Genomic DNA, 72,089 nt, shown 5'->3' with positions numbered 1-72,089 from the left:
GTGTTCTCCTTGTCAGCACAGGACATTCATTTTATGTCCATTTTACGTCCGCACGTCCATGGACATAAAATAAACGTTCATCGTACATTCGATTTAAGACAGCCGTTAACGGTCAATATTTGGACGTTTACAGGATGTTCGGTCTTGGGGGTCAAAGTTTCTCGCGAACACGCAAGCATGTATTAATTCGTTCGTTTACCGCTACGCGACGTGCGATGCGCTATCTTTCTTGTATTTAAGTTTCAGTTATGAGAATTATATAAAGTTTGCAAAAGGTAACAAATAAGATTAAAAATGTATTGTTCAATTTAATTTCTGATCTAAAAGCACGGGTTTCAGATATTAAATTGATTTTATAAATCGAACAAGTAAATGTCCGGTGAATAAACGAAAATAATTTTTCATTATCTATTTAAGATGTAAAGTGCCACATGCAAGTATAAATTATAAATAAAATTTTTATATAAAATTTTTATGTAAAATTTTATATGAAATAGATAAATTATATTATTATTTAGGGATTGAAATATATATGTTTCGTTTAAAAATTATGATATGTTTAGATCATAAAAGTGTTGTTATTTTTTCACACATATAATACACATTTTTTAAAATTATGTCTTATAATCGTTTTGTGCAATAAAAGTAACATTTAAATAACATGTGATATTGCATTAATGTATATGTGATATAAATTCTCTTTAATAAATGTATTGCTTAAAAAAATATATATTTCATCTTTTTAATATGTAAATTCAAATTTTGTATGTAATCCCTTTTTCATCTCCTTTTTATGTCCATATAAAGTCCGTTTTGTATATCTGTTATTGCTAATTTATGTCCATTAGGATATCTTTTGGACGTCCATCGGATATCTTTTGGACACGGGATTAATCCAGGTGGCAAGCACACGTCATTTTGATGTTTAAAATTGGTCATTTACTGACTACTTTTAACGTCATGACTTGACGTTTTTATGACGTAAAAATAACGGTCCAATGTTATAGACTGTTGACATCACGAAAAGAACCACATTTTGACGTCATTTCATGACGTCTTTCTTGATTAATATAATGACGTTATTACCCAGATAGACATATGTCAGCATATTGCCTGCATAATGACAAAATTTTAAAATTGAAAATGCTTGCATAAACATGAAAGATGCGTCCTCATATGACATGAGTGTTATCAGCAAGTGAAAGAGATCTTCTGATGCTGTAAAAATTGCGACAATATGCTGTTTATTTTGCCAGAAATAGAACGCAAATCCGACATTATTGGAGCAATAAGAAATGAATATATTCACTAAAATCATAATAAATGGATAGTAAAGCTTATGGATACTCGCCGCAGCCATGTTGAATCGTGACTCAGAAGCGAGAAATGACATGGTTGCGTGATATTTTCAAATAAGAAGATATTTGGATGAAAAAACACATCTCTCAAATCGCTTTAATGTGCTAAAGCGATCTAAAGTGTTTTTTTATCTAAATTTTTTTCTATTTGAAAGTATCACGCAAGTATGTCATTTCTCGCCTCTGACGTCAAGATTCCCATAATGCCGAGGCGAGTACCTATCAGGAACCTTAAAATAATATTATTAAAATAATGTAATAAATGTATTATTACAATAATATATAGATTTTAAAAATTATTTAACTATTATGGAATATTGTTATAATTACAGTGTATGTTATAATGTACGTGTTAACATTTTTCACACATTTAATTAATACTTTAATTAGATTTACAATTGTTATAATATTGTTAATTATAATTTTGATCAACATCAAAGGATATTACATAACATCGCTCAATGAAGAATTCAATGTATTTTAGAATAGTAAAATGTTTAAAAAATGTTATTCTAATATTATTATTTACACACAATACGCAGCAATAAAATTTAAACACATTACTTTTATCAAGATTAATTATTTAATTTTACAATAGAATTTATTATAATGTTCTCTTGTATGAAAATGATAATGTTTTAAATATAATTAACAAATTGCAATATATTGCGTAAATTATTAAAAATTGAAAGGAAACACTAGGAAAAAATTATTTTAAATGCTATAATTATGTGAATACAATGTAATTAGCATATTAATTTTGATACATTTTATATACTAAAGTTATACTTCAATTATACTTAAATTTAAAGAAATAAAATTTTTGAAAGCAATGTAAAATTATATACAAACATCTTTTATGTCTACATCGAAATAAATATAAATCGATCAATTAAAGCTTTAAAACAGTAACATTAAAATTTTAACTTTTTTCCATACACATATAAATATAAAATAAAAAGAAATATAATTTCTTAAGTAATTTGCATACAAATACTGAAGTTCTGACGGAACTATATAATAGTATTACAATTTGAGAAAAGAAAAATACACCATTTGTCATTTTTATTTAAAAATTTCTAACACTTGTGGTTTGTAATAAATTTCAGTAATCAAAATATGAATGAAAAAAAAGATTCAGTGTTTAAAAAATAAAAAAATAAGATTCGAACTAATTGGCGTTTTGCTCGATTTAAACATATATACAGTGTGTCCTAGACTATCCGTACACCCCTTTTCTTTCAAAAACTAAGCATTTTAGAGAAAAACGTTTTCAACAAAAATTGTATGGTTTTGAGGGGAACATAAGATGGTGTCATTGGTTTGATCTTGGATGGCATCATCAAGGACACCTTTAATTTCTTAAATGGAACCACCTATTTTTTTATTGCATATTCTTATAGCTTATGTCGAGAGCTTTCCAAAACACTATAATAAAGTATTTTTTCATTGAGTACTTTTTGATTTATGAGGCTTAAATAATATCTTAATTTTACATAAACCATAAAATATCTTGTAAAATATTCATGTTTCCTCAAAACTATACAATTTTTGTCGAAAACGTTTTTCTCTAAAATGCTTAGTTTTTGAAAGAAAAGGGGTGTACGAGTGGACATCCTGTATATCTACTTTTCTTTATAAAAATACTTATATTATTCTCTTCGGAAGTATTTCTCTTGACGTTGCGTAAAGATTTGTTGCATTTCTTCTTCTTGGAGATTACTTTCGCTCCCCTTTTTATTAATTGCATTTTTTTATGTTGTTTGGCATTACGAATAGTTTCAATCATATCTCGAAACTCCGTACTACTTGGTGTATGAAAGTGTTTGTTTTCCGATATTGTTTCTATAAATAAAAACATTTATTTATTTACATTTTATACATATTTGTAATATATATACATATATATATATATATATACATATATATATATATATATATATACATATATATATATATATATATGTATATGTATATATATTACAAATATGTATAAAATGTAAATAAATAAATGTTATATATAAATATTATAAAAAAATGTTATTAATGGACATTAATAAATGTTATAATATAAATGTTATAATTAAATAAATGTTATATATATATATATATATATATATATATATATATACATATACAGGGTGAGTCATTTTAATCAACGTACGCAATTATTTTGGAAACAAAGCATTTTGAAGAAAAATGTTTCAGACGAAAGTTTTATGATTTCGAGGGGGCCATAAGATGGTATCATTGGTTCGACCTTGGATTGTCATTTGAAGGTCACGTGAAGGTCAATTCAATTTTTTTAAATGACACCCTCCCCCATGACTCTTTTTGTTACATATTCTTGTAGTTGACCTCGAGAGTTTTCCATAACCCTATATTTGAAGTGTTTTAATGCAGGACTTTCTGAGATATTTTAAATTTTATATATTATTATAATATTGTTTGGTTTTAAGAAGGCTATAAAGCGGCGTCTATAATGAGACTTTAAGACAAAATTTAAGAAATTGACTAATCATATTTATTATTCTTCTTTAAATTCAATTGTAATTCGTCAATTTCTGAAATCTTAAGTCTTAAAGTCCTATTATAGACGACGCATTAGATGGTACCATTGGTTTGACTTTTAAGAGCTAAAAATAAGAAGTCTAAGTTCTTATATTATGCTATATCGCTTATTAAAATTTTAAAATCTATATCTATATCATAATCTCTACCTATTATCATTATATAATCACGCTAAACTAACGTGTATATATATATATATATATATATATATATATATATATATATCTGTCCCACGTTGATAGCATATCCACGATACATTCCTTGAGATTTCCATAATATACCTGAAATTATAAAGAAATATCAGTAAACGTACTGTCATAATATCCATTATAAAAGTAGTCTAGAATACGCATATATACTTTTACAATTTATCATATTATTATTACTCTATATAAAATTTCGTTATACTGGTGGAACTAACCGTAAAGCCAGAAATAGCAAATATATATATATATATATATATATATATATATATATATATATACAGACAAACTCTAACAAAATGAACCTAACCCTTATTATTGGAAATTTACGGAATAAATTTTAATCTTATTGAAAATCGAAGAGCTACGATAAAGTAAAGAATTTCAAATATAAAATAAATATACATATATATTTACAAGAATCTTACTATTTGAACAATCGATTATAATGAAACAGATTTCATAATGATTCATTTTGTTAACCAAAAACAATATATAATATTAACAAGTAAAAAAGGAAAAATATATACTTACGTAGAATAGACTTAAGCTCCAGTTGAAATATTGTAGAATGTAAGATCAATTATCCTTTCGATGCGTATATGTAATCCGCATCCTCCAAATATTAATATAGAATGTTTTCCTTCCTTATACGTATATACTCGTATGTATAACTCTATTTTCAAGAACCTGTAAAAGAAAATTAATTAATACAAGCCAATTGTAACAATCTCATATTTTCCATTAGTGACGAGAAACATTCTTATAATATATAAGTAAAGGTCAAAATTTTCAATGATTAATATTGACAGAATTGCCTTGCAAAGCCTCTTTTAAATAATTATTAACGAAATAAGCTTAAGGACCTAACCATATAAAAGGAGAGCCAAAGACTTGAATTATATTTAAATTTTAAGCAAGAATGTTTAACGCGAATAATTAATAAAAATAAACTCTGCATGAAAATTAAATAAAATCATCTTTACAACAGTATTATTAACGACCAAATAAAATTATCATAATTAAAAGTCGTTACAATATAATAAAGGATATACATATGTATGTTTATATGCAAGTAAATATATACAGGATGGGGCATTTATCTTGAGACAAGATAATATCTCGATTGGAGTCGATTATTTTGAAAAAAGTTTTAGACAAAAGTTGTAGGGCATTAAAGAGGCTATCGGAAGGTCCATATTATAACTTCCGGTCTAGACCGGAAGTGGCGTTTTTTGATCAGAATTCGTTTTTTTAAATGGAAACACCCATTTTTTGCCGCGGATTTCGATTGGAAATCGAAAAAAAAATACTTTTTGTTCTTATTATTTTTTCGATTTAACCCATATTTTGGCCATAAAAAACAAAAAAACACAAAAATCTTGAGATAACGGAGTACTTTGTTGGGGTTGTGTCCAGGAGGCCAAAACACTTTGGATAGCATATATCACATGTAAAGTACAGACTACTTTTTCATGGGGTGGTGATTTTTAATCTAAACTTAATAAACTAGAAAAAGATTTAACGGATTACTTTGAAAAGGCATAATTGACATTTTTTTGTATTTTCGTTTTCTTTTTTCGTGAGTTTTTAAATTTAATATAGGGGATATTTACCCCATTTCATTTATCCTAATTTTTTTCTGAAATCAGATTATCTTTTCAAATTTTGTCAGTGCAAAACTTTTTTTAAAATGGAGGCTGTTTCTGTAAAAGAGAAGATAGAAATGATTCTTATTTATGGTGAATGTGGTAGAAATGTTGACGATGCCGTTACACTTTATGCTGAACGTTTTCCGGATAACGTGCGATCTCGAGCATCTTTTTATCGGGTTGTTACACAATTTCTACAAGAGGGAAGTGTGTCTAAGAGAAAAAGAGCCCATCGAAACCTAGTTACTGGAACTGACAATGAAATTGCTGTATTAGCTGCAGTAAATGTTGACCCTCATGTCAGTACTCGACAAATTGCACGCGATTCTGGAATTTCGCGACGTAGTGTAGGCAGGATATTAAAACGTTATAAATATCATCCCTATCACATTTCGTTGCACCAAGAACTTCATGATAATGATTTTCAGAACCGAGTTATCTTTTGTCAATGGGCATGTCAACAAATACAACAAGATCCTAATTTCTTTGCTAAAATCCTATTTTCAGACGAGTTCTCTTTTACGAACCACGGCACGGTTAATAGACATAACATGCACTACTGGAGTATTCAAAATCCACATTGGTTACGTGAAGTTGAGCATCAGCGTCAATGGTCTGTGAACGTTTGGTGTGGAATAGTTGGTGACAAGATAGTAGGTCCATCAGGGCCGGATTAAACATGTTTGAGGCCCCCGGCCATCTCTTGTAATGAGGCCCCTTATTACTATGTCCAATAATACTGGCTATGTTATAATGGCTTTATTAAATATTGGGTTCCTCTTGGTCAGAAATCGTATTCCTAAGCTCCATTACCACGTCAAGGTGGAGACCCATCAATGGAGTTTTTTCTTTTTGTTTTTTTTTGTTTTTATAGTTTTTATGGTTTTTTTGATTTTTTGTTTTTATAATTTTTTTGAGATTTTTATTTTTTTTTACTTTTTAATGAACAATAAAAAATTTTTATTTGTCTTTCTTTTAATACATATTTTAGAGTAATATTGATTAAAATTTGTTTATGTAAATAAAAATAGAAAAGCGATTATATATCATCAAATAAATCATTTATATACCAAATCTTTTTAACTTTTTATTCGCGAAATCTTGAATAATATTATCATCGAAATTTAATGTTTTAAAAAATTCGTTTTCAATGCTAATAATACTCAAATTGTTCAACCTTTCCTCTGTCATTGTATTTCTTAAAACATTCTTAATCAATTTTAATTTTGAAAATGATCTCTCCCCTGTAGCATTACTGATCATCATACAAAGATAAATGCGCAATGCTATTTCTACATTTGGAAAAGCTTCAAAAAGTTGATTTTCATATAGATAGTAATACAAACTTTTTAAATTTAATTTTTCTATTGAGACATTTTCAAATTTTTCTTTATTAACATCTGCTTCTTGATCACTATCACTTTGTCTATCATTAGTTCTTTCCGATTCACTCATTTCTTCCTCCTGCTCTTTTATTTTTTCCTGACCTTCTGTATCTTTTGTCCCATCTTTATATTCCTCCTTCTCTGTAGAAAATTTTTCTTTTTGCCATAACTGTGAATTAATTTTTAATTCATCTTTTAAATATGCTCTTAAATGAAAACATTCTGATGTAAATTCTGTTTTATTTATGTCCTTATTGTAAATAGAAGCAAAATGTGCACATGAATTTGTCAACGTTTGTTCATTTATATTAGTCAAAATTTCCAAAAATCCAAATATTTCAAAAATGTTTTCATAAGCTTTAGAGCGTTTAGTCAAATTATTTAAAAGTGTATTAATAATAGGCAAGAAAACTTCAATTTTAAATTTTTCACTTCCTTCTAGAATCACATCTGGTGTATCCGTATTATCGACATAAGTCAAACGAGTACTACGTTTTTTGATGCATTTGTTAATATCTTGATAGACAGAATTTGGTGCAATCTCATTTGCACGCTTTTCGTACCAATCAAATTTATTTCTCTTTTCGCTAATATATAACGTCAAAGATTTCAACATTTTGACAGCAACAGACAAGGTCAACGTTGTTTTCTGTAACATTTTATTCGTTTTATTAAGTCTTATTAATACATCGTTCCAAAAAATAGTTAAAAAAACGGTTTCCAATTTTTCCATATTTTTCTTAAAACCAGTAGCTCGGGTTTTAGTTTCTTCGGATTCATTTTCAGCAGTAATGAGTGATTCTAAAGCTGTTTTGATAGGTTCATATCCATTATTTAATGCGAAAACAGCATCAGCACGAGCTGACCAGCGCGTATCAGACAAATTTTTAACTACTTTTTGTCTTGGACCTAAAGTAGCTAATGCTCTTATTAATACAGCCCATCGGTGCGTTGACGCAGAAAAGAAAGTATATAGGTTTTGAACGAAATCAAAATATTTACAAACTTCTTTTGTTGATTCTGCGGCCTGAACGCCAACAAGATTTAGAGAATGTGCACTACAGGGAATAAAAAATGCTAAAGAATTAATGTCATTAATTCTGGCTTGCAATCCATTATATCGTCCAGCCATATTTGCGGCATTATCATACAACTGGCCTCTGCAATTTGAAATGGATATATCATTTTCATTTAGAAATGTGATGACAACTTCACACAGATTCTCTGCGTCGTGCCCATAAATCGGTATAAACTTTAAGAATCGTTCAACTGATTTACCGTTTTTACAATATCGGATAATGAAAGTCAATTGATCTACATGACTTACATCAGGCGTTGAATCTATTGAAATAGAATAATATTTCGCTTGTCGTACTTCGGCTATAATTCCCATAAATACTTTTTTCCCCATAATCTCGATTAATTCCTCACATATTGTTGAGGAAAGAAAAGAAGCTTTTCCTCGTCCACTATTTCCAAACTTTTTAATATGTTCGCGCAAAAATGGATCAAATTCACTTATTAGTTCTAACATTCCTAAGTAATTACCATTTCTGTTAGAACCGAAAATTTCATTGCTACCTCTAAAAGGCAAACCTCTTGATGCTAGAAATTTTATTACAGCAACTATTCTTCGAAATACTTCAATCCAGTAATTACGTTTTTCGTTAAGTTGAAGTTGTAGTTCAGTATTTATTCTTCCGACTACTTTTGTGCACCTGATATAAGTATATAAATTTTTTCTATGCTCAGAGCTATTTTCATGATCTGAAATGGATTTTAATCCATGTTTCCAGTCATTAAAGCCAGTTGTAAATGAACTATCCGACTCATTGAACAATTTACAAAAAAAGCAAAAGATTTTGCCTTTAGATGGCGAATATAAAACCCACTCGCGTTTAATTTTTTCTCCATTTTGAAGTTCCCGGTAAAAATAGGAATTTTGTAATTTTCTGGGTCGATTAATTTTTTTGTTTCCTTCAATACTTTCATAGTTTCGAACTGACGCCTTATAATCCGCATGTATATCGAAATTTTGGCATTTTGTAGATCCGTTTTTAATCCAGTATTCCTGTAATATGTTTCGACTTCCTCGAAAAAACTCCCATAAAGCTGGATCTGAACTTGGTTCATTTAATTGACTATCAGAAATATGAGGAATAGCACTTTGTCCATTATTATTTTTCTGATCATTATTATAATTTGATTCAATATAGTTGGAAGAATTAGATGTAGATGGACCGATTTCCAAAATGTGTGGTTTCAATGGTGGATCTGTACTCTGTTCTTTAGATCCGTTGTCATTATCAGAATAAGAATTGACAGTTTCAGTATTATCATTTTGATCGGAATGTAAAATGGAAGAAAAATTAGACACAGAGGAATCTAAATTAACAGACAGAGTAGTGACATCTGTATTATTTTCAGTGCTAGTATTTTTTGTTTGAAAATACGAATTTATATTTTTCAGATTTTTAATGAATAATTCTTCTTTTTTAACTTTTTTCCTTTTTTGAGCTCCACTTTCAAAATTTCGTTTCATTTTGCTATAAATGTGCCGTAAAAAATAGCAAAAAAAGGAAATAGAAAGGCACAAAGCAACAAAAAAAGACACTAATTAATTTCCTGGCTTCTCTTTTTTTAGTATTTCTTACTACAAGCGTTGGAAATAAATTACTTTATTCTCAATCAAAACTTAAAAGTTTCATTAATCCTAAGCGCAAATAAATTATCTCTTAGAAAATATACGAAGCTGTTTCTTGATCTAGACTCATATTTAAAGCCCGCAAGTTACATTTCTCTAGCGAGCGCAAGAAGTAGTAGCGGACGAATGGAGCTTATTGCCGACTTGTCGAGTAGAGTCGCAAGCACCGCGCGCCGCTGCCGTCGCTATCAGTGATCGGTGCTCGGCGGCTCGGCGGTTCGGCGCTCGGCGACTCGACGGCGCTCGGCGGCTCGGCGGCTCGATGCTGTCAGTGGCGTCGGCACATCGTCACTGAGCGTCAAGCGCTGAGCATTTCACAAATTAAAAAAAAAATGTTTATTTGCTAATTTGTTGTTGAATGGTTTTCTTTTTTTTTTTTTGGGGGGGAAAAATATTTCAACAAACTTGAGGCCCCCCTAATTGCGAGGCCCCCGGCAAAAACCGGGTTGGCCATTACGTTAATCCGGCCCTGAGGTCCATACTTCATTGAAGGCAATTTAAACGGCGAAACATATCGTAATTTTTTACAAAATCAACTTCCGCTTTTACTTGAGGACGTACCCTTAAATGTAAGACAACAAATGTGGTTTCAACACGATGGATGTCCATCGCATTACTCCCGAACTGCTCGTGAAGTTTTGGATCGCGAATTCAATGGACGCTGGATCGGTAGAGGGGGTCCAGTAAATTGGCCAGCAAGATCTCCAGACCTTACGTCTCCAGACTTTTATTTATGGGGTTACATAAAGAGCGAAGTTTACAAAGAAGTGCCAACATCTTGTGAAAATATGATGCAACGAATCCGAAATGCTTGTGCCAAAATATCACCTGATGTACTCCGCAGTTGTGTACGATCTATGGAAGTTCGGATCAATAAGTGCATTGAAGTCGCCAATTTGAGCACTTATTAAATTAAATTAATTTCAAACAGATAAGACAATCATACCAAATTGTGAGAGGCAAGGGGACTCACCTAAAACAAGCACCCCAAAGGGGATAAAAAACTACTACGTCCACGTCGTTATTCCTGGGTAGTGCTAAAAGTAGTTAATAGTTGTACAGTTTTTCAACCTTAAAGTTAAAAAAGGGATTCCAATAAGGTACTCCGTTATCTCAAGATTTTTGTGTTTTTTTTGTTTTTTATGGCCAAAATATGGGTTAAATCGAAAAAATAATAAGAACAAAAAGTATTTTTTTTTCAATTTCCAATCGAAATCCGTGGCAAAAAATGGGTGTTTCCATTTAAAAAAACGAATTCTGATCAAAAAACGCCACTTCCGGTCTAGACCGGAAGTTGTAATATGAACCTTTCGATAGCCTCTTTAATGCCCTACAACTTTTGTCTAAAACTTTTTTCAAAATAATCGACTCCAATCGAGATATTATCTTGTCTCAAGATAAATGCCCCACCCTGTATATATATATATATACAGGGTCTACCAAAAGTGTGGAAACCCCTAAATATCTCGGAAAATATACGTTTTACAGAAAAGTGTTTCCAACAAAAGTTGTAGGGTTTAGGAAGATCTATATACTGATTCTATCAGTTTGACCTTGGATGGCGTCGTCAAGGTCAGGTCAAGGTCACATTGACTTTTTTAAATGACACCCCCTACATTTGATTGCATATTCTTATAGCTTAATTCAAGAGCTTTCCAAAACACTATAATAATGTTCATTTTTGTTAAGTACTTTGCGAGTTATGAGGGTTGAATGATAGAGTAGCGCCGGTATTAACATTATCCAAGGTGTACTACATGGAGGTTACTCGCTCGGATTTGCATCTGTTGTGTGTGTGATCCAGCTAACTAAGGCAAGATCGATTCCTCAACATATCCTCATATTTCGCTGAAGTCAAATTGCCAAAAAATTGCTCCATAAAACGTGTATGAAACGTCTCGTTAGTTCCTTCATTTACCGCTATGTGACGCACTACATGCAGTCTAACTCGCATTTAAAATTCAACTAAGAATGTATAAAGCTATCAAAGAACGAGCACCTTCTAACTTCAGCTTTGAGCAAGCAGAAATTAATTGTTATCGTCCAAATACAACGTACGATTAATTAAAATTAAACGTTTTAAAAATGGCTGGCGACTTGTCGGAACGTGAAAGAATCACTATCCTCATGATGCGTGGATGGGGTGATAACGAAAGATCGTTCTCTGATGTCGTTCGATTATTTAATGACACGTATCCGAACCGTCGAATTAATAAGTCCACTGTGTTAAAAACAATAGAACGTTTTAGACAAACTGGTAGCGTAAGAAATCGCTCTAAGTCAGGAAGACCATTGTCTGCAACCAACGAAGAAAAACAACTTGATGTTCTGCAGACATTTATTGAAGATCCCAATTCTAGTGTTCAGAGAGTCGCTCAAACTCACGATATTGCTCCCATGTCGGTTTGGAGAATTTTAAAGAAGAACAAGTTCCATCCATATAAATTGCAATACGTTCAAGAATTGCAAAACGGAGATGAGGAGCGTCGTATACATTTCTGTGAAAGAATGATGGCACTAATAGATGTCCGGCCCATCTTCCCTTATCAAATTGTTTTCACAGACGAGGCAACTTTTACCTTAACGGGAGAAGTTAATAATCAAAATTTTCGTTTCTGGTCAGATGAGAATCCGAATTGGGTGCGGGAAACTCACACACAACATCCACAAAAAATAAATGTATGGTGCGGAATAATAGATGGCTATTTAATAGGGCCGTTTTTTTTTGAAGAATATTTGAACGCTCAAAGGTATGAGAGATTACTTGTTGATCAAATAATTCCAGCCATACAGAATACTTTTCCAAATAATTTCCAAGAAATATGGTTTCAGCATGATGGAGCTCCTGCTCATTTTGGTGCAGGACCACGTCGTATTTTAAATGAGACTTTTCCGCTACGGTGGATAGGAAGAAGGAACGGAAATGAGGGAGGAGAGGATTGGCCACCTCGGTCACCGACAAAACACTACAGACAAATGTTTTTTCATTAAGTACTTTTTGAGTTATAAGGCTTCAAAGTTTGCAGTACTTCGATATAAAATGCAAAATATCTCGTAAAATATTTAGTTTTCGGTAGTCTTACCCTAATACTTTTATGCACAGGATAATGAGACAAAACTATTGGTGCAAAGAAAACGCATGATTGTTTATAACAAAAAGTGCATTGCAAATTACACATTTTTTATTATAAACAATCATACGTTTTCTTTGCACCAATAGTTTTGTCTCATTGTCCTGTGCATAAAAGTATTAGGGTAAGACTACCGAAACTAAATATTTTACGAGATATTTTGCATTTTATATCGAAGTACTGCAAACTTTGAAGCCTTATAACTCAAAAAGTACTTAATGAAAAAACATTTGTCTGTAGTGTTTTGGAAAGCTCTCGAGATAAGCTACAAGAATATGTAATGAAAAATAGTGGGTTCAATTTAAGAAATTGAAGGTGACTTTTATGTGACCTTCAAATGACTTTCCAAGGTCAAACCAATGCTACCATCTTATGTCCCCCTTCACACCCTACAATTTTTGTTTGAAACATTTCTTTCTGAAGAGTGCTGTTTTCGAGATATTCGAGTGCATCGATTAAAATGGCCCACCGTGTATATATACTATACATATATTTGATTATGATTAATTCTATTAACGCACATATATATGTATAATGAAATAAAATCATTATATTAATTATACTAACCTAACTACTAAATAAAATATACATATAGATACATAAAAACGGAACAACAAAATGAACCTGACTATCATTAACAAAATTTACAAATATAATTATGTTAAAATTGCGAGAATAAATTAAATAAATTAAAATCTACATCTGTCCCCGCTGGGCCTGTCGGATAAATAAAAGTCCTCTAATTATTCTTCATGACATACAGAATTTATTAAATAAATACAGCACGTATCAATTAGAAATTAATAAGAATTTTATTTCTATTATTCCATAATATAAAATCAGGTTGCAAAACATTTTGTTGCACCCAATGAATAAATAAAAAAAAATATAATAATAAAAATATTTATGCTTATATGTTGCTAGAATTCCGTAGTGCAATTTGTTGATTTAAAACATCTCTCTCTTCTCAACGTGCATGTAGACTCTCACCATTAGAAACCTGAAAAAGGACAATCGTAATTAATATAAAGCTCATATATATATTTTCATATAAAACAAATTAAAGAAAATAAAAATTCCCCAAAATAATTTAATTAAAATATAAAGATTTTCAATACAATTAAAAATAAATTATCTTATAAAAAACGCCCAATTAATAACCAAAGATGTAAATCTTAACGACATATAAATTCGACATATATATATACAGGGTGTCAATTAAGTCCCGGGACGGCTGAATATTTTCTCATGTAAGGTATTTTTGAAAAAGGTCAAGGTCATTTCTGAAGTAATTTTCAATGAGGAATTCAACGGTGACCTTCAATTTGACCTTGAGCTTGACCTTCAAGGTTATTTGAAGGTCAAAGTGTTTTTTTTTAATAGGAACCCCTATTTTTGATTGTATATTCTTATAGCTGACCTCGAGAGCTTTCCAAAACACTATAATAAAATATTTTTCCCTCAAGCATTTATCGAGTTATGATGCTTCAAATCATTTCTTAATTTTACATAAACCGTAAAATATCTTGTAAAATATTCACTTTTCGATTATTTTACCTTAATACTTTTATGTACAAAATAATGAGAGGAATCAATTGGCGTAAAGAAAACATATAGTTGTTTTTAAGAAAAAATATGGAATTGTTAATTGCAAATTACATATTTTTTCTTAAAAACAACTATATGTTTTCTTTACGCCAATTGATTCCTCTCATTATTTTGTACATAAAAGTATTAAGGTAAAATAATCGAAAAGTGAATATTTTACGGTTTATGTAAAATTAAGAAATGATTTGAAGCATCATAACTCGATAAATGCTTGAGGGAAAAATATTTTATTATAGTGTTTTGGAAAGCTCTCGAGGTCAGCTATAAGAATATACAATCAAAAATAGGGGTTCCTATTTTAAAAAAACACTTTGACCTTCAAATAACCTTGAAGGTCAAGCTCAAGGTCAAATTGAAGGTCACCGTTGAATTCCTCATTGAAAATTACTTCAGAAATGACCTTGACCTTTTTCAAAAATACCTTACATGAGAAAATATTCAGCCGTCCCGGGACTTAATTGACACCCTGTATATATATATATATATATATATATATATATATATATATATATACATTCCATAAACTCATTATAAGTAGATACGCGTAAAACAAATTATTAATGACAATAATAAAATACTAACTGTTCACATTATAACAAATTAATTGCACAAAATTAACACATAAAATATCCCTTATAACGTTAATAAGAATTAACCCCTAAAATTAACGAAAGAAATAAATTAAGATATATAAATATATATGCAAAATAATAAAGCAAAGGGAAACACTTACGCTTACTTATATAATTTTCATAATTGTCGAAATATAAAATATAAAATGATTTATAACCCTTCCTTTTCCAACAAGTATACGTATATCTTCTCTAAAAACCTGAAGGAAAAAATAAAATAATAAATATACATATACACAAACATATTAAATATGACAATTTTATTCTACACGAACATCACGAATAAATTAAGATAGAAATAATATCTCTTTGAGAAACTAATATTTTAAATAATTAGAATTTAACAAAAGACATTTTTAACGACAGTATTATTAAATAAATGATAATAAATTGCATAAAATCATTCTGATGTATGAGCAATTAAAATCTTAATGCATTAACCAAAATTTAAAATTATTATATGATTAACAACAACTCAATATTTCATTTATATAAAACAAATGTATCAACGTTATAAAATCTTATCGTATGCCGTCCATACAACCTAATATTTCAAGACGTATGAACCAATATTATATCCTCGATACATATACATATATACATTTTTGTCAATTAGTAGTACAATTTTAAACCTCGTATTCCTTAATTTACCTCTAAGAAATAATATTAGCGATTGAATTTATACGAAATTTCGCGATATGAATCCTTTTGAACGGTCACCCATCTCAGTGTCGACCAATCCAAGTGTCGCTTAAATTTGAAGCCGCGGTTGCCGTGCACCTGAAAAAGAAAAAATAATTAATTAATGAAACTCAAAATTTTAACGGAACCTTAATAATAAAATATGACTAAGAAAATCAAAATGTCAATAATAAAATTTAATAATAAACTTTTAGTAATGAATTCGATAATTTAATTTAACAATTGCTTATCAGAAATAATTAGAAAACTAATATGCGAGAACGCGGTAGGAGACAAACAAATGTGCGAGATCGCGGTAGGAGACAAAGTGACAGCGAGAGTAGTTTAAAATTAAAGTTTATTTTACACTTAGTCTTATTTACAATAAAAAATTCACTATTTATCGATATCGGATTTATTATAAAATGTCTCTCTTTAAGGCTCAATAATATAGCGCGGAAAGCAACGCGATTTTCTAATTTGAAGCGACGAAGTATAAAAGTCCGCAAGCGACGGACTCCAGAAGACCGGCGAGAACTTCTGGTTTTATAAAATTCGTTTCCGAGGAATAGCGCACTGTTGCTTAGGAATACTAACGCAAGTGAGAGAGGATGGTCGCGCGAAGGAGTTTATATATCAACAGGACGCTAGAAGTCGCTCGAATTTTCTAGACTTAGAATTTTTTAGTCGTGTTTATTTGTTGATAATGTTTCAAAGTCAAGACTAGCTTATTGCTCTGTTGATATATGCCCCTCCTTTCGGGCGACCGTTTGGAAAGACGTTAATAATTCAAAGTAAAATGTCGTGCTCGGATTCGTAAAGATTTTTATAAGCGTCGCGCGCGCGCGTCGGCCGCCGCCGTTATGAGTGTACGGCGCGGCTAATGCAAATGCGATCGCGAATTGCTCTGCCCATTTTTTTGGCAGATTCGTTCATTTTTTTGAACATTCCGCCCGCCTCGTATGGGGAACCGATACGATCGAGACACTCCCTTTTCGATGTCGCCGAAGGGAAGTATCATGTAGTGAGCAAGTGGGTGGAGTGTGACGGTGTTATTGCTGATGCTAGGCGTACAAAGATAAGTAGATACTGATTTCAAATTTATAGAAATACTATTAATCGATAATACCATTAATTGATAAGAAAGACTAAATTTCTAATTATTAGCAAAATAATTTGTAGAAGGAAAGTACAAAATTAAATGATACTAATATAGTTTTTTTTTTTTTTTTTTACGATTCGCCGTCTCCTCTGGCGCAGGAGTTGATGGGGAGGAGCACTAGTTTGTTGACAGGTCGTGTTAGGCTGCTGGTGGAGGTGCGCACGTCGACGACTCGTATGTGGCCGTCTCTCCCAGGGTAGATGCTCTCAATTCTTGCTAGGGGCCATTTATTAGGTGGTGATATTTCACTCCGGAGCAGACACAGGCGGCCGATGCGGACTTGCTCGTCGGCCTTGAACCATTTTGGTCGATGCGTCAGAGAGTGGAGGTACTCTCGCAACCACCTAGTCCAGAAGCTGTCTCGCATCTGGCTAATCAGCCTCCACCTGGTGAGTAACGTCTTTGGCTCTTCGACAATTGGTGAAGTTGGAATGGCATTAAGCGCGGTGCCTACGAGGAAATGGCCAGGAGTCAGCGCTTCGAGGTCCTCTGGGTCGTCCGACATGGGTTGCAGCGGCCGAGAGTTGAGGCAGGATTCAACTTGCGCAAGAAGCGTGGCCATCTCCTCGTAGGTCAATTTTGCGTCTCCGACCACACGACGAAGGTGATGCTTCACTGACTTAACGGCGGCCTCCCAGAGACCGCTGAAATGAGGAGCGGCTGGTGGATTGAATCGCCACTCAATTCTCTCATCTGCTAGGCGGTTATGGATTTGACGTTCTTCCTTGCTGCTGGCGGAAAAGAGCGCACGTAGCTGTTTATCGGCACCCACAAAATTAGTTCCGCGGTCGCTGTAGAGGACCTTACATAGGCCGCGATGACTGATGAATCGACGCAGGGCGGCCAAGAAGGCATCGGAGGTATAGTCGGAGGCGACATCAAGGTGGACCGCGCGGCAGCTGAGACAAACAAATATTATTAGGTATGACTTATAAGCTCGATGGCCTCGACCCTTGGAGTTGCGTAACTAGATTGGTCCAGCATAGTCGACGCCCGTGTGCAAAAAAAGCCGTGAATGCATGCCCTCGGGGCAAGTTACCCATTGGCGGCTGAGGAGAAGCCGCCCGCCAACGCAAGCACGGCAGACAGCGGTGAATGTAGTTCTTCACCAAAGCTCTTCCACGTATAAGTTAGTACTCCTGGCGCAGGGAGGTCAGGGTAAGCTGCACTCCTCCATGCAATGTTCGCAGGTGCGTGGCCTTGATCAGTAGCTGCGTTAGATGAGAGGTGCTGGGAAGTAATGTCGGGTGCTTCGCCTCGCGAGTCATTGAAGCATTGCCCAGCCGTCCGCCGACGCACAGTATGCCCTTGTTGTCGAGGAAGAGGCTTAGTTTGGCTAGCGCGCCCTTTGCAGGAAGTAGAGTGGTTTTTTGTACTAACTTTATTTCTTTTTTAAAGTTGATAGATTGGACCACCCGTATCCAGCCAGTCAGCGCTTCAGCTAGCTCGGAAGGTAGCAGGACGGTAGCGGGGAGATCGTCGCCGGCTCTTTGGACCATTCTTTCAGACTTCCTGAGGCATAACCAACGGCGGCACCAGGCGGTGATCCTCAACAGGCGGTGCAGTTCGGAGAATCGCGTTAAAAGCTCCGGTTCATCGACCGAAATATTAGTTACAGTGGTTTGGTGGACGCCGAGGCGAAGCTCAGGCAGTTCGGCGTCGTGGATGCGGGCAGGATCGGGCGGCCATTGTTCTCGACCTCCTTGTAACCAGGGGGGGGCCGCTCCACCAGAGTGGGTGATCTTTCAACTCCGAGGGAGACAGGCCTCGAGAAGCAGTCGGCTGGATTGTCTCCTCCAGGAGTGTGGTGCCACGCGACGTCTGGTAACGTGGTTTGGATTTCGCTGACCCTATTAGCCACGTAAGTCTTCCAGGAAGCTGGGTGGCCTCGGATCCATCCTAAGACGATAGTGGAGTCAGTCCACATATACATCGAGGTGGTCGCGGCATCCAGAGTTAGGCGGGTGTGAGCGACAAGCCGTGTCAGCAGGGTAGCGGCGCACAACTCCAACCGAGGTAAGGTAACCTGCTTCAGAGGTGCTACTTTAGTTTTGGCAGAGAGAAGAGTTACCTTGACTTGATTGTCCTTGTCTCGTATGAGCAGGTAGACTACGGCGGCGAAAGCTTTCTCTGAGGCGTCGGCAAATCCATGGATTTCCTGTGTACTGTCATTTGGTCCAGACGCAAGCCAGCGAGGAATCCTGATGTCCCCTAGGTGCGGGAGCTCTGCCTGCCAGCTTCTCCATTGATGGACGTCATTCTCGGGCAAAGAGTCATCCCACTCGACGCCTCGCAACCAGGTGGCTTGGATCCAGATCTTAGCCCATACCGTCACGGGGGAGAGCCACCCCAGCGGATCAAACAATCTGGCTGTCAAGGAGAGGACAGTACGTTTTGAGAAGACGTTCGGCTGAGTAATGGACATTGAAAAGGCGAAAGAGTCCTCGTGAGGGTGCCAAAGCAAGCCCAGAGTCGAATGACTTTCTCCGGGTAACCACCACCGAGGTTCACGTTGTAGCCGATCCTCGGCGGGTACGTCGCTGAGTAGAGCGGCATCATTAGCGGACCATTTTTTAAGCGGAAAACCGCCCGCCCTGCAGATTCTGGTCAACTGCCGCAGAAGATCCTTGGCTTCTTTGAGCGTGGATGCGCCGGTGAGGACGTCGTCCATATAGATATCCTTGAGAAGGGCAGACGCTCCGAGCGGGTAGCTTGACTTCTCATCAAGAGCAAGTTGATGCAGTGTGCGAATGGCAAGAAAAGGTGCGCAGGATAGTCCGTAAGTTACGGTTTTGAGTTGGTACTCCTGTATGTTGTCTTCAGGGCTTGACTGCCACAGTATTCTTTGTAGATCTCGATCTTGATGATGGACTTCGATCTGCCGGTACATCTTTTCGATGTCCGTGGCGAGCACGTAGCGATGGCGTCGCCATCGAAGAAGCACGTCCGCTAGAGTCGGTAGAAGATTGGGTCCGCTGTGCAGATGCTGATTCAGAGAGGAACCCGTTGTCACAATCGCCGAGCCATTAAAGACTACTCGGAGTTTGGTCGTGACGCTAGATTTCCGCAGGACTCCTTGATGAGGTAAATAGCAGACTGCTGTGTTGTCAGCTGGAGCTCGCACCGGCTGCATGTATCCGAGCTCTATGTATTGCTGCATAAATTCTCGATAAAGAGTGTAGAACGAAGAATCTTTAATGAAACGAATTTCCATTTGTTTCAGAGCGCGGAGAGCGATACGCCGAGTTCCGGAGAGATCGGGTAAGGATGCGGCTAGAGGCAGTCGCACAACGTACCGGCCGTCGGCCTTCCGAAAATGGGTGCGAACGTAGTGCTTCTTCGCACTCGACTTCAGCCTTGGAGAGAGCAAGTGGAGCGGAGGGGAGCTCCTCCTGTGCCCATAGATGTCGCACCATCTCGGAGAGGTCTTCCTCCACTTGGCATTGATGTGAGCGCATTGTTGTCGGAGAAGGTCCGTCTTCGGCGGCTTCGAAGAGTATCCATCCTAAAATTGTGTTTTGAATTACAGGTTCGTGACGAGTAGACCCTTCCGTAGACCAGGCAAGAGAATTTCGCTATAAATGTCGGCGCCAAGGAGGAGATCTACTGGATCTTCAGCACTGAAGTCAGGATCGGCGAGTAGCACTCCTTGAGTGTGCGACCAAGTCCTGGAGCCGAGAGGGCCTGCGCCAGAGTAGGCCGTGAGTTGACGCGGAAGGACCAGGGCTATCAACTGGATTGAAGGACCCTCACTCCGAGGAGCCATGGTAAGTGTGACTCGACTTCGTGAGGTGCTCGTCTTCTAGCCGCCGACTCCGTACACGGCGACCGTTACCGGAGAGTGCGGTAGAATTTTCTCGCAAAACGATGGGAAATGATCGACGACTCGGAGCCTTGATCGAGTAGAGCGCGCGCGGGATGCCAATTACCGTTACGATCGGCTACTCGTATGCGCGCCGTTGCTAGAAGAACGGTGGAGTGAGTTCCAGCATTTCGTAGGGCAACGTTCGTGCTTGTAGTGATCTCGGCTTCCCTGAAGGCGTCATGCATGGAAGTGTGGTGTCGATTGCCACATGCGGTACAGTTTTTTTTAGAGTTGCAGTCGTCAACCTTGTGGCGCCCGAGGCAGTTGAGGCATAAGTTATTGGTCTCAACGTGATGCCTTCGATCGGACACAGTTTTTTTCTTGTAGGAGTCACATAGCATTATGAAGTTGTCTTTCTGACAGAGTGAACACCGTCCTCGCGATCCCTCCGACTTTGCCTCCTGTTTTCGCGCGTGGTGACTCCGCGTCGTCCTCAGTTCTGACTTAGAGGAAGTACGATCAGCCATATTCACCGGTGCCATCGACTCGAGGGTGTGCAACCGTCTCTCGAAAAATTGTTCGAGTACTTTATACGAAGGAGGTTCTACCGAATCGCTAATAGAGTTTTCCCACTCTCGACGTGAGCGAGTGTCGAGCAACTCGACCGCGAGATAAACGAATAAATCTTCGCAGCTTGAGATTGGCCGATTTATGCTTTCGAGCGAGCTGACCACCGACTTCACGCCGTGGAAGACTTTGCGCAATTCCGTCGCCGATTCATTCTTAAGTTTTGGGAGCGCGAAAACTCTCGCGAAGTAGGCGCGCACGAGCAGTCTCTTATTTACATAGTAAGCACTTAGCGCGTCCCATGCTCTTGTGAAATTCTCGGACGTTGTCGATAGATCGCGAATCAATAATTCAGCTTCGCCCTTTAAGCAGGTTTTTAAATAATGTAGTTTTTCTACTTGCGTTATAGAGGCATTCCTCTCAATTATGGAGATGAAGAGATCTCTGAAGGCTGGCCAATCTTCGTACTTCCCCGAGAAGTGCGGCAACTGTATCCGAGGCGTAGTGCGAGGGAGATGAGGTGGCGCTGAATCGACTCCTGCAGCAGCTGTCGTTTCCCTTTTGTCAAGGCCCTGGAGGAGCTCCAGGAGAGCGCCCTTTTGCTGGAGGTATGCTTCTTCAGCCAAAAAAGGTAAATCTTGCTTGTAATATTCATGGTCTAGAAGCGCATCTCGGTGAGGAAATAGCTCATCGTCTTGTTGGTCGAACTTACTCCACTTCTTTTCCAGACCCTGCAGGCAAGCCTCGACGACCCCTCGCGTGGTTTTGGCTGTTCCAATCTTACGGAGATTGTCGCCCGTTCGAGCGATTTTCCCGAAAAGATTTAGTTGAGCGTCCGCTAATTTCACTATCTCGACACTCATAGTCACTTGCTTCCTTTTCAGGTGGTCAACTCAGAAGCGCTGAGCAAGCACGCGTAAAGACCGGATCACACACTGCACAAGCACGACACACGGAAAAGTCTCCGGCTCGAAGGACCAACAAATGTGCGAGATCGCGGTAGGAGACAAAGTGACAGCGAGAGTAGTTTAAAATTAAAGTTTATTTTACACTTAGTCTTATTTACAATAAAAAATTCACTATCTATCGATATCGGATTTATTATAAAATGTCTCTCTTTAAGGCTCAATAATATAGCGCGGAAAGCAACGCGATTTTCTAGTTTGAAGCGACGAAGTATAAAAGTCCGCAAGCGACGGACTCCAGAAGACCGACGAGAACTTCTGGTTTTATAAAATTCGTTTCCGAGGAATAGCGCACTGTTGCTTAGGAATACTAACGCAAGTGAGAGAGGACGGTCGCGCGAAGGGGTTTATATATCAACAGGACGCTAGAAGTCGCTCGAATTTTCTAGACTTAGAATTTTCTAGTTGTGTTTATTTGTTGATAATGTTTCAAAGTCAAGACTAGCTTATTGCTCTGTTGATATATGCCCCTCCTTTCGGGCGACCGTTTGGTGGAAAGACGTTAATAATTCAAAGTAAAATGTCGCGCTCGGATTCGTAAAGATTTTTATAAGCGTCGCGCGCGCGCGTCGGCCGCCGCCGTTATGAGTGTACGGCGCGGCTAATGCAAATGCGATCGCCAATTGCTCTGCCCATTTTTTTGGCAGATTCGTTCATTTTTTTGAACAAATATGCACAATACACAGCATACAAAACATATTATATAAACATATTATATAACTATAAAGAGGTAGTCCAATTACCTCTGAATAATTAATAATTAAATATTTTAACATTGTTAATAATCTAATAATGTAAAATTAATAAATATAAAGTTAAAAGACGCTTTATAACAGTACTACTAAAAATGCTCATATAATCGAAAGTCATTATAATACCGATGTCTTAATAAAATACATACACACATATATACAATATATATATATATATATATATATATATATATATACAGGGTGTCCCTAAATTCGCGCCCACGGAGTACAAGGTGTGATACTTTAGGCTAAAAGAAATAACTTTTTCCTTTAGCAAAATTGCGTGCGATAAGTAGTTTTTGAAAGAGAGCAGGTTGAAGTAAACCAATAGGCGTTCTGGTGTAAGTGGCGCTCAGGGCCGGCGCGCGCGCTTCGCTCACTTGTATCAAATTCTTGACTAGTATTTACAAGTAATGTTAAAACATTAATGCTTTGTTATAATTAGTTTACTATGAATTTATTTTTATCTTAGTTATGATTTTATTTTAATTATACATATAATTAGTTATACTTAAGACTCAAAATGTAGAAAATTTTCCAAAATGTAAGAAAATGATCAAAAAAGAAAAAAATTTAGAAGAATAGAAACGCGTTTAGCTCGCAAAGCACATTACTATTTACATTTGTCTCTATTTTCAGATAGATCTACGAAATCAGACATTCTTTTATCTTTTATTACGTAAGAAATAAAAGCAATATTTATTTTGTTAATTATTCACTTTTTAAAGAATACAATATGGAAAAAGATCACGGTTCAGTATTCAAGTTGATTCTTATTATTTGAGTCTTAAGTATAATCTAACTAATTATATGTATAATTAAAATAAAATCATAACTAAGATAAAAATAAATTCATAGTAAACTAATTATAACAAAGCATTAATGTTTTAACATTACTTGTAAATACTAGTCAAGAATTTGATACAAGTGAGCGAAGCGCGCGCGCCGGCCCTGAGCGCCACTTACACCAGAACGCCTATTGGTTTACTTCAACCTGCTCTCCTTCAAAAACTACTTATCGCACGCAATTTTGCTAAAGGAAAAAGTTATTTCTTTTAGCTTAAAGTATCACGCCTTGTACTCCGTGGGCGCGAATTTAGGGACACCCTGTATATATACAGGGTGTCAATTAAGTCCCGGGACGGCTGAATATTTTCTCATGTAAGGTATTTTTGAAAAAGGTCAAGGTCATTTCTGAAGTAATTTTCAATGAGGAATTCAACGGTGACCTTCAATTTGACCTTGAGCTTGACCTTCAAGGTTATTTGAAGGTCAAAGTGTTTTTTTTAAATAGGAACCCCCCCCTATTTTTGATTGTATATTCTTATAGCTGACCTCGAGAGCTTTCCAAAACACTATAATAAAATATTTTTCCCTCAAGCATTTATCGAGTTATGATGCTTCAAATCATTTCTTAATTTTACATAAACCGTAAAATATCTTGTAAAATATTCACTTTTCGATTATTTTACCTTAATACTTTTATGTACAAAATAATGAGAGGAATCAATTGGCGTAAAGAAAACATATAGTTGTTTTTAAGAAAAAATATGTAATTTGCAATTAACAATTCCATATTTTTTCTTAAAAACAACTATATGTTTTCTTTACGCCAATTGATTCCTCTCATTATTTTGTACATAAAAGTATTAAGGTAAAATAATCGAAAAGTGAATATTTTACAAGATATTTTACGGTTTATGTAAAATTAAGAAATGATTTGAAGCATCATAACTCGATAAATGCTTGAGGGAAAAATATTTTATTATAGTGTTTTGGAAAGCTATCGAGGTCAGCTATAAGAATATACAATCAAAAATAGGGGTTCCTATTTTAAAAAAACACTTTGACCTTCAAATAACCTTGAAGGTCAAGCTCAAGGTCAAATTGAAGGTCACCGTTGAATTCCTCGTTGAAAATTACTTCAGAAATGACCTTGACCTTTTTCAAAAATACCTTACATGAGAAAATATTCAGCCGTCCCGGGACTTAATTGACACCCTGTATATATATACATATATACATATAAGTACTGATTTATTAATTTTTATTATATTTATTAATTTTTTTTTGCAACTTTTATATGATATTCGTTTCTAATTATAAAATTTTGTTACAGTTCTTATGGTGAATTGAACAGCGAGGTTATGCATGCATGTGAGCCAGGAATAAGGCAATGGGATACGTATGAATTGTCATTGGGCATAATATACGGGTAAGGGTCTTCTTTTAAGATTTTATTTATTGATTTTAATATTTCTTTATATGTTTTTGAGTTTATGATCATTTTGATTGAATATATATATTTTGTGATTCAATTTAATTTTTCCTATTTTACATTATGAAAGATATGTATATATATATATTTTTTTTTGTACGTATATGTATTTTTTGATGTCTATTAATGGTATAACATTAGTGAGGGATGTTTTATTAATGTTTAATTATAAGAATGAGGTTGATGTTGTTATAGTCCGAAAGACTATAACTTATTATTTTGATAATATTAATAGAATATTCGCGAACCGTGCAAAACCGCTACCTCAGCGAACCACGCGTAAGGACGTTCGCCGGAAACGCGAAAACGCTAACGAAGGGATTCGACTTTGAACCTCCTTCGCTTGCACTTAGACTTTGGACGCCACGAAAAACCTCCATGACCATACATGGTCATGTCGCTAGGCGATCCCCTCCAAAACACCCCCAAATCAAGGGAATAAAAGCCGTCCACCGCGAATCCGCGGCAGACAGTCATTAATAAAAAATCAAACAACGAACGTTAGTAGTGCTAAACCAAGGGCTAGTTACTACACTGCATGAAACATCCGACGAAGTGACTAAACACACTAAGAATAAGAACGAAGCGATTCAGGAATGAGCTACGAAGAGAGGGCTCGAAGGAAATTGATTGATATACAATTATTTCCAAATAAAAATATATTTATAAGCAATATATTAATAAGCAAATTGTACTTTGAAATAAAGAGATTACAAATAAAAAAAGGAACTCAGGATCCCGTGATTATCTAACTTTCCCGGCTACCCCACAACACATTGTTGTGCCCGGCGCGGCACAGGGTGTGGGGTAGCCGGGAGAGGGAAATAATCGCTCCAGTTATTTAGCAACAGAAATTTATTAAACAGAATATACTTATTTATCCCTTATCTTTAGTCGGTTTTCTCAAGCCTTAATGTCGTCCTTTCCTGGATCCCTTCGTGATTAGTTATTATGTCGGGAGCTTCGTAGCTCGGTTTGGCGGCTAGCACTCGGATTCGCACTATGTCTTATCAACGGTCAGTCTTCGCGCACTGTTCTGACTATAGATTCACTGTTTATGACTGTTCGCCGCGGATCCGCGGTGGACGGCTTTTATTCCCTTAATTTTGGGGATTTTTGGAGGGGATCGCCCGGCGACATGACCATGTATGGTCATAGAGGTTTTTCCGGGTCGTCCAAAGTCCAAGTGCTAACGAAGGAAGTTCAAAGTTGAATTCCTTCGTTAGCGTTTTCGCGCTTCCGGGTGAACGTTCTTACGCTTGGATTGCTGAGGCAGCGATTCTATCAGGCTGCCGCATTTCTCAACAATATTTCATGCTGACACTTAATTTAATTATATATAGGTACTAATATTTAAATAGGTTATAGTCTGCAAGGCTATAACATCCCTCCCCCGTTAAAAAAGAAAAACGGAGGTTTAAACGAAGTTTTTCTATAATACAAATTGAATATAATATAATGTTTTTCCCGTTTTACAATGTGATTACAATCGTTTCTTATATCTAGCTTATACCCTTTTGTTCTTAAAATCGTGTGCTTCTGTTTCTTTTCAATATTGGTTTAGGCATTCTATACGATTTGTCAATTTCGTCTACTAAGGTAATAACACCTGGTTGTTTAGGTTTTCTTTTCCTATGTTGGATAATTATCCATGCTATTAATGCTATAATTATTAAAATAGTTATTCCACTAGAGGCTGTTGTATAAATGAATTACTTTTGTTTGAAAAAGTTACTGTCGTTATTATTTAAGTTGTCATTAATTTCTTCTAGTTTTTTACTTAGCCCTTTTAATTCTAATGGATTATTTATAATTCTTTTAAATTCGTAATCGCGATTTTGTGTGTCGTTAATTTCTTTGATCGTTATTTTAAATTCTGGTAAAAATGTTTCTATATTTGTATTATACGTAATCGTTTCTGTCTGTATCGTCATGCCTGTAGTAGTTAGTTTACAGTTATCATATAACGTAATTCGACCTGTATTTTTTATTATCTTTTTATATTCGGGATGATCACTACATTTTATTGTAATATGCTGCTCGAATGCAGTCGGATATAACCAAGAGTGCGGTTGTTGTAATGTGATCCATATTGTCGCTTTCTTATGACCTATATTACACTGATTTCGATAGTTTTGTCCTTGTACATAAATTTTTGCTTCGCACGGTGTATTTTCATTAACATGATAGATCGGTTGATTCTTTTCGCATATATATAAATTATTATTATTTGTACACTCGTTTAAATCTTGTTTTTTTAGAATTAGATAGGTATGTGTTTCTTTATTTACAGCGATCAACTTATTAGCTACTTCCGTATGTATAAAATTATTTTCGTAGTTAGGTGTCGGTAACGGAATTACATTTAAGATTGTGTATATGCTTGTTTTCTCGCAATACGCGCTTACTTTTATATAATTTTCGATCGTTAGCCATTCGTCGTTTTTTATTTGAAAAAGAAAATATGCTCCTTGCGGTAACTGTATTATCGCTTCTTTTAGATGTAGAATAATTTCATTTATCATTTATTTATATTATTTGGAAAAGTTTATTAACGAGGAGTGCCTGTTAGAGTTTATCGAACTGACGTCGCGAGTGCCCGCTGATGAAAGGGTGTTACTTCCCGAGCCCTTCGGTCGGGCGTGTGACCGTGTATATTCACGGGGACCATATGGTTTATCGGTGCGGGTGGATTTATCCACTCGACAGGTCCGTTTAAAGGTGCCCTGTGAACCGATGGATCTTCCTGGGCTGTGGGCCTGTTTACGTTTCCAGCGGCAGCTGGACCGTCGCAGTTTTTGGCGGCTGGCCTGTGAGCGCCGCGCAGGCCGTAGCGGTGTGCTGCAGCCTCCTTCTCGGTAAGTTTTATTAATTTTCTATAAATAATTTTAATTTATTTATGTGCATGCGCACGGTTTTTCTTCCTTTTTTACGGTGTAATTCACGTCTGAATTTTTTTCTAAGATCGTATATGGCCCAGTCCATAACGATTCTAATTTCTTTGATCTTCCTCGTCGCAGAGTTTCGTCGTAAATCAATACTTTGTCGCCTATCTTAAAATGTGCTTCCCTTGTATTTTTATCATACTGCTTTTTTGCTTTAAATTTTTCTTCTTTTAAATGTTCTTTCGCAAGCTGATTAGTTGCACGTAGTCTTTCTTTCAATTCTTGCGCGTAATCATCGTAATTGTATGTCGGTTTAGGCGGTTTAGTTAGCGCTGTCGGAATTTCTGCTTGATGTCCGTATATTAACTCGAAAGGTGTATACCCTGTGGCGGTGTGCGGCGTGGTGTTGTATGTGAACATTGCGAACGGTATCCATTCGTCCCAATCAGTTTGGTCCTCATTTATATAATGTCTTAGATACTCTGTTAATGTTCGATGCGATCGTTCTAACGCGCCGTTACTTTCCGGGTGATACGCGGTTGTTTGTATTTTATTTATTTTCAATAGTTTACAAGTATTCTTAAATATTTCGCTAAGGAAATTCGTTCCTTGATCTGTTAAATTTTTTTCCGGTATCCCGTGTTCGAGTATTATTTTTGTAACAAATTCTTTACTAATGGTGTTTGCTTCTTGGTTCGGAATCGGAATTGCTTTACTAAATTTAGTTAAATTGTCTTGAAAAGTCAATAAATATTTATTTCCATTATTAGTGACGGTTAATGGTCCGACTATATCTAATGCGCATTTTTCGAATGGTTTACTTGGCGTGTCAATAATTATTAAAGGGACTTTGTTTTTCCTCGATAATTTATTCTTTTGACAAGATTCGCATTTTGCGATGTATTGTTCAACATCTTTCGTTAAACCTTTCCAATTGTGTTTTAATCGGATTCTTTTAATTGTTCGTTCGATTCCCTGATGCCCTCCTACAGGTGCATCATGATATTCTGATAATATTTGTTGCTTCTCTTCCTCTGTATATATTTTTATATTATCAGTTTTTCCTTCTTCTTCTTCCTCTTCTATCTTCAGAATTTCTTCATCCTTTTCTATGGATGTTCTGGGTATCGCGTTGCGACTTAGCGCGTCGGCGTTTGCGTTCGCTCGTCCGGCTTTATGGATTATTTCATAATCATATTCTTCAAGTTTCAATCTCCATCGGATCAATCTAGATCCGGGGTCGTTTACATTAAATAACCATATTAATGGTTTGTGATCGGTTACAATTTTAAATTTCATTCCATATACGTATGGTCTAAAATGTTTAACAGCCCATACAATTGCTAATAATTCCTTTTCTGTAGTATTATAATTTTGTTCCGCCTTTGCCAGTATTCTGCTGGCGTAAGCAATCGGTCGGTCGTTGCCCACTTCTCCTTGTGATAACACTGCTCCGATCGCATAGTCGGATGCATCGGTGGTCACAATGAATTCTTCCGCAAAATCAGGATATTTCAGCACTGGTGCAGTCATCAATTTTTCTTTTAACGTTTCGAATGCTGCTTGCTGTTCCATTGTCCACTCGAATTTCTCTGTCTTTTTTGTTAATTTTGTGAGTGGCTTAGCGATTCGCGAGAAATTTTCAATAAATTTCCTATAGTATCCTGCTAGTCCTATAAAGGATTGAATATCCTTGATTTTTTTCGGCGTCGGAAATTCTCTTATTGCTGTTAGTTTCGAAGGGTCTGGGGCTATTCCGTTTTCAGAAATAATATGTCCCAAGTAAATTACTTCTTTGCGAAAAAATTCGCATTTATCTGGCTGTAGCTTTAAATTAAATTTTCGCAGTCGTTGCAGCACTTCTTTAAGTCGCTTGTTATGATCGTTTAGACTCGATCCGTATATCACGATATCGTCAAGATAAACTAAACATCTGAGTCCTTGTATTCCTGTTAGGACGGAATTCATTAATCTTTGAAATGTTGCTGGCGCATTTTTTAATCCGAACGGCATTCGATTAAATTCATAATGACCGTAGGGAGTGGAAAAAGCTGTTTTCATTTTATCTCGTTCAGTCATCGGAATTTCATGATATCCCGATGCTAAATCTAATGTAGTAAAATATTTCGCATTTCCTAGCTGATCCAGAATGTCAGTTATGTTTGGTAAAGGAAATGAATCGCCTATCGTTAGCTCATTTAGCTTCCGGAAATCTATTACCACTCGGAGCTTCGGTTTTCCAGATGCGTCCATCTTTTTCGGTACTACTAGCAGTGGTGCATTCCATTGACTTGTGCTTGACTAGTCCGAATGATTTCATTTTTCAACATTTCATTTATTTGCTGATTGATTTCTGTCTTATGTTTTTCTGGCAAGCGATATGGTCTCACGTTCACCGGTGCGGTGTCAGCACGTGTGTTTATTTCATGCTCTACCGTCGCGGTGCATGTCAGTGGTTCTCCCTCTAAATGGAAAATGTCACTGTATTCCTCGCAGATTTTAAAGAGTGTCCGCCTCTCTTCTGCGTTTAGATGCTGCGTCCGCAATAATTGTCAAATTTGCTGCTTACGGGATATAGCATTTTTCATTTTTCTTCCCGTTTCTATGGTGTTTATCTCTTTTATGTTTTCTTCCATGTCCTCCAGTGTAACTATGGGGGTTGCCATTTCAATGGTATTGTCCGTTGTGTTTATTATACTTACAGGACATACAAAATTGATTGGTTCTACCAGGCAGCTTCCAATATATACTCCTAGCGCTGTTTCGCTTGTGCGCACTATTCCTATTTGATTCTGGTTTACAGCTGCTTTAATAATTGTTTCGCTACGTGGTTTCAAGATTATTTTTCTGCATGGATGCAATTTTAATATGCTATCCTTTATTTTTATTTGATTTCGTTTGTAATCGCAGGTTGCTGTTTGTTTTTTAAGAAAATCTATTCCTAAAATTCCTTCATGCTCTATTGCTATGTCATCCTTTACGACATAAAATGCATGCTTGATGGCACGTTTGTTGATTATAACTGTCGCGTACATTTCTCCTAGTGTGTATAATCTGTGTCCACTGATTCCTGTGAGCGCAATTTTCTTTTCGTATATAGGTGTATCGTCCTTTAAATTTTTTAATTTAATTAGAGAAATTGTTGATCCGGAATCGTACAGCATATTTATCGTTTCGCCCTTTGCTTCACGGATCGGTAGTGATACTTGCAGCAGCTCATCTTTGGCTGACGTGTGCGTATTTTTAACATGTGTTATGCGATATTCTGAGGCAGGTCGCGGTTGTTTCCTTCTCGCTTCCTCCTCTTCTCCTTCGCTATTGCTTGAGGAGTCAATGCTCTTTTTTCTCTGTCTATGCGGAGTTTTTTGCTCACGCATGCTTTCTTTATGCTTTATTTTATTAATTGGCTTGGAATTACGGTTATTAGTGTTATTTACTTTAGGATGTCCGTTCAAATTCCAACATTCTTCACGGGTGTGTTCTGTCTTTTTACAATGTTTGCAAAATTTATTCACGGTATTTACTCGCGAATTTTTTTCTGGTTTTGGTAACGTAAATTTACTGTTTCGACAGTCCGCAATGTCCATTTTTTCCGCATTTAAAACATTGAATATTCGGATCTCTATTCGCTCGCGTTGGTTTATTGTCATTTTTATTTTTATTTACGAAACCATGAGCTCGGGTGCCTGTTGATCCAATAAGTTTTTCTTCCATGCTCGCGCCGTTTATCGCTTCCTGGAGCGTGGTATACCTTTATGAACGTACGAGAGTCTTTAATTCTTCTCGCAGTCCAATTTCATAATTTATTAAAGCTTGTTTTTTAATTGTTTCCTGGATTGCCCTTTTAAAGGTAGAGGGTCGTTCCTCTCCTTCCATCATGGATTCGTATAATTTCATGGTTATTAAATCGACACGCTGTCCGAAAGCGTAAGCACTTTCACTTGATTTTTGTTTCAAAGAGTTGAATTCTATCTATAAGTGCGTCGTGCTTTGTTTCGCCTGATAGCAAGCTTCGAGTTGTTGCTTCAATTCTTCGAAGGTTTGTACGTCTCGCGTTTCAAAATCCTGCATAGCTTTTCCTTTTAGCTTAGTATACAAAATTGCTTGCATCAATGACTCTTCATCCGCGGGATTAATGTTTTGTACCGCGTATGTACAAGCGTTAAGAAATTCTTGTAATTTATGTCGCGATGTTCCGTTAAACTCGGGAATCATTATTCGCGCTTCTTTTAATGGTAAATAGTGCGGGGCTACGCCTATTTCTTATATCTCTATCAGTGCGGCCGTATGTTATATCGAGGGGGACATTGTCTGAATTTACTCGTGTTTCATTTGTATTTCCTCGATTAGTAAGCATATTGTGCATTTGTTCGCGTAGGTTTATTATTTCTACCTACATTTCGCGAAAGTTTTGTATGAGTTCAGCTCACAAGATATTACTTGTGCCCTCGGCCGAGTGGACGCCGGCTTCCTCATGAATCGCGGCACCTTGTTCGGCTTATTGCGCTCGCATGCGCTCGATTTCTCTTTCGACAGCTTCGTGATTCATATTTCTTCCCGGATTTAAAATACTAAGGTCGACGGATAATGGTGAATAATTTCTTCTGAATGTTACTTGATTAACGCGTGGTCCGTTTTGTTCGGAAGTATCATTACTACGCGCTTCGGATGACTCAGAACTCGGATAATAATTTTCTAAATTTTTCGCACGCTATCTCGTATGTCGCGGACAGCTTCTTCCGCTACTTGTATCGGTGGTACAAGTCCTGACCTATTGTCTAATCGCGTTGGCTCGCTCAGAAATCGCGGGTTTTGAAACCTAACTCGCTTTGTTGGCTCCGACATTTAATTGTAAATTTTGACTTACATTAGTAGTACAATGGCTCGCATGGTCGCGTATCGAGTTGCTATTCGGGTCGCTCGACTGCTGACGCTGCTGGATCGTTGTTGTCCGTCGGCGATGCGTTGTCCGTCTGCGTTGCGTGGATCGATGCTGGTCCTTGAGCGCTGGTGTTTCCTTTCAGCTGCTTGGTCGTGATTTTTTTTTATCACTGTCGTCCGTATATGTTACGTGTTGCCGTGTTTAAGTCTATCTGCTTTAGTATAGCAATGGCTTTATTTGATTTATTAATTCTGTGTTTTCTTTTGTTGCAGGAGTTAAGGAGTTTTTCTACAGTCCTTGATCTCGGCTATCCCACCGCTGCCACCAGAATGTTGTGCCCGGCGCGGCACAGGGTGTGGGGTAACCGGGAGAGGAAAATAATCGCTCTAGTTATATAACAACAGAAGTTTATTATACAGAATATACTTGTTTATTCCTTATCTTTAGTCGGTTTTTTCAAGCCTTAATGTCGTTCTTTCCTGGATCGTTTCGTGGTTAGTAATTATGTCGGGAGCTTCGTAGCACGGTTTGGCGGCTAGCCCTCGGGTTCGCACTATTTCTTATTAACGGTTGTTCTCGTTGCACAGTTTAATGGTTAGTCTTCGTGCACTACTTTGATTATAGATTTACTGTTTATGACTGTCCGCCGCGGATCCGCGGTGGACGGCTTTTATTCCCTCAATTTTGGGGATTTTTGAAGGGGGTCGCCTGCCGACATGACCATATATGGTCATGAAGGTTTTTCCTGGTCGTTCAAAGTCTAAGTGCTAACGAAGGAAGTTCAAAGTTGAATTCCTTCGTTAGCGTTTTCGCGTTTCCGGGTGAACATTCTTACGCGTTGTTCGCATGCGACAGCGATTTTATCGGGTGAATGTTCGCTGTCGCGTTTCCCAACAATATTTCCTGCTGACGCTTATTTTATACGTTGATTATATAGAAGTTCTAATATTTAAATAGGTTATAGCTGCGAGACTATAACACATTGTGTGCGTGCGTGCGTGCGTGCGTGGCGTGCGTGCGTGCGTGCGTATAAAGAAATAAGTAAATAAATTTAATTTATTTATAAAATATTTATAATAAAAATATTTTTTATAAATTTAATTAATAAAATAAATTAATAAAATAATTAAATTGAGAGAGAGAGAGAGAGAGAATCGGTAAAATTTAAATACGTAAAAGATTAATTATCGAGAAGAAGAGAGAGAGAGAGAGTCAGTAAATTTAAATACCTAAAAAATTAATTATCGAGAAGAGAGAGAGAGAGAGAGAGGATAAATAAAATTGTAGAATTATATGTATATATAAAAATTTGGAATATTGAATAGTTAATTTTTTTTTATATAAATTTTTCTAAATAATTTTAATATAAATATTTTTTGAGTAATATATAAATAAATTTAAAAATTTATAATAATTTTTAAAAAATAATTAATATTTAAAATAATATAAATTAATGAAAATTGATAATAGAAAATTATTAAAGCTATTAATAAAAATTAGTGCCACAATTGGCGGTTAAACTAAAGATAGAAAATAAATTTTTAAATTAAAAAATATATATAAAATATTTATAATAATTGTAAAAATATTTTTTTAATGGTATAAATTAATCTAATAATTATAAGAAATTTAAATATTTTTACGAAAAATATTTTAGATTATTTTTTAAAATTAAGTACTTATAGTGAAATATAGGTGACTTTCGTTTCCGGTACGAGAGTGTCAGTTGAGTGAGAGTGGTGTGTGATTTTAAGGGAGAGTAGATCGAGGGTGAAAAGGGTTGAGAAAAGAAGAGTGGTGGAGTTGCAGAGAAGGGTCAGGTGGAGTCAGGAGAGTGGAGGAGAGGGTATTGAGTGTAGAGAGAGTGGAGGAAAGGTTGGAAAGAGAATAGAGCGAAGCGGCGGCAGGCCATAGAGTAACGGGAGAAGATAGGAGGGATAGGCTGGAGAAGAAAGTAGAGGTGGCGATGACAGGGGGCAGAAATGGGAAGTAAGAGGATAGGAAAAATGAAAAGATTGACAGGGAATGGGGAAAGAATGGAGGGAAGGAGAGTGAGAGAGGGGAAAGAGGGGCAGAGAGGTTAGTGAAGAGGAAGAAAAGGGAGAGAGGGGAAGGGTGATAGGAAAGAAGGTAGGAAGACCGAAGAATGTGGAGAGGTTGGCAAGGAGAGAAGCGAATAGCATGCCGCTGTTAGAGGTTTTTAAGAGGGGGAGAAAAGAAAGGAGAGGCAGGGAGAAGAAAGGGAGGTAGAAGGGATAGAGATTTTAAGAAAAGTCACAAAGTAGAGAGGTCACCGGTGAGGGGATGGGAGGGGGATGGGAGATATTATAAGTGAAATGAGAGAGGGTTTTAAGGAGCTAATGAGAGAGATGAAAGAGCTAAGAGAGGGTGAGAAGAGATGAAGGCATGGATAGAGGAAAGTAGGAAGGGGTGGGAAAAGGAGAAGTGATGAGTTGAAGAGAGATGAAAGTTTGGAGAAAAGGTTGGGGGAGTATGAGAAAAGAGAGCGAGGNAAAGTAAACATATATATTTATTATTCTATTTTGACACACGTGATACTTTAATTTTTTATTAAACAATTATTTACACGTGTATATATATATATATATATATATATATATATATATATATACATATATGTCTTATCAACGGTTGTTCTCGTTGCACAATTTAATGATTAGTCTTCGCGCACTACTCTGACTATAGATTCACTGTTTATGACTATCCGCCGCGGATCCGCGGTGGACGGCTTTTATTCCCTTAATTTCGGGGATTTTTGGAGGGGATCGCCCGGCGACATGACCATGTATGGTCATGGAGGTTTTTCCGGGTCGTCCAAAGTCCAAGTGCTAACGAAGGAAGTTCAAAGTTGAATTCCTTCGTTAACGTTTTCGCGCTTCCGGGTGAACGTTCTTACGCTTGGATTGCTGAGGCAGCGATTCTGCCGCATTTCCCAACAATATTTCATGCTGACACTTATTTTAATTATATATAGATACTAATATTTAAATAGGTTATAGTCTGCGAGACTATAACATCCCTCCCTTAAAAAAGAAAAACGGAGGTTTAAACGAAGTTTTTCTATAATACAAATTGAATATGATATAATGTTTTTTCCCGTTTTACAATGTTGATTACAATCGTTTCTTATATCTAGCTTATACCTTTTTTGTTTTTAAAACCGTGTGCTTCTATTTCTTTTCAATATTGGTTTAGGCATTCTATACGATTTGTCAATTTCGTCTACTAAGATAATAACAGCTGGTTGTTTAGGTTTTCTTTTCCTATGTTGGATAATTATCCATGCTATTAATGCTATAATTATTAAAATAGTTATTCCACTAGAGGCTGTTGTATAAATGAATTGTTTTTGTTTGAAAAAGTTACTGTCGTTATTATTTAAGTTGTCATTAATTTCTTTTAGTTTTTTACTTAGCCCTTTTAGTTCTAATGGTTATTTATAATTTTTTTAAATTCGTAATCGCGATTTTGTGTGTCGTTAATTTCTTTGATCGTTATATTAAATTCTGGTAAAAATGTTTCTATACTTGTATTATACGTAATCGTTTCTGTCTGTATCGTTATGTCTGTAGTAGTTAGTTTACAGTTATCATATAACGTAATTCGACCTGTGTTTTTTATTATCTTTTTATATTCGGGATGATCACTACATTTTATTGTAATATGCTGCTCGAATGCAGTCGAATATAACCAAGAGTGCGGCTGTTGTAATGTGATCCATATTGTGTGAGTCGCTTTCTTATGACCTATATTACATTGATTTCGATAGTTTTGTCCTTGTACATAAATTTTCGCTTCGCACGGCGTATTTTCGTTAACATGATAGATCGGTTGATTCTTTTCGCATATATATAAATTATTATTATTTGTACACTCGTTTAAATCTTGTTTTTTTAGAATTAGATAGGTATGTGTTTCTTTATTTACAGCAATCAAATTATTAGCTACTTCCGTATGTATAAAATTATTTTCGTAGTTAGGTGTCGGTAACGGAATTACATTTAAAATGTCAAACATTGGTTGTGTAATTAATGGAAATTTTAAGATTGTGTATATGCTTGTTTTCTCGCAATACGCGCTTACTTTTATATAATTTTCGATCGTTAGCCATTCGTCGTTTTTTATTTGAAAAGGAAAATATGCTCCTTGCGGTAACTGTACTATCGCTTCTTTTAAATGTAGAACAATTTCATTTATCGGCGTTAATAAAGGATGTATTGTGCCCTTACGTACATATGTAAGATATTCTAAAATGTCTTTTGCATCCCTAATTAAATCGTTAATCATTGCTATGATTATGGTGAAATGTTCGTCTATTTCCTCGCGCGTAGTGTATTCCCTAATGTAGTGGTTCATTAATTTACCGTTATAATCTAATATATTCTCTAATTTATTTAAATGAATTATAGTGGTGTTCAGGACTTTGATTTGATTTTTCGCGGCGTGTTCCAATGTTTGCTGATTATTTTGTAACAACTGTATTTGTTCATCTATTAATTTTCTATCGTTCGCATCCATAATTCCGAATAAAGTTTTCGTTATCGAACCTATTCCGTCGATTAGATCTCTACGTTTATTCGTTCGAGCCTTATATAAAGTATTTATCAATTTTATTATTTTAGCTAAAGTATTAGCATCATTATTAATTATTTTTTTAAGATTCTCGCAAGTTCGTTGGATGCTTCTTTCAAAATTAGCCTCGGTGCACATTTTGCTTGTTTGTTCGATGTATTGGTTTACTTGCCATGTTCTATCATTTAGTTCAGTTATATCTAATTTAATAACTAGCTTCCATATTCGGTTGGTTTGATGCAGGTTTCCAATTTTTTCATAATATATTCCTGGCGTGTTATCAAATTCCGCCACTTCGAACGGAAGACGGGTTTCGTCTTTCTTGGTACGGACGGGGTTGATTCCCAGCGTCAGTGTTCTGTAATTATATATTTTAGGTATTATATTATGTCTTCCTTCCGTTTTCTTCTTTCTTATCTATTACTTTTCTTGACTAACTCCGTGGTTAGCTTATTCTTTGCTGTCACTTTCTTGTTATATTCCAACGTGAAAGGTTATTTTTTGCTTCTCTCTTTTTTTTCCCTTATCATGTGTACGATTTTGGAAAAGTTTATTAATGAGGAGTGTCTACTGGATTTTATTGAATTGACGTCGCGAGTGCCCGCTGGTGAAAGGATGTTACTTCCCGAGCCCTTCGGTCGGGCGTGTGACCGTGTATATTCACGGGGACCATATGGTTTGTCGGTGCGGGTGGATTTATCCACCGGCACTCGACAGGTCCGTTTAAAGGTGCCCTGTGAACCGATGGATCTTCCTGGGCTGTGGGCCCGTCTACGTTTCCAGCGGCAGCTGGACCGTCGCAGTTTTTGGCGGCTGGCCTGTGAGCGCCGCGCAGGCCGTAGCGGTGTGCTGCAGCCTCCTTCTCGGTAAGTTTTATTCATTTTTTCCTTTAATTTTCTGAATAATTTTAATTTATTTATGTGCATGCGCACGGTTTTTCTTCCCTTTTTTACGGTGTAATTTACGTCTGAATTTTTTTCTAAGATCGTATATGGCCCAGTCCATAACGATTCTAATTTCTTTGATCTTCCTCGTCGCAGAGTTTCGTTGTAAATCAATACTTTGTCGCCTATCTTAAAATGTGCTTCCCTTGTATTTTTATCATACTGCTTTTTTTCTTTAAATTTTTCTTCTTTTAAATGTTCTTTCGCAAGCTGATTAGTTGCACGTAGTCTTTCTTTTAATTCTTGCGCGTAATCATCGTAATTGTACGTCGGTTTAGGCGGTTTAGTTAGCGCTGTCGGAATTTCTGCTTGATGTCCGTATATTAACTCGAAAGGTGTATACTCTGTAGCGGTGTGCGGCGTTGTGTTGTATGTGAACATTGCGAACGGTATCCATTCGTCCCAATCAGTTTGGTCCTCATTTATATAATGTCTTAGATACTCTGTTAATGTTCGATGCGATCGTTCTAACGCGCCGTTACTTTCGCGGTTGTTTGTATTTTATTTATTTTCAATAGTTTACAAGTATTCTTAAATATTTCGCTAAGGAAATTCGTTCCTTAATCTGTTAAAATTTTTTCCGGTATCCCGTGTTCGAGTATTATTTTTGTAACAAATTCTTTACTAATGGTGTTTGCTTCTTGGTTCGGAATCGGAATTGCTTTGCTAAATTTAGTTAAATTGTCTTGGAAAGTCAATAAATATTTATTTCCATTATTAGTGACGATTAATGGTCCGACTATATCTAATGCGCATTTTTCGAATGGTTTACTTGGCGTGTCAGTAATTATTAAAGGGACCTTGTTTTTCCTCGATAATTTATTTTTTTGACAAGATTCGCACTTTGCGATGTATTGTTCAACATCTTTTGTTAAACCTTTCCAATTGTGTTTTAATCGGATTCTTTTAATTGTTCGTTCGATTCCCTGATGCCCTCCTACAGGTGCATCATGATATTCTGATAATATTTGTTGCTTCTCTTCCTCTGTATATATTTTTATATTATCAGTATCTCCTTCTTCTTCTTCCTCTTCTATCTTCAGAATTTCTTCATCCTTTTCTATGGATGTTCCGGGTATCGCGTTGCGACTTAGCGCGTCGGCGTTTGCGTTCGCTCGTCCGGCTTTATGGATTATTTCATAATCATATTCTTCAAGTTTCAATCTCCACCGTATCAATCTAGATCCGGGATCGTTTACATTAAATAACCATATTAATGGTTTGTGATCGGTTACAATTTTAAATTTCGTTCCATATACATATGGTCTAAAATGTTTAACAGCCCATACAATTGCTAATAATTCCTTTTCTGTAGTATTATAATTTTCTTCCGCCTTTGCCAGTATTCTGCTGGCGTAAGCAATCGGTCGGTCGTTGCCTATTTCTCCTTGTGATAACACTGCTCCGATCGCATAGTCGGATGCATCGGTGGTCACAATAAATTCTTCCGCAAAATCAGGATATTTCAGCACTGGTGCAGTCATCAATTTTTCCTTTAATGTTTCGAATGCTGCTTGCTGTTCCATTGTCCACTCAAATTTCTCTGTCTTTTTTGTTAATTTTGTGAGTGGCTTAGCGATTCGCGAGAAGTTTTCAATAAATTTCCTATAGTATCCTGATAGTCCTATAAAGGATTGAATATCCTTGATTTTTTTCGGCGTCGGAAATTCTCTTATTGCTGTTAATTTCGAAGGGTCTGGAGCTATTCCGTTTTCAGAAATAATATGTCCCAAGTAAATTACTTCTTTGCGAAAAAATTCGCATTTATCTGGCTGTAGCTTTAAATTAAATTTTTGCAGTCGTTGCAGCATTTCTTTAAGTCGCTTGTTATGATCGTCTAGACTCGATCCGTATATCACGATATCGTCGAGATAAACTAAGCATCTGAGTCCTTGTATTCCTGTTAGGACGGAATTCATTAATCTTTGAAATGTTGCTGGCGCATTTTTTAATCCGAACGGCATTCGATTAAATTCGTAATGACCGTAGGGAGTGGAAAAAGCTGTTTTCATTTTATCTCGTTCAGTCATCGGAATTTGATGATATCCTGATGCTAAATCTAATGTAGTAAAATATTTCGCATTTCCTAGCTGATCCAGAATGTCAGTTATGTTTGGCAAAAGAAATGAATCGCCTATCGTTAGCTCATTTAGCTTCCGGAAATCTATTACCACTCGGAGTTTCGGTTTTCCAGATGCGTCCATCTTTTTCGGTACTACTAGCAGTGGTGCATTCCATTGACTTGTGCTAGTCCGAATGATTTCATTTTTCAACATTTCATTTATTTGCTGATTGACCTCTGTCTTATGTTTTTCTGGCAAGTGATATGGTCTCACGTTCACCGGTGCGGTATCAGCACGTGTGTTTATTTCATGCTCTACCGTCGCGGTGTATGTCAGTGGTTCTCCCTCTAAGTGGAAAACGTCACTGTATTCCTCGCAGATTTTAAAGAGTGTCTGCCTCTCTTCTGCGTTTAGATGCTGCGTTCTCAATAACTGTCAAATTTGCTGCTTATATAGCATTTTTCATTTTTCTTCCCGTTTCTATGGTGTTTATCTCTTTTATGTTTTCCTCCATGTCCTCCAGTGTAACTATGGGGGTTGCCAATTCAATGGTATTGTCCGTTGTGTTCATTATACTTACAGCACATGCAAAATTGTTTGGTTCTACCAGGCAGCTTCCGATATATACTCCTGGCGCTGTTTCGCTTGTACGGACTATTCCTATTTGATTCTGGTTTACAGCAAAGCTGCCAGATCTCCGCCGCAAGCAACATGCAACACGGCGTGGAGGGGGTAATGAGGATGTAAGCGTAAGCGTACGTGTGAGCTCGGCGCTTCGGCTAGCTTCGGATAGAAGAAGAGGACAGAATACAGTCTTCTGTCTCCTTCCTACCGAAAGACGGGCAACACGCGACGCGTCACGCTCCTCGATATTTCGATATGCGCTCAATGTTTCTTTTACAGCATTTTTATTGTATAATATGTTTAGAATATGTATCTGTATATATATATGTACGCACATACATATTATAAACATATTATAAAGAATAATATTTAAATAATTATAATATATTTGTATAATATATATATATATATATATATATATATATATATATACATATATATATATATGTATGTATATATATATATATATATATATATATTGTTATAGCCCGAGAGACTATAACTTATTTTATTAATTATATAAAGCATTCGCGAATATCATAAAGAACATTCGCGAGCCGCGACAAGAACCGCTAACTCAGCGAACTACCGTCGCTCACCGGAAACGCGAAAGACGCTAACGAAGGAATTCGACTTTGAACTTCCTTCGCTTGCATTTTGATCATGAACGCCACAGAAAACCCCCATGACCATATATGGTCATGTTGCCAGGCGATCCCCTCCAAAAAACCCTTCAAAACAGAGGGAATAAAAGCCGTCCACCGCAAATCCGCGGCGGACAGTCACAAGTAATAAATCAATCACTAAAGTAGTGCTGAGTACTAAGCCGTTAAAATTGTACAACGAAGACACCCAAAGAAATTGTACACGCTCTAAACCTATTTACGAACGATTCGAGGAAAGGACAACGAAGAGAAGGCTCGAAAGAAACTGATAAGAATAGAAGATATTAAGCGAATAAATATATTTGTAAACTAAAAATACAATAAAAACTCTAAAGGAAATACGGTTCTACTTTATACTCCCGGCTACCCCACACCCCGTGCCCCGCCGGGCACAACATTATTGGTGGCAGCGGTGGGATAGCCGAGATTAGGGACCCCTGAAGAGTTCCTCAAAATCTGCAACAGAAAGAAAATATAATAATTAATCAATTGAATGGAACAACTGCTACATTAAAGCAGATAGACGCAAACACATCAACAAGAGACACACACGGACGACAGTGATAACAGAAATCACGGCCAAGCAGCTGAAGCCGAAAGGAAACACCAGCGCTGAAGGACCAACGTCGATCCACGGTCAAGGCAACGCAACGCCGACGGACAACGCATCACCGTGGGACAGCGACCCCACAGCAGCGTCAGCAGTCGAGCGACCCGATAAGCGACCCGATAAGCGACCATGCGAGCCCTTGTTTTATTGATGTAAGTTACATTTATAATTAAATGTCGGAACCAACAAAGCGCGTTAGGTTTCAAGATCCACAATTTTTGAGCGAGCCAGCGCGATTAGAGCGTGGGTCAAGACGTGTACCATCGATACGAGTAGCGGAAGAAGCAGTCCGCGACATACGGGATAGCGTGCGGAAAAATCTCGAAAATTATTATCCGAGTTCTGAGTCACCCGAAGCGCGTAACGATACTTTTGAGCCAAACGAACCGCGCGTTAATCGAGTAACGTTTAGAAGGAACTATTCGCCATTATCCGTAGACCTTAGTATTATAAATCCAGAAAGAAATATGGAAAACGAAGCTGTCGATAGAGAAATCGAGCGCATGCGAGCGCAACAGGCCGAATTAAACGAAGCCACGGCCTGTGAAGACGCAGGTCAGCCGATCGAAGGGGCGAGTACCACATTGCTCACCGAACTCGTACACAGTATCCGCGAAATACAAACCGAAATGCAGTACATGCGCGAACAAATGCGAGAGATACAAACCGCACAAGCAAATTTAAACGAAGCGCGAGTAAATGCAAACACTGTCCCACTCGACGTAATGTACGGACGCACTCAACGCGATATACGAAACCGACGTAGTACAGCCCCTCACTACATATCATTAAAAGAAGCGCGAACAATGATTCCCGAGTTTGATGGGACGACGCGACATAGATTACAGGAATTTTTAAACGCTTGTACGTACGCGGTACAAAATATTAATCCCGCGGACGAAGAATCGTTAATACAAGCAATCTTGTATACTAAATTAAGAGGTAAAGCCATGCAAGATTTCGAAACGCGAGATATCCAGACATTTGAAGAATTAAAAACACAACTTGAAACTTGCTATCAAGCGAAGCAAAGTACAACACACTTACAGATAGAATTTAATTCTTTAAAACAAAAGTCAAGCGAAACCGCCCATGCATTCGGCCAACGTGTCGATATGTTAGCCATGAAACTATATGAGTCCATGGTGGAAGGAGAAGAACGGCCTCCTTCATTCAAACAAGCAATACAAGAAACCATAAAACCATAAAAAACAAGCGCTAATAAATTTTCAAATCGGACTACGCGATGAACTAAAAATTCTTGTACGATCGCAACGGTATACTTCGCTCCAAGAAGCGATAAACGGCGCGAGCGCGGAGGAGAAGCTTATCGGCCCGTCTGTAACACGAGCATCCGGCTTCTCCTATAAAAATAAATTCGACGGTAAAACGCGACCAACTCGAGATACTAACATACAATGTTATAAATGCGGAAAATCTGGACACTACGGACGCGATTGTCGAAGCAGTAATAAATTCACATTACCAAAACCGGAAAAGTCTACACGAATAAATACTATGAGTAAATTTTGCAAACATTGTAAAAAGACAGGACATACCCGTGAGGAATGCTGGAACTTGAACGGACATCCTAAAATAAACGGTACAAATAACCATAACTCCAAGCCAGTTAATAAAATAAAACATACAGGAAGCATGCGTGAACAAAAGACCCCGTATAGACAGAGGGAAAAGAGCACTGACTCTTTAAGCAATAGTGAGGAAGAAGAGCAAGAGGAAGCGAGAAAGAAACAACCGCGACCTGCTCTAGAGTATCGTGTAACGCATGTCAAGAATATGCATCCACCGCAGAAAGACGAATTATTGCAATTAACCTTGCCAATTCGCGAAGTAAAAGGCGGAAAAATCAACATGCTGTATGATTCCGGATCAACTATTTCTCTGATCAAATTAAAAAATTTAAAAGATGACGCATTGATTTACGAAGAAAAAACTGCACTTACTGGAATAAGCGGACATAAAATATATACATTAGGAAAATTGTACGCTACAATTAAAATTAACGATCATAAAATTAAACATGCTTTTTACATAATAAAGGACGACATAGCGATAGAACATGATGGAATTTTAGGAATAGATTTCCTTAAAAAACAAACAGCAATCTGCGATTATAGACGAAATCAAATAAAAATAAAGGATAGTATATTCAAATTACATCCGTGCAAGAAAATAATCCTGAAACCACGCAGCGAGACAATTATCAAGGCAGCCGTGAATCAGAATAATGTTGGAATAATCCGAGCAAGCGAGACAGCGCCAGGAGTATATATTGGAAGCTGCCTGGTGGAACCCAAAAATTTTGCATGTCCTGTAAGTATGATAAATACAACAGATAAAGAAGTCGAAATACCTACTCCAATAGTCACACTAGAAGACACGGAGGAAGAAACAAGGGAAATAAGCCTCATAGAAACGGGAAGAAAAATAAAAAATAATATATCCCGCAAGCAGCGAATTTGACACTTATTGCGAACACACCATCTAAATAAAGAAGAAGAACGAACACTTTTAGAAATTTGTGAAGAATACGATGATATATTCCATTTGGAAGGAGAACCACTGACATGCACCGCGACGGTCGAGCATGAGATAAGTACGCGTGCCGACACCGCGCCGGTGAACGTGAAACCATACCGATTACCTGAGAAACATAAGGCGGAAGTAAATCGGCAAGTACAAGAAATGCTGCAAGATGAAATTATCAGAACAAGCACGAGTCAGTGGAACGCACCATTATTAGTTGTGCCAAAGAAAACAGATGCATCAGGAAAACCGAAACTCCGAGTAGTCATAGACTTCCGGAAATTAAATGAATTAACAATAGGCGACTCATTTCCATTGCCTAATATTACTGATATTCTAGATCAACTGGGAAATGCAAAATATTTCACCACACTAGATCTAGCGTCAGGATATCATCAAATTCCAATGGCTGAAAAGGATAAAAATAAAACTGCCTTTTCAACTCCCTACGGACACTACGAATTTAATCGAATGCCGTTTGGATTAAAAAATGCACCAGCGACTTTCCAAAGGCTGATGAATTCAGTATTAATGGGAATGCAAGGTCTTAGATGCTTAGTCTACCTTGACGATATCGTCATATACGGATCAAGCTTAAAGGAGCACAACAAGCGATTAAAGGAGGTAATGCAAAAATTGCGAAAAACTCATTTAAAATTGCAGCCAGATAAATGTGAATTTTTACGCAAGGAGGTAATATACCTGGGTCATATCATTTCCGAAAACGGAATATCTCCAGACCCGTCGAAACTAACGGCAATAAAAGAATTTCCGACGCCGAAGAAAGTGAAAGATATCCAATCCTTCATAGGACTAGCCGGATATTACAGGAAATTCATTGAAGATTTTTCAAAAATTGCAAAACCATTAACAAAATTAACCAAAAAATCAGAAAAATTTTTATGGACAACAGAACACCAAACAGCGTTTGAATTATTGAAAGAAAAACTAATGACTGCACCAGTCCTAAAATATCCTGATTTTACAGAAGAATTTATTGTGACCACCGATGCATCCGACTATGCGATCGGAGCAGTGTTATCACAAGGAGAGGTAGGCAGCGACCGACCGATTGCTTACGCCAGCAGAATACTGGCAAAGGCGGAGCAAAATTATAATACTACAGAAAAAGAATTATTAGCAATTGTATGGGCTGTTAAACATTTTAGGCCATACGTATATGGAACAAAATTCAAAATTGTTACCGATCATAAACCACTAATATGGCTATTTAATGTAAACGACCCCGGATCAAGACTGATCCGATGGAGATTAAAATTAGAAGAATATGAATATGAAATCATCCATAAAGCCGGACGAGCGAACGCGAACGCCGACGCACTAAGTCGCAACGCGATACCAGGAACGTCAAGAGAAAAAGATAAAGAAATTTTGAAGATAGAAAAAGAAGAGGAAGAAACAGACGCTGATAATATGAAAACATATACAGAGGAAGAGAAACAACAGATATTATTAGAATATCATGATGCACCTATAGGAGGGCATCAAGGAATAGAACGAACAATTAAAAGAATCCGATTACAACATAACTGGAAAGGATTAACTAAAGACGTAGAACAATATATCGCGAAATGTGAATCTTGTCAAAAGAATAAACTATCGAGAAAAAATAAAGTTCCTTTAATAATTACTGACACGCCCGACAAACCATTTGAAAAATGCGCGTTAGATATAGTCGGACCGTTAACAATTACCAATAATGGAAATAAATATTTACTGACTTTCCAGGATAATTTAACAAAATTTAGTAAAGCTATTCCGATTCCAAACCAAGAAGCAAATACTATTAGTAAAGAATTCGTTACGAAAATAATACTCGAACACGGAATACCGGAAAAAATCTTAACAGATCAAGGAACTAATTTTATGAGCGAGATATTTAAAAACACGTGCAAATTACTAAAAATAAATAAAATACAAACGACCGTGTATCACCCGGAAAGCAACGGCGCGTTAGAACGATCGCATCGAACACTAGCCGAATATCTAAGACATTACATAAATAAGGACCAAACAGACTGGGACGAATGGATACCGTTCGCGATGTTCACGTATAATACGACGCCACATACCGCCACGGGATATACACCGTTTGAACTAATGTACGGACATCAAGCCGAGATGCCGACCGCATTAACAAAACCGCCGAAACTAACATATAATTATGACGATTACGCGCAAGAATTAAAAGAAAGATTACGCGCAACAAACCAAATCGCAAAAGAACATATAAAAGAAGAAAAATATAAAGCCAAAAAACAGTATGATAAAAATACAAAGGATACACAATTCAAAGTAGGAGACAAAGTGTTAGTATACGATGAAACGTTACGACGCGGAAGATCGAAAAAGCTAGAATCACTATGGACAGGACCATATACGATTTTAGAAAAGAACTCCGACGTAAACTATACAATAAAAAAGGGGAGAAAAACAATACGGATACACACAAACAAATTAAAACTATTCGTAGAACATTAGAAATAATAAAAATCTACTTACCCATGCGGGCGACCATGTCCGCGACCATGTCCGCGACCATGTCCGCGACCAGGTCTACGACCAGGTCCTCGACCCTGGCCGCGTCCCAAGGGCGGCAACCCCTCCGGAAGGTGGGCAGGAGGCAGCGGGCCACGGGCCCTCCCAATGCCGGGTCCACCTCGGCACAAGAGGCGAAGACGCGCCGCACGACCAACTCCCTGTTGGACCCGCATCTCTTCAAAGAGGCGAGCCTCCTCTGCCCGAAAAATGTCTAAAAACTCCCACTCCCAGTGGAGGAAACTGAGAGAGAGAGGAACTACCTCCTCTACAATACGCTCCTCCAATTCAAAATTATAGGTAACCCGCAGCGATAAAGGTCCACGAAGATAAACCCTTGCACAGGCCTGCTCAAATCGGCCAGGTGGCAAGGGCGGGCCACCTGACACGTCCCGCACTCGCGGAACACCCGCCTCACAAAAATCATCGTCACCACAAATAAATTCACCAGACGATGATGGATAACTCGACATTTTAACAAACAGTCCAGCGACTAGCGAGAGACTGAAGCTCGCAAAACGACATAATGCATAGCAAAGCTAAATCGAAAAAGATTAAAAACCAATCCCACACTGATAAAGTTAGCAGGCAAGAAACAACATGACACCCATAGAGTGCATACATTTATACATATATATATATATATAAATATAATACCTACAATATGTAATTACAGAACACTGACGCTGGGAACCAACCCCGTCCGCACTCAGAAAAATGAAACACATCTTCCATTCGAAGTGGCGGAATTTGATAATACGCCAGGAATATATTACGAAAAAATTGGACACCTGCATCAGACAAACCGGATGTGGAAACTAGTAATTAAATTAGATATAACAGAACTAAATGATAGAACATGGCAGATAAACCAATATATCGAACAAACAAATAAGATGTGCACCGAGATAAAATTCGATACGAGCATCCAACGAACCTGCGATAATCTTAAAAAAATAATTAATAACGATTCCAAAACTTTAGCCAAAATAATAAAATTAATAAATACATTATACAAGACTCGAACGAATAAACGTAGAGGTCTTATCGATGGAATAGGTTCAATAACAAAAACATTATTCGGAATTATGGACGCGAACGATAGAAAATTAATAAATGAACAGATACAGCTATTACGAAATAACCAACAAACGCTGGAACACGCAGCAAAAAATCAAATTAAAGTTTTGAACACAACAATAATTCATCTAAATAAACTAGAAAATATATTAGATTATAACGGTAAACTAATGAACCATTTCATTAGGGAATATACCACGCGCGAAGAAATAGACGAACACTTTACCATAATCATAGCAATGATAAACGATTTAATTAGGGATGCGAAAGATATTCTAGAATATCTTACATATATACGTAAGGGAACAATACATCCTTTGTTAACTCCAATAAATGAAATTATTCTATATTTAGAAGAAGCAGTACTACAGTTACCGCAAGGAACATATTTTCCTTTCCAAATAAAAATCGACGAATGGCAAACAATCGAAAAATTCATGAAAGTAAGCGCGTATTGCGAAAAAACAAACATATACACAATTCTAAAATTCCCATTGATCAAACAACCAGTATTTACGTCTTAAACGTAATTCCATTACCCATACCTAACTACGAAAATAATTTTATATATACAGAAGTAGTTAATAAGTTGATTGCTGTAAACAAAGAAACACGTACCTATATAATTCTAAAGGAACAAGATTTAAACAAATGTACGAATAATAATGATTTATTTATATGCGAAAAAATTCAACCAGTATACCATGTAAACGAAAATACACCGTGTGAAACAAAAATTTATGTACAAAACTATCGCAATCAATGTAACATAGATCATAAGAAAGCGACCAGCGCAATATGGATCACATTACAACAGCCGCACTCCTGGCTATATTCGACACCGGTCGAACAACATGTTACGATAAAATGTAATAATCATCCTGAATATAAAAGAATAATCAAACACACAGGCCGGATCACATTACATGATAACTGTAAACTAACGACTACAGACATGACAATAGAAACAGAAACAATTACTTATAATACAAGTATAGAAACATTTTTACCAGAGTTTAATATAACAATCTCAGAAATTAACGACACACAGAACCACGAATACGAATTCAAAAAGATAATAAATAATCCACTAGAATTAAAAGGATTAAAAAACAAATTAGAAGAAATTAGTAATGACTTAAATAATGACAACAGTAACTTTTTTAAACAAAAACAATTCATCTATACAACAACTTCCAGCGGAGTAACTATTTTAATCATTATAGGATTAATAGCATGGATAATTATCCAACATAGAAAAAAGAAACCTCAACAACCAGCTGTTGTTACATTAGTAGATGAAATTGATAAATCATATGGAATGCCCAAATCAATATTAAAAAGAAATAAAAGCACACGATTTTAAAAATAAAAAAGGTATAATAATAATCTAGATATAAAAACGATTATAATAAACATTGTACACGGGAAATATATTGTAATTAAAATATGAATAAGTATACGTACATTTAAGAGATAGAAAAACTTCGTTCACAACCTCCGTTTTTCTTTTTTAACGGGGGAGGGATGTTATAGCCCGAGAGACTATAACTTATTTTATTAATTATATAAAGCATTCGCGAATATCATAAAGAACATTCGCGAGCCGCGACAAGAACCGCTAACTCAGCGAACTACCGTCGCTCACCGGAAACGCGAAAGACGCTAACGAAGGAATTCGACTTTGAACTTCCTTCGCTTGCATTTTGATCATGAACGCTACAGAAAACCCCCATGACCATATATGGTCATGTTGCCAGGCGATCCCCTCCAAAAAACCCTTCAAAACAGAGGGAATAAAAGCCGTCCACCGCAAATCCGCGGCGGACAGTCACAAGTAATAAATCAATCACTAAAGTAGTGCTGAGTACTAAGCCGTTAAAATTGTACAACGAAGACACCCAAAGAAATTGTACACGCTCTAAACCTATTTACGAACGATTCGAGGAAAGGACAACGAAGAGAAGGCTCGAAAGAAACTGATAAGAATAGAAGATATTAAGCGAATAAATATATTTGTAAACTAAAAATACAATAAAAACTCTAAAGGAAATACGGTTCTACTTTATACTCCCGGCTACCCCACACCCCGTGCCCCGCCGGGCACAACATTATATAAAATATATGTAATATATGTATAATATTTCTAATATTAATTTTATAATTTTATATTTATCTTACAGTATTGAAAGCATATATTAAATCTAATTTCGTTGAAATGTATAATAATAAATTAAATAAAATTATTGGATACGGCTCATTAACTGATGGAACATATAAAATAGAAGTACACATAAATTTTACAAACGTAGATTATATCGATTTAAATATAATAAAAGGAGATAAAGTGGAAATTATTGGAACCATTTATAATGCAGATATAAAAATATCTATTATATAAATATAAATATATAATTATAAATATAACTTGCATAATCTCTCTTGTATTCGTTTCATAATTCACTACCCTGATAGCACAAAGAGTTTCAGTTACGTTGCAGAGACGTTTCAATGTTTCAATTGTGTATCATCACATTTGTAATATTTCTGAGACTACCTTTTTTGAAATATTACATTTGCAACATTTCTGCAATCATCTTGATTGAAACCTTACATTTGAAATGTATCTGCAATGTAGTATTTTGTAACATTACAAATGCAAAATTTCTGAAACCTTTCATATGATATATGTTTGGCGCGCATTCTCGATTCTCGGTTGTCGCGGGTGCGGCCATGTTATATCTAACCTAATGTGATCACATTTACCGCGGGATCGCAGATAGCATGTTGGTGGCACGTGCGTTGCATCGAACAGTGTATGTGTATTGTTGAAGATAAATTTGTCTCACGTATAAAAGGTATGTGTAAAACAACACTATATATAATTAACATATAAAAATCACATGAAATGTCGATCTTGTTATATTTTCAACAGAAAAGTTAATAATGTATAGTTATTGTGTATAAGAGAGAAAAGAAGAAAAAAGGTTGTTTCCCAAGTTTATAAAAATTATAAGCTTTATTGATATATACAGGGTCTACCAAAAGTGTGGAAACCCCTAAATATCTCGGAAAATATACGTTTTACAGAAAAGTGTTTCCAACAAAAGTTGTAGGGTTTAAGAAGATCTATATACTGATTCTATCAGTTTGATCTTGGATGGCGTCGTCAAGGTCAGGTCAAGGTCACATTGACTTTTTTAAATGACACCCCCTACATTTGATTGCATATTCTTATAGCTTAATTCAAGAGCTTTCCAAAACACTATAATAATGTTCATTTTTATTAAGTACTTTGCGAGTTATGAGGGTTGAATGATAGAGTAGCGCCGGTATTAACATTATCCAAGGTGTACTACATGGAGGTTACTCGCTCGGATTTGCATCTGTTGTGTGTGTGATCCAGCTAACTAAGGCAAGATCGATTCCTCAACATATCCTCATATTTCGCTGAAGTCAAATTGTCAAAAAATTGCTCCATAAAACGTGTATGAAACGTCTCGTTAGTTCCTTCATTTACCGCTATGTGACGCACTACATGCAGTCTAACTCGCATTTAAAATTCAACTAAGAATGTATAAAGCTATCAAAGAACGAGCACCTTCTAACTTCAGCTTTGAGCAAGCAGAAATTAATTGTTATCGTCCAAATACAACGTACGATTAATTAAAATTAAACGTTTTAAAAATGGCTGGCGACTTGTCGGAACGTGAAAGAATCACTATCCTCATGATGCGTGGATGGGGTGATAACGAAAGATCGTTCTCTGATGTCGTTCGATTATTTAATGACACGTATCCGAACCGTCGAATTAATAAGTCCACTGTGTTAAAAACAATAGAACGTTTTAGACAAACTGGTAGCGTAAGAAATCGCTCTAAGTCAGGAAGACCATTGTCTGCAACCAACGAAGAAAAACAACTTGATGTTCTGCAGACATTTATTGAAGATCCCAATTCTAGTGTTCAGAGAGTCGCTCAAATTCACGATATTGCTCCCATGTCGGTTTGGAGAATTTTAAAGAAGAACAAGTTCCATCCATATAAATTGCAATACGTTCAAGAATTGCAAAACGGAGATGAGGAGCGTCGTATACATTTCTGTGAAAGAATGATGGCACTAATAGATGTCCGGCCCATCTTCCCTTATCAAATTGTTTTCACAGACGAGGCAACTTTTACCTTAACGGGAGAAGTTAATAATCAAAATTTTCGTTTCTGGTCAGATGAGAATCCGAATTGGGTGCGGGAAACTCACACACAACATCCACAAAAAATAAATGTATGGTGCGGAATAATAGATGGCTATTTAATAGGGCCGTTTTTTTTTGAAGAATATTTGAACGCTCAAAGGTATGAGAGATTACTTGTTGATCAAATAATTCCAGCCATACAGAATACTTTTCCAAATAATTTCCAAGAAATATGGTTTCAGCATGATGGAGCTCCTGCTCATTTTGGTGCAGGACCACGTCGTATTTTAAATGAGACTTTTCCGCTACGGTGGATAGGAAGAAGGAACGGAAATGAGGGAGGAGAGGATTGGCCACCTCGGTCACCAGATCTAACTCCTCTTGATTATTATCTATGGGGATATCTGAAGAGTAAGGTTTACAGAACAAAACCTAAAACCATTCACGAATTGATACAGCGAATAAGGGATGAAATGGCTTTGATACCTTTTGAAACGAATCGTAAAGTCATTTCTACATTCTACCAAAGATTAGCATATTGTCAGGAAGTAAATGGCAGCCACTTTCAGCATTTACTTTAACACATTGAAACACATTTGCAATCGTTTGGTGCAACCTAACCTGATCTCTGTATACACGCACCGCACGCACGCACACGCACACATTTCGAACAATTATTATGATAAATGAGCATCCACAAATTTATTTACTGTTTACTATGTCGATTGCTTTCCAGGTCTTTAAATGCTCGATTGTAATTTGGTTGGGTCTTTGCTTTTGCTGACTGGATCCACGACCGATCTTGCCTTAGTTAGCTGGATCACACACACAACAGATGCAAATCCGAGCGAGTAACCTCCATGTAGTACACCTTGGATAATGTTAATACCGGCGCTACTCTATCATTCAACCCTCATAACTCGCAAAGTACTTAATAAAAATGAACATTATTATAGTGTTTTGGAAAGCTCTTGAATTAAGCTATAAGAATATGCAATCAAATGTAGGGGGTGTCATTTAAAAAAGTCAATGTGACCTTGACCTGACCTTGACGACGCCATCCAAGGTCAAACTGATAGAATCAGTATATAGATCTTCTTAAACCCTACAACTTTTGTTGGAAACACTTTTCTGTAAAACGTATATTTTCCGAGATATTTAGGGGTTTCCACACTTTTGGTAGACCCTGTATAGTGCGAATCCGAGGGCTAGCCGCCAAACCGAGCTACGAAGCCCCCGACATAACTAACCACGAAAGGATCCAGGAAAGGACGACATTAAGGCTTGAGAAAACCGACTAAAGATAAGGGATAAATAAGTATATTCTGTGTAATAAATTTCTATTGTTAAACAATTGGAGCGATTATTTTCCTCTCCCGGCTACCCCACACCCTGTGCCGCGCCGGGCACAACAATCTCAAAACATAGCTTTCTTCTAAAAAATTTTCTTATTCCCAAGAGGATTTCCACGAAGAAGATCTAGAGGTAATTTTAAATCTCTTCCTAGACACAACTCAGCTGGAGTTATTCCCGTGGTCTCATGTTTGGCAGACCTATAAGCTAGAAGACTCATTCCTAACCAACGATCCCAATCACGTTAATTACCAGAAACAAATTTAGCCAAATATTCTGTTAATGTCCGATGTTGTCGCTCCACCATCCCGTTAGATTGCGGATGAAACGAAATAGTTCGAGTTTTTTTAATTTTTAATAAATGAGACAACTCATGAAAGACTCGCGAATCAAAATTTCTTCCCTGATCCGTATGCAACACCAAATCTCGAAATTACTTGGTTCACAAAGACCTCCGCGACAGTGGTTGCTCTTATATTCTTTAATGGAAACACTTCCACCCATTTAGTAAAGCAGTCGCACACAACTAATAAGTATTTGTTTCTTGCTGAAGACATAGGAAACGGACCTAGGATGTCCATCTGCATCCTTTCAAATGGAGCTCCGACATTATAAATTTGCATACACGATTTTCCCTTATCAAAAGGACCCTTTTTAGCTATACAAGTTCTACACGATCTACACCAATCCTCAACGTCTTGTTTACAAGTCGATCAATAAAATCTTTTTCGAATCTTCCCGAGGGTTTTATTTACCCCAAAGTGCCCTCCATTAGGGGAGTCGTGAGCCTCCTTCAAGATCTGAGAAACTCTTTTTTGCGGGATAATTGTTTGAAAAATGCAAGTCTTCAAATTTGGAGATTTCCACCTTCTGTGAAGAACTCCGTCCCTAAGCACTAGAGAATCCCATAGTGACCAATAGAGCTTACTAGGTGCGCCTTCGAAAACAATCTCTTGCCAAAGAGGACGTCGATCTACCTCTTTTCCACGAAGAAACTTACCTAACGTCGGATCTTCCAACTGATCTTCTCTCCAATTTTCCCAACTGTCTCCTCCTAGAATTATTCTTCCGACCAACTCTTCATCTCAAGAATCTATCTTGACGCAATACCTACAACCACTTTCCTCACAAGGTCGCCTAGATAATCCATCGGCATTTGCAACTTTCCTTTACAATGAATAATCTCAAAATCGTATTGTTGAATACGCTCCATCCAGCGAGCTAATTGACCTTCCAGATTCCTAAACGATAATAACCAACGCAAGGAGATATGATCAATCCTGATCGTAAACTTATTTCCGTAAAAGTAATGATGGAAACTTCTTAAAGATTCCACCACAGCAAGCAATTTCCGACGCGTAACACAATAATTCCTTTCTGACTTGCTGAGAATACGACTATAATAAGCAATGACTTTCTTCACATCATCTTGAACTTGATATAATACAGCACCGATCCCATGATTTGAAGCATCGGTGTCGAGGATAAATTGCCTTTCATCTTTTGGAAAAGATAAAATTGGAGAAGACATCAAACGTTTTCTCAATTCCCTAAAAGCAGCGTCACATTGTTCAATCCAAACAAATTTCCTAACATTCTCAATCAATGAGAATAACGGTTTTACTATCAGAGAAAATCCCTTGACAAATTTCCTATAATAAGAACAGAATCCCAGGAAGCTACGGACTTACTTTTTGGTGCGGGGAATTGGCCAATCCTTAATGGAAGAAATCTTTTCTGGATCCGTAGTTGTTCGCGAATGAGTTATTCGAAACGAGAGGCGCGACAGAAAAGGTCTTCAACTCGGACACTGCACAATTGAGAAAAAACAAGCCACGACACGTATGATTTTTTTTGTACTTTTGATAGTTTTATTTTTAACACCACACGATGAATAAAGTTTTACACAAAATATATATATTTTTCAGAACTCGAAAAATATTGCCGGAATTGGTTCAAGTCCGTAATCTAGAGGAAAGTCCGAGTGAAGAAAGCGGTCGAGTAATACTGCGGTTTGCGAAGCGATTTACAATAAGTGCGGTTTAGCGAAAAGTGCGGTTTAGCGAAAAGTGCGAGACTTCGCCTTGTCTACGCGTGGGGCCCGTTATATACCGGGCAGATTTTTCGACGTGGCCCAATTAACTTTGTATTTTGGCGGTGACCTCAGGGCGCCGCGCGTCATTGGCCGCCGATGAGGTCTACCGCTGACAATGAGGTAATTGTCATGCGCGCGATCTTTTTAGATCAGCTGATTGGTGATCAGCTGATCGTGACGCATGGGCGCGCATGCCCGTGAACTATACAGGTTTCGGCGACCGTTGACACTGTTATTGTCAACGGCAGAGACAAACGATTTTTGCGGTGGCAACAAAATAGAGATAACTCGAACGATCGGTTTTTTTTTATAAATAGAAGCGTCGAGAAGATTCTCGACATCCGTTAATTTGAAAAATTTCGATTTTCAGTAATGATGATCTGAGATGATATGCATGTGAAATATGAATTTCAAACATCCCGCCCGCCTCGTCAGTACATGACGAAATGAATGAGTGCGTGCAAGTACTGACAGATGTCATGAGCAGTTCGATTTGTGAATTGTGAATCGCGCGTGATGAATGGAATGTGGTGATGATGCAACGTAACAACACGTGTGATTCAGTCTATTGAAATTTTCGCTTGAGTGAGTGTTGCGTTTTAGTGAAATATTGTGACGGTGAATAATGAGAAACATACTCGTGATGTTGTGTACAATATGTAAAAGTATTGGCGGTTGATTTCCAAAACGTGGAATGCGGTGACGAGTGATCGTGAAATTGCGACGTAAAAAAAAAGAAAACGCGAGAAGACAATTAATAACGCGATCCGCCGATCGTACGTGGGATTATAAGTGACGCGAATGAAGTGCGATGCGGTGAAACGAATTAGTGAGAAACCGCAGCAAAAAAAAGGAGAAATGAAATAAGAACGTGTGATTGTGCGGGCTCACGAATCCGGTTGTGATGAGTCTGCCCTGGCGTTGTCTCCTGGCAGGACGATGATCTTCGCGAGTGGTCGAGTGAGCTCCGAAGATGCGGTGCGGACGGTGACGACGCGTATGATTCCGTCGTCTCCTGGGTGCAGTGCCGTGATGCGAGCGAGTGGCCATCTCGTCGGAGGCGTGATCTCCGATCGCAGCAGGCACAGATCGCCGATGCTAGGGCCGGCTTCGTCCTTGGTCCACTTTGGTCGTGACGCCAAAGTGCTGAGGTACTCGCGCGTCCACCGTTCTCAAAAGTGATCGCGCATTTTTTGAAGAAGCCGCCACCGCGATAGAGCGTTGTCCTTCTCGGACGTGAGTGACGGCTCAGGAACGGCCACGAGGGGGGCGCCGATGATGAAGTGCCCTGGGGTTAGCGCCGCCAGATCGTCGGGATCGTCCGTCAGCGGCTGCAACGGACGCGAATTTAGGCACGCCTCCACCTGAGTAAAGAGGGTCGCCATTTCCTCGTAAGTGAGGGTGGCTTCGCCGATGACCCTTCGGAGGTGGTGTTTGGTGGATTTGACGGCGGCCTCCCACAGTCCGCCGAAGTGTGGTGCTGCGGGGGGGTTGAACCTCCATCTCACGCCGTCGGAAGCTGTTGCGTGAATTATCCGACGGCCGTCGGAAGAGGAAGCGCGGAACAGCTCCCGCAGCTCACGGTCAGCTCCGACGAAGTTCGTGCCGCAGTCGGAGAAGACGTCGCTGCAGAGGCCTCGCCGGGAAACGAAGCGGCGAAAGGCAGCTAGGAACGCCTCGGCCATGTAGTCCGTGACTGCTTCCAGATGGACCGCCTTGGTGCTGAGGCAGACGAAAACTGCGATGAAGCCCTTGAATGCCTTGTGGCCTCGTCCCTTGCTGGCCCGAATGAGGATAGGGCCGGCGTAGTCGACCCCGGTGCGCAGGAACGGGCGTGCAGGAGTCACTCGTTCCCGGGGCAGATTGCCCATGAGTGGTTGCGGTGCGGCGGCTCTCCACCGCGTGCAGGTGACGCATCGGTGGATCGCCCGCTTGACGACTGCTCGACCACGTGGGATCCAAACTCGTTGACGAAGCAACCCGAGGGTGAGCTGCACTCCTCCGTGCAGGGTCCGCCGGTGGCAGGAGTCCACCTTGTCAAGTGAGTCAACCTTGCCTCCGGTGGGATGATGATGGGATGCCGCTCGTCGTGAGACAGGATGGCGTTCTTCAGTCGTCCTCCGACTCGCATTACACCGCTGTCGTCGAGGAACGGACTCAGCTTGGTGAGAGGACTTCTGGGTGGCAAGGCGCGTCCTTTGCTGAGTGCTGTGATCTCGCCGAGGAAGTGCAGAGTCTGTGTGGTGCGAATCCAGTGAAGGAGTGCGTCTTCGATCTCGCAAGACACGAGTGAGAGTGCGGCGTCAGCGGTGGTGCGAGATCTCCGGGTGCCGGTCCGTCGCCATCGAAGACACCAGGCTGTCACTCTGAGCAGTCGGTGCAATGACGAGAAACGGAGCAAGAAGGCCGACTCGGAGACGTCCTTGACAGCCGCCGAGAGTAAGGCGACGGCTCTTTGCTCCGGCACAGCAGCGTTCAGCAGGGCGCCGTCGTTGTTCGGCCACCTTGCTTGGTCCTCTAAAAGCCAGGATGGTCCCGTCCACCACAGAGGATGACCGACCAGGTCGCTGGGCAGAACTCCTCGGGAGGCGCAGTCAGCTGGGTTGTCCTTGCCCGGCACATGTCGCCATCGCGTCTCGGGTAGCCGCTCCTGGATCAGCGACACTCTGTTGGCCACGTAGGTCTTCCAGCGGGAGGCGTGTCCGTGGATCCAGTGAAGAGTGACCCTGGAGTCCGACCAAAGGAAGACTGGAGCTGAGGACAAACTTAGCAGAGTGCGCGTGTGGACGACGAGGTTCGTCAAGAGGGCGGCCGCGCATAGCTCGAGTCTTGGCAAGGACACGGGCTTCACGGGCGCGACCTTGCCCTTAGCGGTCAGCAGGTGGAGTGTGGTGCCCCTTCCAGTAGAGGAGCGGAGGTATACCACGGCGGCGTACCCTCGCTCCGATGCGTCGGCGAATCCGTGTAGTTCGACGTGTGAGTGCGGACCGTCGCTGCCGAGCCAACGAGATACCTTTATCTCGTTGAGGCGCGGAAGTTGCGAGAGCAGGTTCCTCCAAGCGAGCGTGTCCGGTGATGGAAGTGGAGTGTCCCAGTCGATCTTCTGGAGCCAGGCGGACTGGATTAGGATCTTGGCCCGCATTGTGACCGGGGTGATCCAGCCGAGAGGATCGAACATTCGTGCGGTTTCGGACAGGACACGCCGTTTTGTTAGTTCGTCGAAGTGACGTGTTGGGAAAATGTGAAGTGGTCACTGGCCGGGTGCCAGTGAAGACTCAGTGTTGTGTGACTCTCGTGTGACCACGAGTGAGGTGAGTGGGTCAGCCGGTGCTCGTGCGGAACGCCGTCCAGGATGCTGAGGTGGTTGGCCGCCCATTTCCGAAGAGGAAACCCGCCCGCCATGCAGAGGCTGCGGAGCTCCCGTTGCGCTGCGGTGGCCTCCGAGAGGGTGCTCGCGCCGGTCACGACGTCGTCCACATAAGTATCGCGGCGCAGCGCGACAGCTCCTTGCGGAAATCGGTGACCTTCGTCGTCGGCGAGCTGGTGCAAAGTCCGTATGGCGAGGAATGGCGCGCACGCCAAGCCATACGTGACCGTTCGCAAGCGGTATTCGCGGATGTCGTCAACGGCACGGTGCCGCCAAAGTATCCGCTGATGATCGCGGTCGTCTGGATGAACGAGAATTTGGCGGTACATTTTCTCAATGTCCGCCAAGAAGACGTAACGGTGCCAGCGCCAGCGCAGGAGTACGTCGGCGAGAACTGGCAAGAGGTTGGCACCAGTCAGCAGACTGGTGTTGAGTGAGGTGCCCGAGGTCGTGAGCTGTGAGCCGTTGAACACGACCCTGAGCTTAGTGGTGGTGCTCGTTTCTCGCAACACTCCGTGATGCGGTAAGTAGCACCTTGCAGTATCTTCTTGTTGTGATGATGTGGTTACAGCTTCCATGTGTTGCAGGTCTTCGTAGTCCTTCATGAAGCTGCGATAGAGGTTGCCGAATCGAGCGTCCTTGTCGCAGCGGCGCTCCATGGCATGGAGTAAACGCTCGGCCGGCCGACGGGTTCCTGACAGAGAGGGTGGAGCTCCGGAGAAGGGAAGCCTCACAATGTAACGTCCGGCGTTGGTGCGTGAGTGCTCGCGGACGAAGATGTCCTCGCATCTTCTCTCCTCCGGGATAAGAGCGACGGGAGCGGTATGCTCCTTCTCCTGCTCCCAGAAGAGCTGCACCAAGTCGGTCAGCTGGCGGTCTATAGTGCATTGGTGAGCGGCATGGCTACCCTGGGTCGTGGCTCGGTGTCCTCCCGACAGGATCCACCCGAGGGAGGTCTTCTGTGCGATGGGCTCGTCTTTGCATCCCTTGCGGAGTCCATCTTGAAGGATGGCGGAATAGACATCCGCACCGAGCAGTATCTCGATTGAATCTCGGTCTAAATACTGCGGATCGGCCAGAGAGAGACCGCGTATGTGGGGCCAGGTGACGCTGGCTCGCACGATGGGCCCCTGGTATGAGGAGAGATGCGGCAGGACGTACGCCTGGACGGGGAGCGTTGCTCCAGTTATTGCCGAGGAGAGCGCCAAAGACAGCCGTCCGCGGGTTGCTCCAGAGGCTCCTCCGATCCCGGCTATCGTCATCGAGGAGCGGATCCGCGGCAGGCGCAATCGTTGTGCCAGGGCCTCTGAGACTAGAGAGACCTCTGATCCTTGGTCGATCAGTGCTCGGATGTCGTGCGGTCTTCCCACGTGGTCCTTGATAGTGACCCGTGCGGTGGCAAGAAGAATTGCCTTGCGGTCTGATGCGAAGCGTGTGGTGGACAAGGAAATCGCACCATCAGATTGCGAGCATGCGTCGTGCAGAAGCGTGTGGTGGCGTGCTTTGCAAGTGAAGCACGTTTTCGACGACTGACATTTTGCCAGGTAATGGTTATCGAGGCAGTTGAAGCACAATCTGTTTGCTTCTACTAGGCCTTTTCGCTCGGCAGCGGTCTTGGCCTTGAACGTCGAGCATTGCATAATCGAATGCTTTTCTTTACAGGCGGCGCACGTTGACGAACCGGATGCGCGTCTTACAAAGTGCGACTTTGCGGACCGAGAAGTGTCTCCGGATTTCGCGGCAGTGGTTGGCTGCACGGCGTTCAGCGTGAGGATCTGCTTCGCTATGAAGTCCATAAGGACGTCGTTGCTTGGCGGGTCGACGGAATCGCGGATTGAGGACTCCCACTGCATTCGAGTCTGTGGGTCAAAGCGCTCGACGAGCAGGTAATTGAAGAGGTCCATACCGTGCGTGCCGATGGGCCTTTCGATGCTCTCCTGAGCATTGATGGCAGTCGTGGCGGCGTTATAAATTCGGTTCAACTCGTCAGCGGTCGCGTTCTTCATTTTAGGCACGGCGGTGTAGGCAGCGAAGTTGGCGCGAATGAGCTCTCGCTTGTTCTCGTAGTGAGAACTTAAAATTGACCACGCCCTGTCATAATTGCCCCCGACAATCGGCAATGATCTAATTAGTTTTTCCGCAGGACCCTGTAAGCTCGTACGGAGATAGTGGAGCTTTTCCACGTCGGAAATGGAAGTATTGCTCCCGATGATGGACAAGAAGATGTCGCGAAACGCGGGCCAATCACTGTATGCACCGGAGAACGACTGGAGCTTAATTCGCGGCAGCGATGTCTTGAGCGTCTGCTCTTGGTGAGCCTCGACCTTGGGCGTAGTGGACGACTCGCCCTTGAGTTTGTTCGCGTATTCGACCAGCATGCTCCTTTATGTCACGTAGGTAGTTTCCGCGATATCGATAAAATCATTCTTTGCGTACTCACTCTCAAGATATTTGTCTTTCAGCGCCGCTACAATGAGGTCATGATGGGTCTCGAATCTGGTCCACAGCGTGTCGAGAATGCGGAGGCGAGCCTGAATCGCTTCGGCGGTAATGCTCGAGACGCCCATCTTGCGCAGATTGTCCACGGAGCGAGACATTCGTCCGTGGATGTCGTTCTGCGCCTCCAACAGTGTCTTTAGATCTGCACTCATGATCACTTTTCAGTTTCAGATTCACGCACTATGTCACAAAGTTCACCCACGAACTGCGGATGCGGATAAAAAATACTTCTCGAAGGACCAGAAAATGTTCGCGAATGAGTTATTCGAAACGAGAGGCGCGACAGAAAAGGTCTTGAACTCGGACACTGCACAATTGAGAAAAAACAAGCCACGACACGTATGATTTTTTTTGTACTTTTGATAGTTTTATTTTTAACACCACACGATGAATAAAGTTTTACACAAAATATATATATTTTTCAGAACTCAAAAAATATTGCCGGAATTGGTTCAAGTCCGTAATCTAGAGGAAAGTCCGAGTGAAGAAAGCGGTCGAGTAATACTGCGGTTTGTGAAGCGATTTACAATAAGTGCGGTTTAGCGAAAAGTGCGGTTTAGCGAAAAGTGCGAGACTTCGCCTTGTCTACGCGTGGGGCCCGTTATATACCGGGCAGATTTTTCGACGTGGCCCAATTAACTTTGTATTTTGGCGGTGACCTCAGGGTGCCGCGCGTCATTGGCCGCCGATGAGGTCTACCGCTGACAATGAGGTAATTGTCATGCGCGCGATCTTTTTAGATCAGCTGATTGGTGATCAGCTGATCGTGACGCATGGGCGCGCATGCCCGTGAACTATACAGGTTTCGGCGACCGTTGACACTGTTATTGTCAACGGCAGAGATAAACGGTTTTTGCGGTGGCAACAAAATAGAGATAACTCGAACGATCGGTTTTTTTTTATAAATAGAAGCGTCGAGAAGATTCTCGACGTCCGTTAATTTGAAAAATTTCGATTTTCAGTAATGATGAGCTGAGATGATATGCATGCGAAATATGAATTTCAAACAATAGTAATCCCCTTTTCGGAAATCACATGACTTAAATATTTAATCTTTCTCCTAAAAAAAAACACTTCTTCGGATTCAATTTCAAATTAGCCATGCATAACCGCAAAGAAGACTTGTCTCAGATGACCCAGCATTTCTTCAAAACTGCTACTGAAAATGATAACATCATCTAGATACACCAGATATATTTTAAATAACAATTGCTGTAATACCTTCTCCATTAAACGTTCGAAAGTGGCAAGAGCGTTACATAAACCGAAAGGCATAACGGTAAATTGCCATAGATCCGTTTCCAATAGAGAAAGCCGTTTTTTCTTTATCCTCAGGACGAATCTTAATCTGCCAATAATCACTCTTTAAATCCAGAGAAGAGAACCAAGAGTTTCCGGATAATTGATCAAGCATATCGTCAATCCATGGTATTGGATATGAATCCTTTGAAGTCACCGAATTTAACTTTCGATAGTCCACGCAAAATCTAATGGAGCCGTCCTTCTTCTTAACCATCACCGCAGAAACCCAAGGACTTTGAGACTCTTCGATAACCTTTTGACGCTTCATATCCTCAAAAGTCTGTTCGACTTCCCTTCTCATCTTCAGAGGGATACGACGGGGAGCCTGTTTAATAGGATTAGAATTAATCACATTAATGGAGTGCTCAACTACATTACAATTCCCAGCTACAATTCCTTCAGAGAAAATATCCTGGAATTCAGCTAAGAACTGGGCGAAAAGATCTTTCTGCTCTTCTGTTAAATCTTTAGATTCCTTTTTGAAAATTTCTTTTAAAAACTGAGGAACCTCGTCGAAGTAGCTCTTTATTCGCGAACATACAAATTGCCCCTGCTCGCAGAAATCAACTTTTCCAAAGATTGACTCAAAAAAACATCTTCCTTATTTACTGCTGAAAAGAAATAGCTCTCAACAAACAATTCTCAACCATATCAGTTACGAAAACAGGATGTTCTACTAAATATTTCCCTAACTCTACCAACACGACCGTTTTAAATTCAACAGAGACTTCCTCTCCGGTCGGATACTTCAGCCGAACAGAATTATCCAGAGGGATTTGCCTTTTCGGCATTCTAATCAAATCACGCCTAAGAGACATCCGAGTCCGAATCTATCTTAAAAACGCAATTCTGCCCATCAATGAAATCTTTAAAACAAAATAATTTTCTACATCTAGACAAATTATTACAATTATTAACACATTTTTCGTCTGGGTCTCCGCACGCCCGTCGAACTTGCCCCAGTAAGTTCGACTAGTCTTTGTTTTCCTCCGAAAGCTAGGACATATTTTGATCGAAAGTGTTCCGTGGAACCACAGTTCCAACACTCTTTATTCTGACCTGTACTTTTGGAAATTCACATTTTTATTAAAATATTTACCGTTCTTATCAGAATTTTTCTTATCATTATTACTGTTATCTTTTCCATTATTTTTATCTTTATTATTATTAAATTCCTTATTATTAAAATTATTATTCTTTTTGAAACCGCTAGCATTTCGATTATCATATTTTTTTGGAAAACAATTTTCCTGGATTGCTTTCACCGCCATTGCTCTCTCTACGGCGGATTTTAACGAAGAGACACTTTCCAACTGGAGCGTCCTTCTTAGAAAACCGTCGGATAACGTGGAAATGAATTGCGCGCACGCGATTTTATCCCTCACCTTATGAGAGCACTTCGGATACGCTAACCGCGATAATCTCTCTATATCGGCAGCCAGAGAAGGCAAATCTTTGACTGATTTTTGTTTCCGGTTCGTAAATTGCATATAACAGGTCTGCGCCAAATGTTCCTCCCCGAACCGGAGTTTCAACTTATTTTTTAGCTCGTCGAAAGAAAAGTCTTCGATCTCGTATACGCCGTCTAAAACTGTACGCGCCTTCCCTCTCAAATTCGACGCGAGGGCAACTGTTTTCAGAGAATCGCTCCACCCGTTAGCTTTTAGCCCGTCCAGCCCGCGCTATTAAATTAAATTGCACGAAATATTTCCTTCAACGGAACACTCCCGTCGAAAATATCCGGCTTTAATTTGAATCTGAACTCGTTAATTAATCCCCGATCTCTATTTTCGAGCGCTACTACAGGGGTATCTCTTATCTGTAAATGACTTAGCTAGTTTTGTTGCTCTGTCATACGATGAATCTCCTGATCCCGCTGTCGCAGGAGCGCCTCAAAATCGGCTCTCTGCTATCGTTGTTTCTGCCGCAGCTGCTGGATTTCGTGCATTGCGGCCTGTAATGCCGTCTCCTCCGCAGCTCGGAAAGGCGAAGCTGCTCGCATTCTCTTTCGCGCTACCGCCGCTGTTGACGTTCCCGCAACTTCCACATTTGCCGCTCCTTCACCGGAAGCCATCACTTTCCTCACTCGTTAAAAAAAAGAATCCGTCCGCAAGATTCTCGTTCAAACTATCCTGGACGAGCCCCCAAAATGTTACGCCCGCGGCGAGGACTTCGATAGATATCGAAGGCGCGCTAAAGAGATCAGCCGCTCGCGAGACGCGCGAAATAAATAAACACTTTTAAAAAGGAACTAAGAACTTTAATGCACAACACAGAACACAGAAGCAAAACCTCAGAACGTTAACACACAATAATAATAACACGGATCGGCTCGTTAGAAATGCGCGTCCGCTCAGCTTGACAGCTCGGAAACGACTTGACCGTCAAACGTCTCGTCAATATTCTCCTTGGCAACGCGATCTTCTACCGAACGTTACAGGTGACCAAATAATCCGCAGGGAAGGAACACGGGGACGCAACAACAATGTATAACGTGTCTTTATACACACATATATATTTTTATCTATAATTTTTTTATACGTTTTTATATAGCTGGATAACGGTGCCCTTTTTTATTAGTATAAGGTAGTACTTCACTGACAACGTATTGCTGCACATGCGCGTAGAGGGAATCCCTAATCGGAACACTGGATTGGGCACTGCACGATTAGAAACTGCACGATTGGACAATGCACGATTGGTGCAAACCTATGTGGAATCGTACAATAATATACCTTGTTTAATGCTGAAAGCACATGGCGGTATGTGTGAACCTCGTTTCGCGTGGAATATTACAAACCCATGTGGAACGGTGTCTAATCATGCAGTGTCCAATCATGCAGTGTATAATCGTTCAGTGTCCAATCGTTCCATGTCTAATATTACGTGTCCGATCATTCAGCATCCATCGTTACGTGTCCAAACAGGATGCGCCCATGTAAAGTTACCTTCCCTTTTACTATTAAGATAAAATTTTATATAAATAAAACCGAAAAAATATTTATTTTTATAAAAATTATAGATTTATAGGAAAAATAATTAAGATAAAGATATAATTTATTCATATAAGAATTTTTAAATGTATTTTATTTATTTTTTGAAAAATAATAAAAATAATTGGTAATTATAAAGGAGAGGGGCCTCCTCATCGATTTTGTTAAAACTTAACAATTTTGTTTATTTTGCTGCGTAAAATACGAATTTAAAAGTTAAAATTGTCGCTCTCAATTAGAAAAAAAGTTATTAAGTACTAAAGTTGACAGTTACGGGGACAGTTAGGAGATCTGTCGACATGATACAGACATATTTGAGTTTGCGCAGTGACATAAAAGTGTGTGAAATTACAAATGTGGTGTTAAAGTGCAACTGAATAAGTCACGTAATAGCAATCTGATATAGGTAAGTAAAAAACATAACAATTCAAAATGATTTTACATTGTTTTATCATAAGGCATTGTACGTTAGTATCAGTAAAAATGCAGTTGGATGAGTTTTTAGCAATAACTCACAACAAAGAAAAATTAATTAATTTTTTAATTGAAAAAAATTTTATAAGTGACGAAATACATTGTGCAAAGTGCTATAACAAATTACAAATAAACAGAAGTAATCTCTCATTTCATTGCCAAAAAGTAATTCAAGAAATAAATAAAGAAATATTTAAAAAAAAGAAATATTAAAAAAAACAATGCAGCTTTAAAGCAAGTGCAAAAGTTGGTACTTGGTTTGGCAAATCAAAATTAAGTATGGAAACGATATGCAGAATGACTACATATTTTATCATGTTAAGACCTCCTAGAACAAGACTTCTTGTACACAATTGAAAATTTCTTCTCATTCAGTTGTTGATTGGGTTTTCTTTTGCCGAGAAGTAAATATATAAATATATAATTTAATACATATTTAATATATTAATATTAATGTTATTATGTTAAGTATTGTTATATTGATACGTTAAATATAAATATTTATTATATTTATTATATTTTACTTACGAGATGGAGATTGACTCGTCGATTAGTTTTTTAAATGTTAAAGTCATTCGATTGAAAACTAGACTAATTACAAACTGGTTCAGGAAACCTACATGGTCTGGGAGGTACATTAATTATTATTCGAACCACCCGCAAAAATACAAAATTAACACTATCTATAATTTAGTTGACCATGCTATTTTATTATCTAATGACTGTTTCAAACAAGAAAACATTAAGTTAGTATATGACACCTTAATCAATAACTGTTTTCCAGAACATATCATCCATAGGCATATTCAAAAAAGAATTAATTTCTTAAATAATCGCGACCACAATGATACTATTGATGTGAATCCTACTAGTTTAAACAAGACTCATTTTATTACAATACCATACGTAGAGAATACGAGTCATGATCTGTACCGTCTTTTACGAAATAGTGGTTTTAACGTCGTTTACAAAATAACAAAAAAACTAAATAATTTAATTAGACGCGGTAAAGATATCTTACATAATAATGACAAGACAAGTGTTGTATACAAATTAAATTGTAAAGATTGTAAATTATCATACATTGGGTAAACAAAAAGACATTTACGTACGCGAATGAAAGAACATTGCAATAATATAAAGTTACATGAAACTAATCATTCAGTCATTAGCAAACATAGATTAGAATCGGGACATGAATTTGACTGGTCGAAACCCAATATTTTACATAGCGAAAAGTATGTTCGAAAGAGAGAGATCGCTGAGATGTTCTTTATCAAGAGATTTAATAACTTAATCAACCTACAGAAAGACACAGATAATTTAAACAACATTTATGACAAAATAATAAAGGTCACTTAGTTTCGTTTTTCCTCTGGTTGTGTTTAGTTTCTTGACGAAGTCTCAAACGGACGCATCAGTTTCTCTCAAATTCAAATCGAAAAATAACGTTTTTGTTAATGAGACTTGTGCAGTTTTGCAAGATTATCCTCTATGCCTGTCTCCTGATTATTATTGCATCGGTAAAATTGATCACACTTTATTTCGTTGTGCTTGTTTTATTATTCAAACCGTAAATTAATTGTTTAATTTATTTATAAATCTTTCCAGTATATATTTGATAAGGATCACAACCATATGGTCGAAATATCGTATTAATAAACAAATTTCTGGCTAGTTTGGTCGACTACAAAAAAAAAAATTTTTTTTCAACGATCCTTGTGATTTTCTGACTAGCGGCATTATTTATTTTATTAATTAATAAATATTTATAATTTAAGTATAATTTAATATAAGTATAATTTATAATTTAAAAAATATGTTAGGTTTACTTACACTGGGTTGAGAAAAATACAACAAAACTTAGAGGACTCAATACTATTGTCGAGATCGATGAAGCAAAAATCAGCAAAAGGAAATATAATCGTGGCCAAAAGTTAAAGGAAAATGGATCTTCGGTGGATAGGAGCGCCTGAAGATACTCGTAAAGTTTTTATTATTCCAGTTTCAGATCGTACAGAAAAAATTCTTCTTAATTTAATAAAAGAATGGATTTTACTTGGGACAACAATATCAGATTGTTGGAGATCATATTACTGTTTAAACAGTGAAGGCTTAAACACATTTGAAAGTGAATCACTCCATGAACTTTGTTGACCCAGATACCGGTAAGTACAGACGTTTAAATATATAATCTTACAAATTAAACAATATTAAATGTAATATTATATTTTTATTTGTTTTATATATACAGGAGCTCACACTCAACAAATTGAACGTGTTTGGAGAGAAGTAAGAGCTAATATCCCACGGTATGGAACTCGTTCTTCACACTTAGTGGGATATTTAGCAGAATTTCTCTTCAAACGCGTTCATAAATATGAATGGTTAAATAGTTTTTTCTGCACGATTGCGAATTGTATCCACCGAAGATGTGTATGTCAATAAAGAAGAGTCTCGGAGGGTGAAATAAAATTAATTACAAGATAACATAAATAATTCAAATTTGTTTTGCACGTTCAATACATCAATTATGCTCTGCTTTAAAAAAATATAAATTATTATATAGTTTATGCTTTTAAAGCAGAGAATAATTAGTATATTGAAAAGTCTATAAATAGAAAGTCAAATATTATGCTGCAATATTTTTTTATTATTTATTATTGATTTGTATCTTATAATTATAATAATCTATAAATAATAATCTATAATAATCTATAATTACTTATTTTTCGTGGATTAAAATTTAAATCTAATATTTTTTAAAAATAAATGTAACTATAAACACGACTACGTCAATTTCGTCCGAGTTCATACAAATTATGAAAAACATATATAAATTCAGGGTGTCTGCTAAACATGCGGCAAAAATTCAGGGGGTGATTTATTGGGTTATTTTAAGATTTTTTTGTTATCTGATGATTTTCGAAAAAATGCTTTGTTTCGAAAATAAAAGCAATAGTTCAGTCTTTTAAACTCTCTCAATCATAGTGGACACATTGACGATTCGAGACAGCCTCTGACAGCTGATTTCGAGACAGCCTCTGACAGCTGATAGCAGATCAAGTTCGCAGTGAAAGGATTAATAATTTTCATTCTTCAATCTTAAGAATGGATGATAAAAGGTATGTTCAGAAATTTGATAAATCTTGGGAATTTAATTATTTTTTCAGTTACATTTCCGATCGAATAGTTTGTTTACTTTGCGGTTTTGAACCTTCGGTAGTAAAAAAATTTGCAATAGAGAGACATTTTAGAATTCGTCATTCAGTCGAATATTCCAATTATTCGAATTCAGAAAAATTGAGTATTATCGAAGGATTGAAATTAGTGTATCAAGAAGATGCAATACCGTCTGAAAATTCTTCTCAAAAATCTTTAATCGCATCTTATGCTATTTCTTTGCTCATAGCACAAAATTCAAAATCATTTGCCGAAGGTTCATTTGTGAAAAACTGCATCATCGAAGCAGTGAAAGCTTTCGGTAATTCCTTAACTCTTGAGGAAGCAATGAGTATTCCCCTTAGTGCAAAAACAATAACGTCAAGAATTACTGATATCAGTAATTCTGTAAGAGAAAAATTAAGAAATCTTTTAAAGTCATGTAGATATTTTTCTTTATGTCTTGACGAAAGCACCGATATTCGACACTTGAGTCAATTGAGTATTTTTACTCGAATCGTGCAAGACGATTTCTCATGTGTCGAGGAGCTTTTAGATTTTGTCTCATTACATGATACAACAACGGGTCTTGATATTTTTTTGGCAGTTGAAGACTCACTTAAAAAATTTGATGTAGATTTTAGTAAATGTTCTTCGATTACGACGGATGGCGCGAAAGCTATGACAGGTTCGAAGATAGGATTCGCCGGTCAATTAAAGCAGCGAAACTTTAACATCCCTATTATACATTGTATAATACATCAGGAAGCATTAAGCGGTAAAGTTATTAAATTGTCAACAGCTATGGAGACTGTGACTAAAATAATTAATATAATTAAAGGTGAACATAAATTTCTTACTCATCGGAAATTTCAATTATTTCTCAATGAACATAATGCTGTTCACACAGATGTCCCACTTCATTGTCCAGTACGTTGGCTTAGTGCTGCAAAATGTTTGGAAACATTTTTTGCAATAAGAAAAGAGATCCTCCTTTTCTTGCAAGAAATGAACAATCAAAAATTTCAAGAATATATATCTCTTTTAGAGGATATCACATTTCTTAGCGAACTTGGATTTATTACTGACATGACTAATCAACTTAGGCTTCTCAATTTAAAGCTGCAAAAAACTAATCAAAATATTTCCCAATTAGTTAGTCATGTTGATTCTTTCCGAAGAAAATTACAGTTATTCAAATCTCATTTAAATAACGATATTTTTCATTTTTTCCCTTCTTGCCAGATTCTTCTCGAAGAATACGGTAGTAGCTGTGATTTCAAAAAATATATTTATTTCGTAGATTGTCTTATAGAAGAATTCGATACGCGTTTTACCTGTTTCGAAAAACTTAGAAATGAATTAATTCTTTTCGAGAATCCTCTTACAGCGTCAATCGAAGAACAACATCTTGATTTACAAGATGAATTATGTAATTTACAAAGTGATATTTCTTTGAAAACGGTTAAAGAAACTGGTGTTGAATTTTATAAAATTTTATCAAAATTATCCTATCCCAAGCTTCGCGATTTCGGACTCCGAATTTATTCTATGTTCGGATCCACATATTTGTGCGGGACTTCATTTTCAAAAATGAAGTTTATAAAGAATGAGAAACGTTCTTCTTTAAGCGATGATTCTTTATCACGTCTTATGCGACTTGCTACATGCAATATAGAAATTGATGTTCCTGATCTCGCTTCTAAAAAATCCCGAAAGTCATAAATATTCAAATCAATTATTATT

General features: G+C 37.9%; 6 protein-coding genes across 6 annotated transcripts; all 6 read right to left on the bottom strand.

Annotated features, from left to right (window-relative positions):
* Positions 1 to 17,157: 17,157 nt before the first annotated feature.
* Positions 17,158 to 18,586, bottom strand: LOC112637362. The gene is made up of 2 exons (XM_025406847.1): positions 18,225 to 18,586; positions 17,158 to 17,986 (listed from the first exon to the last, which is right to left on the bottom strand). Exons 1-2 carry the CDS (start codon positions 18,584 to 18,586, stop codon positions 17,158 to 17,160), a joined length of 1,191 nt encoding a protein of 396 aa, XP_025262632.1.
* A 113-nt stretch (positions 18,587 to 18,699) lies between these two features.
* LOC105253514 lies at positions 18,700 to 20,853 on the bottom strand. The gene is made up of 3 exons (XM_025406846.1): positions 20,634 to 20,853; positions 20,384 to 20,592; positions 18,700 to 20,241 (listed from the first exon to the last, which is right to left on the bottom strand). The coding sequence occupies exons 1-3, from the start codon at positions 20,851 to 20,853 to the stop codon at positions 18,700 to 18,702; spliced, it is 1,971 nt and encodes a 656-aa protein (XP_025262631.1).
* Positions 20,854 to 20,918: 65 nt separating this feature from the next.
* LOC112637361 lies at positions 20,919 to 22,322 on the bottom strand. Its single transcript, XM_025406845.1, has one exon. The coding sequence runs from the start codon at positions 22,320 to 22,322 to the stop codon at positions 20,919 to 20,921; it is 1,404 nt and encodes a 467-aa protein (XP_025262630.1).
* A 35,396-nt stretch (positions 22,323 to 57,718) lies between these two features.
* Positions 57,719 to 58,231, bottom strand: LOC112637360. The gene has a single exon (XM_025406844.1). The coding sequence runs from the start codon at positions 58,229 to 58,231 to the stop codon at positions 57,719 to 57,721; it is 513 nt and encodes a 170-aa protein (XP_025262629.1).
* A 158-nt stretch (positions 58,232 to 58,389) lies between these two features.
* LOC112637359 lies at positions 58,390 to 59,688 on the bottom strand. Its single transcript, XM_025406843.1, has one exon. The coding sequence runs from the start codon at positions 59,686 to 59,688 to the stop codon at positions 58,390 to 58,392; it is 1,299 nt and encodes a 432-aa protein (XP_025262628.1).
* Positions 59,689 to 59,756: 68 nt separating this feature from the next.
* LOC112637358 lies at positions 59,757 to 62,291 on the bottom strand. Its single transcript, XM_025406842.1, has one exon. The coding sequence runs from the start codon at positions 62,289 to 62,291 to the stop codon at positions 59,757 to 59,759; it is 2,535 nt and encodes an 844-aa protein (XP_025262627.1).
* Between the last annotated feature and the right edge of the window lie 9,798 nt (positions 62,292 to 72,089).

The sequence above is a fragment of the Camponotus floridanus genome, unplaced genomic scaffold, assembly GCF_003227725.1.
Source record: "Camponotus floridanus strain SB8 unplaced genomic scaffold, Cflo_v7.5 scaffold158, whole genome shotgun sequence".
In the NCBI taxonomy this organism is placed as follows: Eukaryota; Metazoa; Arthropoda; class Insecta; order Hymenoptera; family Formicidae; genus Camponotus; species Camponotus floridanus.
Note: the sequence above shows the minus strand (reverse complement) of the source record. Positions and strands in the feature narration are given on the sequence as shown.

What these genes read in the sequence shown, in the direction of transcription:
- LOC112637359 (XM_025406843.1), bottom strand. Translation starts at nt 59,688, where the DNA reads ATGCGGGCCAAGATCCTAATCCAGTCCGCCTGGCTCCAGAAGATCGAC.
- LOC112637361 (XM_025406845.1), bottom strand. Translation starts at nt 22,322, where the DNA reads ATGAGTGTCGAGATAGTGAAATTAGCGGACGCTCAACTAAATCTTTTC.
- LOC112637358 (XM_025406842.1), bottom strand. Translation starts at nt 62,291, where the DNA reads ATGCTGGTCGAATACGCGAACAAACTCAAGGGCGAGTCGTCCACTACG.
- LOC105253514 (XM_025406846.1), bottom strand. Translation starts at nt 20,853, where the DNA reads ATGGCTCCTCGGAGTGAGGGTCCTTCAATCCAGTTGATAGCCCTGGTC. An exon ending in CTTGCCTGGTCTACGGAAGG is followed by an intron (nt 20,593 to 20,633) that starts GTCTACTCGTCA and finishes ACACAATTTTAG; the next exon opens with GATGGATACTCTTCGAAGCC. An exon ending in TTTCGGAAGGCCGACGGCCG is followed by an intron (nt 20,242 to 20,383) that starts GTACGTTGTGCG and finishes GAATTTATGCAG; the next exon opens with CAATACATAGAGCTCGGATA.
- LOC112637360 (XM_025406844.1), bottom strand. Translation starts at nt 58,231, where the DNA reads ATGGCCGAGGCGTTCCTAGCTGCCTTTCGCCGCTTCGTTTCCCGGCGA.
- LOC112637362 (XM_025406847.1), bottom strand. Translation starts at nt 18,586, where the DNA reads ATGGTCCAAAGAGCCGGCGACGATCTCCCCGCTACCGTCCTGCTACCT. An exon ending in CTGACCTCCCTGCGCCAGGA is followed by an intron (nt 17,987 to 18,224) that starts GTACTAACTTAT and finishes TGTTTGTCTCAG; the next exon opens with CTGCCGCGCGGTCCACCTTG.